At 42.1% G+C, this 72,089-nt stretch overlaps 2 protein-coding genes and 1 long non-coding RNA gene across 4 annotated transcripts; 1 reads left to right on the top strand and 2 right to left on the bottom strand.

Annotated features, from left to right (window-relative positions):
• Nucleotides 1-41,418: 41,418 nt before the first annotated feature.
• On the bottom strand, nt 41,419-44,652 carry LOC135564524 (uncharacterized). 2 transcript variants are annotated; one of them, XM_065009749.1, is made up of 9 exons: nt 44,398-44,652; nt 44,134-44,310; nt 43,982-44,043; nt 43,813-43,899; nt 43,684-43,725; nt 43,442-43,615; nt 42,491-43,362; nt 42,283-42,394; nt 41,419-42,188 (listed from the first exon to the last, which is right to left on the bottom strand). In XM_065009749.1, exons 1-7 carry the CDS (start codon nt 44,459-44,461, stop codon nt 43,303-43,305), a joined length of 666 nt encoding a protein of 221 aa, XP_064865821.1. In that variant the 5' UTR covers nt 44,462-44,652; the 3' UTR covers nt 41,419-42,188; nt 42,283-42,394; nt 42,491-43,302. The 2 variants fall into 2 exon arrangements, with proteins under 2 accessions (XP_064865821.1, XP_064865822.1); XM_065009750.1 differs by having other exon boundaries at nt 42,676-43,362.
• A 1,239-nt stretch (nt 44,653-45,891) lies between these two features.
• LOC135564598 (uncharacterized) lies at nt 45,892-47,471 on the top strand. Its single transcript, XR_010461158.1, has 3 exons — nt 45,892-46,214; nt 46,495-46,606; nt 46,701-47,471. It is a non-coding gene; the product is annotated as an uncharacterized LOC135564598 (long non-coding RNA).
• Nucleotides 47,472-49,710: 2,239 nt separating this feature from the next.
• On the bottom strand, nt 49,711-53,543 carry LOC115108913 (gonadotropin-releasing hormone II receptor-like). Its single transcript, XM_029633471.2, has 3 exons — nt 52,769-53,543; nt 51,826-52,030; nt 49,711-51,629 (listed from the first exon to the last, which is right to left on the bottom strand). Exons 1-3 carry the CDS (start codon nt 53,318-53,320, stop codon nt 51,112-51,114), a joined length of 1,275 nt encoding a protein of 424 aa, XP_029489331.1. The 5' UTR covers nt 53,321-53,543; the 3' UTR covers nt 49,711-51,111.
• Nucleotides 53,544-72,089: the final 18,546 nt, after the last annotated feature.

Below are 72,089 nucleotides of genomic sequence, written 5' to 3'. Positions count from 1 at the left end.
CAGCCCCCTGCTCCAACCTCTCCAACCTGTACATGTATGTGTGTCTTCCTGAGGTGTTAAGATAAAGTGGAAGTCAAATTTCAGTTCGACCTTGGGTACAATTGACAAATAAATTAATCTTAATCTTAATATGTTACTTGAAATGAATTGAGGTGAAAACATTCAATACATGTTACTCTCTAGCATGCCATGGACCTTTTAGGGATAAAGACCATCCTTGAAAAGACATGAAAGCATTCACCTAAATTGTTTCTCCGAGTTGGAGTGAAAGGAGTGTCATTCTTTTAATTGATGTTGCATTTTGTGTTTTTGTTTGTGCATGTACAGTACCTCCGTGTGCATAATTATGCATGGCTTAAAGGCTTTAAATGTTTAACAGCTGAATCAAACATCCTCTTTTCAGTAATAACTTTTCCGGCCGTTCAACCTTTATGCACTGCATTCATTGAAATTCCAGGTGCTTTGCATCTAAACTAATTAATTCTCTAAAAAGAATATGCAGCAAATACTGCCAATACTGTCAGTGAATGCAACTGAGTCTGAAGTGTGGAGATCGACAGTATGATATCTGGAGCAGGCTTACTGTAATATACTGTACATGTACAATGACTGGAGCAACTTGTGTTATCGGGAAATATGATACTATAAGAAATGTTTCCACTTGTGGACAAAGGCTGCAAAATATTTGTGCTTTGTTAACATTATATAGACAAATGCAAATATACTCTAAAAACAGCCATATTAGGGTGAATTAACTTTACTTTAAATGTGTATGATTAGGGAAGTCAAGAGTTGCTTTGTGCCTAGGTTAAGGGTTTATAGAGCCATAATCTAATTTATGTCAAATTACATTTTAGAAGGCTGAGCAGGAGAGAAATTATGCTGTTATTGAAACTTTGGCATCTTAAATGTCTATTCTTTAATTAATCAAACTTTACATTTTTGAGATATTATACTCCATATAATTTCATTACTTGATGTGGGACAAGGGGATCATCAGGCTTGTTGAGAAGTGCCAAAGCAAACACACTGTTAGCATGGGGATGATGTAAACCTACAGTATTTTGAACTAGTGAAATCAATATCCTCTCTGAAGTTCAAAATCTAAAGTTTCTCTCCATTAACCCAATATGTGAATTGATAACTTTTAAAAATCTTGGAGCCAATTAGATCAACTATTATTCGAAATGATTAACACAGGTTGTTTACAAAGGTTTATTTGGAAGGGATGCAAAAGCAGCAATAATTTTGCTTCTTTTACATATCTTACATCCTTCATCAGAAATGAAAGCTCCTTGGGCCGTCATATCTTTCAACGCAGAAAAAGCTTTTGATTGACTAGAAGGGTCATATCTTTGGTCGATTTTGGAACATATGGGACTTGGCTCCAATTTCAATAATATGATTAAAAGACTATATGCCAGTCCCTAAGTCATAGTAATAACAGGTAATACCTGCATTCCTCCATTCAGAATAAGTAGAAGTAGCAGGCAACCATCTTACATCTGCTATTTTTATTGTCTCTTGGCCCAGGCAATTTGTCAATCGAAAGAAATTACACCAATATCTCTCAATTTTACAGATCACGTCATCTCATTATACGCAGACAATATCTTACTTTATCTAGACAATGTATCTCAATCTCTCCTAAAAGCTTTGAAGATCAAATACAAATTGAGCTCTTTCTTCAATTATAAAATAAATCTAAATAACATGGTTTCCCGGGTGGAGAGGGGGAGCCATTTTTGTTTATTTCTCTTGCATACAAAATATAACAAAACTGTTGGGTTTTTTTCTTCTTCTTTCGAGTGGCATATATGATAACTGAAAAATGTCTAAAAACCTGTTCTCGCTTTGTTCTAGCTCTGAATACTGTCCAAAGGCACTGTATGAATATATCTGAATGAATATGACTTAGACTGTTATACCTGTACCTGAACGTTATACTCAATACCCCCTCCCTCCATGCACAAGGACCAGAGACCACCCCCACTTCTGAAAAAAATACAAACTAAACAAAAAGTTGGTAATAAATAAAATATCTGAAATAAGGCATTTTATATTTTCATGTTCAGGACCACTTCACCATATCAGTCATGTATGAGCAATACGCATTTTAAGCAGACAAAATAATACTTAAAATGCCATATACAGTGCATTTGGAGAGTATCCAGACCCCTTGAATTTTTCCACATTTGTTTATGTTACAGTCTTATTTTAAATGCATAAAATAAAACAAATCCCCATCAATCTACACACAATATACCATAATGATGAAAAAAAACTGGATTTTAGAATTTAAAAATATATGTATAAAAACAACAACATAAATACCTTATTTACAAAAGCATTCAGACCCTTCACTATGATAATCTAAATTGAGCTCAGTTGCATCCTGTTCCCATTGATCATCCCTGTGATGTTTCTACAACTTGATTGGAGTCCACCTGTGGTAAATTTTATTGATTGGACATGATTTGGAAAAGCACAAACCTGTCTATATAAGGTCCCACAGTTGACAATGCATGTCAGAGCAAAAACCAAGCCATGAGGTCCAAGGAATTGTCCTTAGAGCTCTGAGACAGGATTGTGTTGAGGAACAGATCTGGGGAAAGGTACCAAAAAAATTCTGCAGTATTGAAAATCCCCAAGAACACAGTGGCCTCCGTCATTCTTAAATGAAGGAAGTTTGGAACCACCAAGACTCTTCCTAGAGCTGGTTACCCAGCCAAACTGAGCAATTGGGGAGAAGGGCCTTGGTCAGGGAGGTGACCAAGGACCCTATGGTCACTCTGACAGATGTACAGAGTTCCTCTGTTGAGATTTGGAACCACCAAAACAAAGTACAGAGAGATCCTTGATAAAGGCCTGCTCCAGAGCTCTTGGGACCTCAGATTGGGGCGACGGTTCACATTCCAACAGAACAACAAACCTAAGCACACAGCAGGAATGGCTTCGGGACAAGTCTCTGAATGTCCTTGAGTGAACCAGCCTCTCTGGAGAGGCCTGAAAATAGCTGTGCAGCGACACTACCCATCCAACCTGACAGATCTTGAGAGGATTTGCAGAGAAGAATGGGAGAAACTCCCCAAATACAGGTGTGCCAAGCTTGTAGTGACATATCCAAGAAGACTTGAGTCTGTAATCGCTGCCAAAGGTGCTTCAACAAAGTACTGAGTAAAGCGTCTGAATACTTATGTAAATGTAATTTTTCCGTTTTTTTAGTTTTATACATCTGCAAAAATTGCTGAAATCCTGTAATTACTTTGTCATTACGGGGTATTGTGTGCAGATTGATGAGGAAAAATAAAAATGTAATCCATTTTAGAATAAGGCTGTAAAGTAAGTCAAGGGGTCTGAATACTTAAAACTATGAAATAACACATATGGACAGTCTCGGGGTCCTTAACTTGATGAGATTGGAGGGCACTACTGTGTTGAAAGCAGAAATAGCTAAACTGAGCCAGCTGCTCAAACAGAGTTCTTAGTCTGTTGTCATGGTTATCACCACTATCTGGATATACAGGAACACATCTATATGATGAAATTAGAATGTTGACTGACAAATACAGTACCAGTCAAAAGTTTGGACACTCATTCCATGATTTTTCTTTATTTTTACTATTTTCTACATTGTAAAATAATAGTGAAGAGTTCGAAACTATGAAATAACACATATGAAATCATGTAGTAACCAAGTGTTAAACAAATCAAAATATATTTTATATTTAAGATTCTTCAATGTAGCCACCCTTTGTATGGGGAATAAATGCATTTCAGACAGGAAACGCCCCATATTTGTTTAATAATTACAGACAGTGAGCAAGGTACACAGGCACCAATCCCCCTGCACAAAGTAAACACAGAATTTAACAGGTGGAGGCTGGGGTTTTGGGTGGGTACAAGAAATGCAACCGCATACTATCGAGCAACGAACAGCTGTAGAGGTGGCAAAAAATGAGTGAGCAAAACTGATCAGCTAAATAGACAGGCATATTAAGGTAGGAAGTCTTTTTAGAATATGATTAGTGCGATGATGACTGAAACGAATACTTGGATTCCCTGTATTAACTAGCGCTGTGCTTACTGAATTATTAGCAATTTGAAGTAGAACTAAAAAATAATTGGTCCTTGGGCATATTTGAAGTGCAATGAGCAGATGGTTGAGTGAATGTCAAGTTTCAAAGAAGCCAAGGAAAGGAACTATGCCCCAGACAGTTGTGGGATTTGCATTCCTCAACCCATTCAGTTATTGCCAATGCTTCTTGGCTTGTATGACCTTGATGGACTCTCATCCAAGCTGCCCTTTGCAGCATATAGACCTGGTTCACTGCACCATTGCGTGGCCGCGGATGACTCCAACACCATCAATAAGTGCTGACACCGATGATGATGAGACAGCCTATAGGGAGGATATCAGTGACCTAGCAATGTGGTGCCAGGACAACAACCTCTCCCTCAACGCCAGCAAGACAAAGGAGCTGATTGTGGACAACAGGAAACAGAAGACAGAGCAAGACCCCATCCACATCAACGGGGCTGTAGTGGAGTGGATCCAGAGCTTTAAGTTCTTATGTCTCCACATCACTAAGGAATTATAAATGTCCACACACACCAACACAGTCGCGAAGAAGGCACGACAACACCTCTTACCCCTCAGGAGGCTGAAAAGATTTGGCATGGGCCATCAGATCCTCAAAAAGTTCTACAGTTGCAACTGCTTGACATCCATCCGCAAGGTGCTACAGAGGGTAGTGTATATGGCTCAGTACATCCCTGGTCCGAGCTCCCTGCCATCCAGGACCTCTATACCAGGGATTGTCAGAGGAAGACCCTAAAAATGGTCAAAAACTCAGGCCACGCAAGTCATAGACTGTTCTCTCTGTTACTGCACGGTAAGTGGTACTGGAACCAACAGGACCCTGAACAGATTTTACCCCCAAGCCATAAGATAGCTAAATAGTTAGTTAAATAGTTAACTAAATAACTACCCGGACAATCCGCATTGACCCTTTTTGCTCTTTTGACTCATTATATACGCTGCTCCAACTGTTTATTATCTATCCTGTTTGCCTAGTCACTTTATCCCTACCTCTATGTACATATCTACTTCAATTACCTCGTACCACTGCACATCGACTCAGTAATGGTACCGTGTGTACATAGCCAAGTTATTGTTACTCATTGTGTATTTATTCCTTGAGTTATTATTTTTCTATTTCTCTATTTTCTCTCTGCATTGTTGGGAAGGGCCCATAAGTAAGTATTTCACTGTTAGCCTACACCTGTTGTTTACAAAGCATGTGACAAATCACATTTGATTTGATTTGAGTCTGACTGAAGATCTACAGCAGGAGGTTCTGCTCGCCTGTGGGACATGAGCTGATCTGACATGGTGCCACACTAAATCAACACTGATAATGCACCTTGAGCCACAAGTAATGTTGTCTGCTACTGCCAAGCTGAGACCTGAAGCTGCAATAACGATCCCGAGGGACGCAGCACACAGCGGTGATCCAGGAACCTGTCTGTCTGTGGGCTGCTACATTTATCACATGCCAGCAGATTGCCAAGACCTATGTAAGACGGGTTAGGTATGGCCATTCGTTTTGATAGGAAATCCTTCAGAAAATGAGAGTACCAATGTTCAGAGCTTGAAACAGGCTACAGCAGGACTCTCCAACCCTGTTCCTGGAGAGCTACTGTCCTGTAGGTTTTCGCTCCAACCCTAATCTAGTACAACTGATTCTAATAATTAGCTGGTTGATAAGCTGAATCAGGTCAGATAAAACTGGAGTTGGTGGGTAAACCTACAGGAGGGTAGTGCTCCAGGAACAATTTTGGAGAGGCCTGGGCTACAGTGACAGGTGAGAAGTATGAGAGTGAATGGAGGAGATTAGTTGTCTTTGTACAGTATATACTTCACATGAAGAAAATATGGACCTTGTGTTAGGTAACACCTGAAGTGTACCTTATACTTGTGTAGCAATGATGTTATCACTCCAGTAAGAACATTGTAAAAACTGTTTTGTAACCAAGAAACATAGTATTTGCTTTGTTTGTACAGTATATAGTTACAGTATAATTATTGAAGTAAAGTAACTTTAGGACTGCATTACTGGAGTTTGACTTATTTTACTGTGCTACATTTCCCTGCATATAAATTCTGGTCTAGGTTTTGGTATGGGTGCTGTGAACTGAGATGTCCCTGTGCTCAAAAGCAGTCATTGTTGACAACCACCTCATGCTGTACTGTACAGTATTTGTGCTACATTTGCTATGATGAGCCTGAGTAATCCCTCTGTCATGGAGGGACCTGCAGGTTTGTCACAACCTATAATGGCAATGTGACAAGGTCCCCCTCATGGGACTCTGATCATTAATGGCTTATCACTATGCATTTTGCTAGATTTATACATTGTATCATATTGCTTACCTTCCTACTCTTCATTTGCACACACTGTACATAGATATTTCTATTGTGTTATTGACTGTTTGTGTAACACTGCTTTTGTCTCACTGCTTTGCTTTATCTTGGCCAGGTCACAGTTGTAAATGAGAACTTGTTCTCAACTGGCCTACCTGGTTAAATAAATGATTGGCAATAAATGTCCAGGCTTAAACTAAGCCTGGGTTAAGACTTTTTGTAGGAAGAATTGTGTGGCAGTATTTAATTGTTTTAGCTCACTTTTCATTCTGGGTACAGTAAGCTAGCAGAAACTTGGAGAAATAAAATGTCAGTACATAACTTGCAACATGGGGAGTTTTCCATAAAAAAACCTCTACAATGTATGTAGCATAACAGTATATGACAAACAATTGTGAGCCTTGTATAAGAGGTCTGCTGTGATAGTTCCATTTGGTATGTATGAGTATTGAATTAACTCTTGTTCTTCCTCTCTCTCGGTACATGATAAAGATATTATTCATGACACCAGCTGGAAGGCAGTTTTTTTTCTCAGTGTGACATTGATGTGAATGCAGCCATATAATGAAGGTTAAATATGTTATGAGTTCCACTACCTCAGACACCCATCCCACATGTTGCATCAATTCTATAACCTGAGTGTATTACCCCCTGACAGTGGTGTAAAAGTACTGAAGTATTTTGTTCAGGGGGTATCTGTACTTTACTTTACTATTTATATTTTAGACAACTAACTTCACTACATTTAATAAAGAAATTATGCCTCTGGCTTGATAAGAAAGTTGAAATTATTTCTACTGTTAATACTTACAGTGGGGCAAAAAAGTATTTAGTCAGCCACCAACTGTGCAAGTTCTCCCACTTAAAAGATGAGAGAGGCCTGTAATTTCCATCATAGGTACACTTCAACTATGACAGACAAAATGTGAAAAACAAATCCAGAAAATCACATTGTAGGATTTTTAATGATTTTATTAGCAAATTTTGGTGGAAAATAAGTATTTGGTCAATAACAAAAGTTTCTCAATACTTTGTTATACAGTGCCTTGCGAAAGTATTCGGCCCCCTTGAACTTTGCGACCTTTTGCCATATTTCAGGCTTCAAACATAAAGATATAAAACTGTATTTTTTTGTGAAGAATCAACAACAAGTGGGACACAATCATGAAGTGGAACAACATTTATTGGATATTTCAAACAATTTTAACAAATCAAAAACTGAAAAATTGGGCGTGCAAAATTATTCAGCCCCCTTAAGTTAATACTTTGTAGCGCCACCTTTTTCTGCGATTACAGCTGTAAGTCGCTTGGGGTATGTCTCTATCAGTTTTGCACATCGAGAGACTGAATTTTTTTCCCAGTCAATCACCACCTTCCGGAGACACCTGAAACCCCACCTCTTTAAGGAATACCTAGGATAGGATAAAGTAATCCCTCTCACCCCCCTTAAAAGATTTAGATGCACTACTGTTCCACTGGATGTCATAAGGTGAATGCACCAATTTGTAAGTCGCTCTGGATAAGAGCGTCTGCTAAATGACTTAAATGTAAATGTAAATGTAATCAGTGGTCTTGTATGTCTTCCATTTCCTAATATTTGCTCCCACAGTTGATTTCTTCAAACCAAGCTGCTTACCTATTGAAGATTCAGTCTGGTGTCCTTTGACAGCTCTTTGGTCTTGGCCATAGTGGAGTTTGGAGTGTGACTGTTTGAGGTTGTGGACAGGTGTCTTTTATACTCATAACTAGTTCAAACAGGTGCCATTAATACAGGTAACGAGTGGAGGACAGAGGAGCCTCTTAAAGGAGAAGTTACAGGTCTGTGAAAGCCAGAAATCTTGCTTGTTTGTAGGTGACCAAATACTTATTTTCCACCATAATTTGCAAATAAAATCATAACAAATCCTACAATGTGATTTTCAGGATTTTTTCCCCCCTCATTTTGTCTGTCATAGTTGAAGTGTACCTATGATGAAAATTACAGGCCTCATCTTTTTAAGTGGGAGAACTTGCACTATTGGTGGTTGACTAAATACTTTTTTGCCCCACTGTAAGTGCATTTCAGCAATTACATTTATGTCATGACTTCTACCGACGGTAGCTCCTCTCCCTGCTTGGGCGGCGGTCGGCGTCGCCGGTCTACTAGCCATGACCGATTCCTTTTCTTTTTTTCTTTTTTTTCCGTCTGGTTCTTTTTCACACCTGGTTTCATTTGCGTTAATTTCTGTGTGTATAATTGTAACCTGTTGCCTGCCTAAGTTAGCGCGGGATTAGTTGTTGATTGTGAGGTGCCTGGTTAAGTATTACCGTTATTTGTTTTCATGGGTTTTGTAGTATGAGAGTCGGAACTTTGTTCCTCCATATGTTTGTATGGGTTTTCTGTTGTCGAGGGTGTTGTACCTTTTTGCTTGTGCCATTCCTGTGTTGGTGGACTTTCTTATTAAACACGCTTCCCCGACATCCCTGCTCTCCTGCGCCTGACTCGGACACCTACCACCTAGACGCATGTTGTCACAATTTACTTTTGATACTTAAGCATATTTCAAACCAAATACTTTTACTAAAGTTTTTTACTGGCTGACTTTTACTTTAGTCATTTTCTAATAAGTTCTTTACTTTTACTCGTGACAATTGAGTACTTTTTCCACCACTGGGAATATATGAAATGCAGACAGTATAGCATTCAATACAATTGTTCTTGTGTCTAGGACTACCAATCCATTACTGAAGTTATTTTCCTTACTGACTCAAACAGAACAACAAATCTAAATAACTTCAACAGTATGGTGAAAGGCATAGCTACACTAGACAAATCCTGACCAACACTCTCAATGGAACAAATACATTAAACAGCATTTGCTTTTCAGAGGGTTCAAAACTCTAAAAAAAATGCAATATTATATTGGAAAGAGTGAGGCTCCACGGCTGATTCAGGGCCTGGTATTAGGTTGGCTGTATCAACCAGAACCCCTTAGGTCTGTTTCTTATTATAAATTAATCTCTGTACCGGTTTTGATGTTTCACAGCCATGGGGGAGGTAGCTAGACAATGTTCGAGTTAAAGCAATGCGATCGAGTTTAAACCAGTTCACACAGGGAATAAGTTTTACTAAGGGTGGGAGTAATTGGCTTAAGTTAATCTTGTACTATGACACCATGAAGACTCTTCGGGGGCCATACTTCTGATTTATTAAAACGTTTCACTTAACTGTCAATCTCTGCATCAGCCAATAATTAAAATCATTAATTTACTTGCATGTGATAAAACGCTATAATATTGCATCAGATAAGCTGGTGCACATTAACCCTATGCTGACAGTGATTATTTTGTGTAACAAATTCCACATACTATCAAAGACCTTAGACTTTTTACCCGCAAACCAATGGCATTTCTTAAAAAAGGTTGATTTGGCTAGCAGAGGGATTATTCAAGGTTTACTTTTGTTCCAGTAGGTTTGTAAGGGTTTTGTCCCAATATTGCATGATGCGCCTTGACTAGGATACTATTAGCTACTAACAGACGGCTGCAACATTACATCATAGGAAAAAATCATCCTCTGTTTTTGCAAAAACACAAGCTTCACAACTTGGGAAAAGATGAGTGTCAACCAATTTACGTTTTTGTCAATACATAGTCAATGGGAAAAGACGAGCATTGCAATCGATGGGAGAAGATTAGCATATACAATATGTAAGCCTAGAGAATTGCGTTGTGGACATCTCTCCCTCTCTATTTCTCTCTCCCACAATCCTCTCTTTCCTCCTCCCTCCTTCACCCTCTCCTCCCTCTTTTACATCTCTCCCTCCTCTCCCACCTCTCTCTCCTCAGCCTGTCTTTCATCAATTTACCCATTGCAGCTGTATCACCAACTTTTTTTGCTTTGAAAGCAATGGATTGACTTGTGTCAATGCCCTTAAGGCATATTTATGCATCAATCTCTTTTTTATTAGGAAAAAGGAAAGTAGGAAAGTCAGTTAAGAACACATTCTTATTTGATGACAGCCTACCAAAAGGACTCCTGCGGGGATGAGGGCTGGAATTACAAATAAATGAAAATACAAAACACATCAAAAGAGAGACAACACTACATAAAGAGAGACGAGAACATAGCATGGTAGCAACATGATGACAACATGGCAGCACAAAACAGGGTACCAACATTGTTGGGTACAGACAACAGCACAAAGGGCAAGAAGGTAGAGCCAACAAATAACGCAAGTCAGCCACAACTGTCAGTAAGAGTGTCCATGATTGAGTCTTTGAATGAAGAGATTGAGATAAATCTGTCCAGTTTGAGTGTTTTGTTGCAGCTCGTTCCAGTCGCTAGCTACAGCGAACTGAAAAGACGAGCTGTCTGTGGGGGTTAGAGAGAGGAGGAGAGGGCGAGGGGGAGTGAGTGAGAATGGAGAAGGGGGAAAGTGACTACTAGAATCTGAAGTCAAATGTATGTTTGCTGATGATCTGGTGCTTCTGTCCCCAATCAAGGAGGGCCTACAGCAGCACCTAGACCCTCTGCATAGATTCCGTCAGACCTGGGCCCTGAGAGTAAATCTGAGTAAGACAAAAATAATTGTGTTCCAAAAAAGGTTCAGTTGCCAGAGCCACAAATACAAATTCCATCTAGACACCGTTGCCCTAGATCACACAAAAAACTATACATACCTTGGACTAAACATCCGCACCACGGGTAACTTCCACAAAGCTGTGAACGACCTGAGAGACAAGGCAAGAAGGGCCGTCTATGCAATCAAAAGGAACATAAAATTTGACTTACCAATTAGGATCTGGCAAAAAATACTTGAATAATTTATAGAATCCATTGCCCTTTATGGTTGTGAGGTCTGGGGTCTGCTCACCAACCAAGATTTCACAAAATATAACAAACACCAAATTCTGCAAAAATATCCCCCATGTACAACATAAAACACCAAATAATGCATGCAGAGTAGAATTAGGCCAATACCCCCTTTTTAACATTTTTGCCTAAAATGACATACCTAAATCTGTAGCACAGGCCCTGAAGCAAGGATATGCATGTTCTTGGTACCATTTGAAAACACTTTGTGGAAATGTGAAAGGAATGTAGGAGAATATAACAGAATAGATCTGGTAAAAGATAATACAAAAAACGAGAATTAGTCACACAAAAAAAACTAGAATGCTATTTGGCCCTAAACAGAGAGTACACAGTGGCAGAATACATGACCACAGTGACTGACCCAAACTTAAGGAAGGCTTAGACTATGTACAGACTCAGTGAGCATAGCTTTGCTATTGAGAAAGGCTGCCATAGGCAGACCTGGTACTCAAGAGTATACAGGCTATGTGCACACTGCTCACAAAATGAGGTGGAAACCGAGCTGCACTTTCTCATCTCCTGCCAAATGTATGACCATATTAGACACATATTTACCTCTGATTACACAGATCCACAAAGATTGGAAAACAAACCCAATTTTGATAAACTGCAATATCTACTGGGTGAAATATCACAGTGTGCCATCACAACAGCATTGTAAATACAACATTTATTTTTCCTTCTGTAGTTTAGCTATTTGCATATAATATGACATTTGAAAGGTCTTTATTCTTTTGGAACTTTTGTGAGTGTAATGTTAATTTTGATTGTTTATTTCACTTTAGTTTATCTACTTCACTTCCTTTGGCAATGTTAACATATGTTTCCCATGCCAATAAAGCCCTTAAATTAAAATTGAATTCAGTGAGGGGGAGAGAGGTGAAAAAGAGAGGGTGAAGGAGGGAGGGGTAAAGAGTCAACAGTCAGACAGGTGGGAGAGCAGAGGGAGAGAGAATGCAATGTATTGACTGCAGTATCAACCCTGTGACACTCATCTTTTTCCATTGACTGCAATGTATTGGAATAAGCGTCATATGTTGTGGTGATAATATTTTTGCACAAACGTCACAGGATGACATTTTGAGGCTGATAATGGGTTCCTAATTAAAAGTCAAGTTTTCTCAGACATGACAAAATTCTACATTTTGCCTATCTGTTTGGCACACAGCAATTAAGATGTAGAAGGACAACGTGTACGTTTTCTATTTGCGTAGGCCTACATCATAAAAAAAACATTGAAGACGCTCGTGGCCTTGTCAAATAGTTGTGATTTACCCATGACTGCTTTCACTAATTGGTTGTGTGATTCACTAAGGCGGTAAGCCCAAAGATGGCCAGATATGATGGCAGCAAGTTCGAATCCCCCTTGGGGCAAGGTTTTTATTTGAGGAGAAAACGCTCAACTATTGGTCCTCGAGTAAAATAACGCATATGACAAAGTAGATGATTATAAGAATGCATATAAAACACTAAGTGTAATAGCCTATTCAATAAACTAATTGACCATAACAGTGTTTTTTCTGCTAGACTGAAGAAAGACGTAGCTCCTTAATAAACTATTTCTTAATCTTCTTTTTCAAGCTGTTGGCTGTAATTCTCTTCTCAACACACTAACACAAATGTTATTCTACATTTCAAATGATTTTAAAAAACTTGCCACAATCTGCATCAATTATGAGAAGCTAGGCACTCTACACTGAGACCAATGCTGAACAAAAATATAAACATGGGTTCCATGTGAGGCATATCAAGAAGCTTATTAAATAGCATGATCAGTAGACAGGTGCACCTTGTAATGGGGACAAACGTCATTTTGGAGAACTTGGTAGTACGTCCAACCGGCCTCACAACTGCAGACCACATGTAACCACGCCAGCCCAGGACCTCCACATCTGCCTTCTTCACTTGCAGGATTGTCTGAGACCAGCCACTTGGACTGTCGATGAAACTAGGGGTTTAAACAACCGAAGAATGTCTTCACAAATTGTCAGAAACTATCTCAGGGAAGCTCAACTCGTCTTCCTCAACTCGTGCTCGTCTTCCTCACCAGGGTCTTGACCTGACTGCAGTTTGGCATCGTAACCGACTTCAGTGGACAATTGCTCTCCTTCGATGGGCACTGGCATGCTGGAGAAGTGCACTCTTCACAGATGAATGCCAGTTTCAACTGTACCAGGCAGATGGCAGGCAGCATGTTTGGCGTTGTGTGGGCGAGCGGTTAGCTGTCAGCATTGTGAACAGAGTGCCCCGTGGTGGAGTTTATGGTATGGGCAGGCATAAGCTACAGACATTGAACACAATTTGCATTTTATCAATGGAAATTCGAAGGTACAGAGATTCTGTGATCCTGAGGCCAGCTCATTGTTTGAAGATGGCGCCGACGGAGATGGCCGCATCGCGACTAGCTCTTTGAAAACTTTGCAGTATTTTTTTTTTATGTACTATTTTTTTTTTCATTATTAGCTCAGGAAATGTTGTGTGTCATTACATACAGCCGGGAAGAACTATTGGATATTAGAGCGGCGGTAACTCACCAGAACTACCTGCACACTTCCCAGAGCAATTGAACTTATTCCAGAGGCCGACCCAAAACATTGGCGGCGGCGGAGGAGAGGCACTCGAGGCGGCATACTGGTTCGACTTAGGAGGCGTGTACACCACCCACCGGTTCCAAATATATTACTCGCTAATGTTCAGTCTTTGGATAATAAAGTTGATGAGCTTAGAGCAAAGATTTCTTTCCAGAGAGAAATCGGGGACTGTATAATACTCTTGGATACTCTGTCGGAGTCAGTAAAGCCAGCAGGATTCTCAGTATATCGTGCAGACAGGAATTAACCGATCTCCGGGAAGCAAAAGGGCTTGGGGTGTCTTTCATGATTAACGACTCATTGTGTAATTCTAGGAACATACAGGAACTCAAGTAATTTTGTTCACCCGACCTAGAATACCTCACAATTAAATGCCGACCATACTATCTCCCAAGAGAATTCTTCTCCGTCATCGACACAGCCGTTTACATCCCACCTCAAGCCGAAACCTAGACGGCCCTCAAAGAACTTCACTGGACTTTATGCAAACTGGAAACCACATCCTGAGGCTGCATTTGTGGCCCGATTCAGGAAACTAGGCATAAGTCACAACTTTACAGGAGAGCTGTTTGAACGTATGCGTTTTTTTGGCAGAAATTACTTCTCGAATATGCAAACTTTTATGTCCCTTAATATCAAACTTGTATCCCATTTGTAAATACGAATACAATTGTTAAATTGCGAGCCTAGTTGGTTCAGCCACAGAAAAAGTGAGCAACCTTCCCACTATCCATGATTGGTTGACAAAATGAGTGGGCTGGACATGCCGAGAGATGAGTTCGGATTGGTCTACCATATACCATGTCTGTCTATTGGCGCTGGTCAGTATGTTTAGGTAATCGTGTCAAATGCGGCTTTACATTTTTTTTATTGGGTAGTAAAACTTAATAAACCTAATGTCAAGTTAAAGTGTACTGTTAGCTAGCTAACGTTAGCTGGCTGGCTCACTAGCTAACGTAATGTGTATGCTCTCCACTTTCTGGAGGACCAAGTTTTGAAATCAGTGGAATTCGAGTATGATAGCTAAGGAGATGGAGAAAACACTAGTCTGGATTACATCATCAAACTAAGGCAACCATGTATGGCATCGGACAGGAGACGCGTCCAACCATGATCTGTACTGGTACGATTTTCAGATATTACACATTCTAATTTTGACAAAGTGCTTTCATTTCAAATGTACTGTTAGCTAGCTAACATTAGCTGGCTGGGTTGCTAGCTACCATTATGTGTATGATCTTATTCTTTGTATCTCAGACACATTTGCTTGACTAGTTATAGCCATAGAACCTGGTTGGTTAGCTACCTGCAGATTAATGCATGGCAATAATGTTATGAGTTGTGATTATGGTCCATTGTTTAGCTAGCTAGCTGCATGTCTCAAAAGACTCCAGTCTAATTTTGACAAGGTATTTTCATTTCAAGTCAAAGTGTACTATTAGCTAGCTACCTACCATTAGCTGGCTTGCTTGCTAACTAACGTTACGTCATGCGTTGGGACTCATTGTTTACCTAGCTATCTAGCTACATTTCTTAACAAAAGTCTCTCGTCTTAATGTGCCAGAGTGCAGAATAAATTATGCATTTTTGAATACTCAACACCTGTTGAATATGTCCGGTATCAGTAAACATCGGAAACAAAGCATAATTAAATTGTTGCCAGCAGCACAGTTAGTCACCAACGCTCTGGATAACATGGAAAAAAAGCCTAACTAGCTCTGCTAAGGCGAGTAAAATGGTCAGAGTGGGGTGTTCTCTCATTATATGTCTGGAAGTAGCTAGCCAATGTTAGCTTGGGTGCTTGACTGTAGTTGTGAGAGTTGTCAGAGCTTTCGAGACCCTAGTTATTGGCCAGAGCATCCAGTGTGCGCTCTGAATGCAAAACCACAGAGCGATAGGGCGAGTAATGTTCAGTGAGCTGTTCTCGCTCTCTCTCTCTTAGATGTCTGGAAGTAGGTGGCAAGGTAGTACAGAAAGGTTGGACCAACCCTTAATGAGATGGGTGGGGCCTAAGAGGGTGTGAACAATGCTGAATGGGTGTAGACAAAGAAGGGCTCTCCAAAAGTAGCACCAAAACAGTTTTCTCAAAAGTGAGTTTACAAGTTGATCAACTTGTTTACTCAAATACTGTGTATGATATAGCATTTTGTAGCTCTGTCTCTTCTTTTATTCAATGTAAAAAATCTAATAAAAAAATCAAATGTTGCTACATAAGACCGAATCCAGGTTGAGAGTCACATTTATTACAGTCGGATTTTAACAAAGCACATCTGAGGACTAGGCTGCCAAAATTCTACCAACATATTGACTGTCCTACTCGCGCTACTAAGACTTCCGGGATGCTTACTAGGCCCTCCCCCGCACTCCTTTCGGCAAATCTGACCACGACGCCATCTTGCTCCTCCCGTCCTATAGGCAGAAACTCAAACAGGAAGTGCCCGTATTTAGTACTATTCAACGCTGGTCTGACCAATCAGAATCCACGCTTCAGGATTGTTTTGATCACGTGGACTGGGATATGTTCCAGGTAGCGTGCAAAAATAATCTAGATGCGTACACAGATACGGTGACTGAGTTCATAAGGAAGTTCATAGGAGTTGTAGTACCCACTGTCACCATTAAAACCTACCCTAAGCAGAAACCGTGGATAGATGGTAGCATTTCGCCCGAAACTGAAAGCGCGAACCACCACATTTAACAATGGCAAGGCGACTGGTAATATGGCAGAATATAAACCGTGTAGTTATTCACTCCGCAAGGCAATCGAACACGCATCAACGTTAGTATAGAGATAAAGTGGAGTCACAATTCAACAGCTCAGACATGAGACGTATGTGGCAGGGACTACAGACGACAAAAGGAAAACCAGCCATGTCGCCGAGACCGACTTCTTGCTTCCGGACAGGCTAAACACATTCTTCGCACACTCTGAAAACACCGTGCCACTGACGCGGCCCACCACCAAGGACTGGGGGCTCTACTTCTCAGTGGCCGATTTGAGTAAAACATTTAAATGTTTAACCCTCGCAAGGCTGCCGGTCCAGACACGTCCTCAGAGCATGCGCAGACCAGCTGGCTGGTGTGTTTACGGGCATATTCAATCTCTCCCTATCTCAGTCTGCTGTCCCCAAATGCTTCAAGATGGCCACCATTGTTCCTGTACCCACCTCTGCCATCATGTAGTGCTTTGAAAGATATCACCTCTACCTTATCTGCCACCCTAGACCCACTTCAATTTGAGTACCGCCCCAATAGAGCCACAGATGATGTAATTGCCATCACTCTGCACACTGCCCTATCCAATCTGGACTAGAGGAATACCTATTTAAGAAAGCTGTTGACTATAGCTCAGCCTTCAACACCATAGTCCCCTCCAAGTACATCATTAAGATCGAGGCCTTGGGTCTGAACCCCACCCTGTGCAACTGGGTCCTGGACTTCCTGACGGGCCGCTCCCAGGTGGTGAAGGTAGGAAACATCACCTCCACTCCGCTGATCCTCAACACTGGGCCCCCCAAGGGTGTGTGCTCAACCCCCTCCTGTACTCCCTGTTCACCCATGACTGTGTGGCCAAGCACGCCTCCAACTCAATCATCAAGTTTGCAGATGACACAACAGTAGTAGGCTTGAGTACCAACGATGACGAGACAGCCTACAGGGAGGAGGTGAGGGCTCTGGGAGTGTGTTGCCAAGACAACTTCTCCCTCAATGTGATCAAGACAAAGGAGATAATTGTGGACTACAGGAAAAGGAGGACTGAGCACACCCCCATTCTCATTTACAGGGCTGTAGTGGAGCAGGTTGAGAGCTTCAAGTTCCTTGGTGTCCACATCACCAACAAACTAACATGTCTTGTTGTGCCTGGACCAGTCTTGAAGAGGGCACGAAAAAACCTATTCCCCCTCAGGAGACTGAAAAGATTTGGCATGCGTCCTGAGATCCTCAAAAGATTCTACAGTTGCACCATTGAGAGCATCCTGACTGGTTGCATCACTGCCTGGTATGGCAACTACCCAGCCTCCGACCGCAAGACACTACAAAGGGTAGTGTGTACGGCCCACTACATCACTAGGGCCAAGCTTCCTGCCATCCAGGACCTCTATACCAGGTGGTGTCAGAGGAAGGCCCTAAAAATTGTCAAAGACTCCAGCCACCCTAGTCATAGACTATTCCTTTTGCTACCGCACGAAAAGCGGTACCGTAGCGCCAAGTCTAGGTACAAGAGGCTTCTTAACAGCTTCTACCCCCAAACCATAAGAGTCCTGAACATCTAATCAAATGGCTACCCAGACTATTTGCTTTGCCGCCCCCCATCTCTTTTACGCCACTGCTATTCTCTGTGCATAGTCACTTTAATAACTCTACCTCCAGTACATGTACATGTACATGTTACCTCAATTACCTCGACTAACCGGTTCCCCCGCACATTGACTTTGTATCGGTACCCCCTGTATATAGTCTCGCTATTATTTTACTGCTGCTCTTTAACTACTTGTTACTTTTATTTCTTATTCTTCCATGGCCTGCATACTCACCTGGAATGTCCCTCATTGAGCATATTTGGGATGCTCTGGATTTACGTATATGACGGTGTGTTCCATTTCCCGCTAATATCCAGCAACTTCGCACAGTCATTGAAGAGGAGTGGGACAACTTTCACAGGCCACAATCAACAGCCTGATCAACTCTATTCAAAGGAGATCTGTCGCGCTGCATGTGGCAAATGGTGATAACGCAGATACTGACTGGTTTTCTGATCCACGCCCCTGCATTATTTGTAAGGCACAGTATCTGTGACCAACATAGATTGAGGCCTAATGAATTTATTTCAATTGACTAAGGTCCTTATATGAAATGTAACTCAGTAAAATCTTCCATACTGCATTTATTTTTGTTTAGTGTATATGAGCAGTCAGTGAAATTAATGTGATCTTGTTGCTTTGATTATCAGAACGTGACATTGGACTTCTGTTAAGTGCACTTTCACAGAGCGGAAGAAGCCAATCTTTGTCTTTAATGAAAAAGTGTTGGATCACGTCCAACTAACTATGTTAACGATTTTAATTGGCTAACACTTTTATCACGTGCGAGTGAATCTACAATTTAATTGGCTGGTGCGCATTTTGAGGCAACTTAAACTTTTCTTATGTTCGCAAGTATGGCCCAATCATGTTTTAAATATGCATTCCTTAGATTTCTTCATTTATTTTGGTCTAGTATCACAAGCATGCACTTTTTAGATATTCACATTAGTGACTTTTGGGTTTGTTTTATCAAATCAAATCAAATCCAATTTTATTTGTCACATACACATGGTTAGCAGATGTTAATGCGAGTGTAGCGAAATGCTTGTGCTTCTAGTTCTGACAATGCAGTAATAACCAACAAGTAATCTAGCTAACAATTCCAAAACTACTGTCTTATACACAGTGTAAGGGGATAAAGAATATGTACATAAGGATATATGAATGAGTGATGGTACAGAGAAGCATAGGCAAGATACAGTAGATGGTATCGAGTACAGTATATACATATGAGATGAGTATGTAAACAAAGTGGCATAGTTAAAGTGGCTAGTGATACATGTATTACATAAGGATGCAGTCGATGATATAGGGTACAGTATATACGTATGCATATGAGATGAATAATGTAGGGTAAGTAACATTATATAAGGTAGCATTGTTTAAAGTGGCTAGTGATATATTTACATCATTTCCCATCAATTCCCATTATTAAAGTGGCTGGAGTTGAGTCAGTGTGTTGGCAGCAGCCACTCAATGAGAGTGGTGGCTGTTTAACAGTCTCATGGCCTTGAGATAGAAGCTGTTTTTCAGTCTCTCGGTCCCAGCTTTGATGCACCTGTACTGACCTCGCCTTCTGGATGATAGCGGGGTGAACAGGCAGTGGCTCGGGTGGTTGATGTCCTTGATGATCTTTATGGCCTTCCTGTAACATCGGGTGGTGTAGGTGTCCTGGAGGGCAGGTAGTTTGCCCCCGGTGATGCGTTGTGCAGACCTCACTACCCTCTGGAGAGCCTTACGGTTGAGGGCGGAGCAGTTGCCGTACCAGGCGGTGATACAGCCCGCCAGGATGCTCTCGATTGTGCATCTGTAGAAGTTTGTGAGTGCTTTTGGTGACAAGCCGAATTTCTTCAGCCTCCTGAGGTTGAAGAGGCGCTGCTGCGCCTTCTTCACGATGCTGTCTGTGTGAGTGGACCAGTTCAGTTTGTCTGTGATGTGTATGCCGAGGAACTTAAAACTTGCTGCCTCCTCCACTACTGTTCCATCGATGTGGATAGGGGGGTGTTCCCTCTGCTGTTTCCTGAAGTCCACAATCATCTCCTTAGTTTTGTTGACGTTGAGTGTGAGGTTATTTTCCTGACACCACACTCCGAGGGCCCTCACCTCCTCCCTGTAGGCCGTCTCGTCGTTGTTGGTAATCAAGCCTACCACTGTTGTGTCGTCCGCAAACTTGATTGAGTTGGAGGCGTGCGTGGCCACGCAGTCGTGGGTGAACAGGGAGTACAGGAGAGGGCTCAGAACGCACCCTTGTGGGGCCCCAGTGTTGAGGATCAGCGGGGAGGAGATGTTGTTGCCTACCCTCACCACCTGGGGGCGGCCCGTCAGGAAGTCCAGTACCCAGTTGCACAGGGCGGGGTCGAGACCCAGGGTCTCGAGCTTGATGACGAGCTTGGAGGGTAGGTACTATGGTGTTGAATGCCGAGCTGTAGTCGATGAACAGCATTCTCACATAGGTATTCCTCTTGTCCAGATGGGTTAGGGCAGTGTGCAGTGTGGTTGAGATTGCATCGTCTGTGGACCTATTTGGGCGGTAAGCAAATTGGAGTGGGTCTAGGGTGTCAGGTAGGGTGGAGGTGATATGGTCCTTGACTAGTCTCTCAGAGCACTTCATGATGACGGAAGTGAGTGCTACGGGGCGGTAGTCGTTTAGCTCAGTTACCTTAGCTTTCTTGGGAACAGGAACAATGGTGGCCCTCTTGAAGCATGTGGGAACAGCAGACTGGTATAGGGATTGATTGAATATGTCCGTAAACACACCGGCCAGCTGATCTGCGCATGCCCTGAGGGCGCGGCTGGGGATGCCGTCTGGGCCTGCAGCCTTGCGAGGGTTAACACGTTTAAATGTCTTACTCAACTCGGCTGCAGTGAAGGAGAGACCGCATGTTTTCGTTGCAGGCCATGTCAGTGGCACTGTATTGTCCTCAAAGCGGGCAAAAAAGTTATTTAGTCTGCCTGGGAGCAAGACATCCTGGTCCGTGACTGGGCTGGATTTCTTTTTGTAGTCCGTGATTGACTGTAGACCCTGCCACATGCCTCTTGTGTCTGAGCCGTTGAATTGAGATTCTACTTTGTCTCTGTACTGACGCTTAGCTTGTTTGATAGCCTTGCGGAGGGAATAGCTGCACTGTTTGTATTCGGTCATGTTACCAGACACCTTGCCCTGATTAAAAGCAGCTTTCAGTTTCACGCGAATGCTGCCATCAATCCACGGTTTCTGGTTAGGGAATGTTTTACTCGTTGCTATGGGAACGACATCTTCAACGCACGTTCTAATGAACTCGCACACCGAATCAGCGTATTCGTCAATATTGTTATCTGACGCAATACGAAACATATCCCAGTCCACGTGATGGAAGCAGTCTTGGAGTGTGGAGTCAGCTTGGTCGGACCAGCGTTGGACAGACCTCAGCGTGGGAGCTTCTTGTTTTAGTTTCTGTCTGTAGGCAGGGATCAACAAAATGGAGTCGTGGTCAGCTTTTCCGAAAGGGGGGCGGGGCAGGGCCTTATATGCGTCGCGGAAGTTAGAGTAACAATGATCCAAGGTTTTTCCACCCCTGGTTGCGCAATCGATATGCTGATAAAATTTAGGGAGTCTTGTTTTCAGATTAGCCTTGTTAAAATCCCCAGCTACAATGAATGCAGCCTCTGGATAAATGGTTTCCAGTTTGCAAAGAGTTAAATAAAGTTCGTTCAGAGCCATCGATGTGTCTGCATGGGGGGGATATATATGGCTGTGATTATAATCGAAGAGAATTCTCTTGGTAGATAATGCGGTCTACATTTGATTGTGAGGAATTCTAAATCAGGTGAACAGAAGGATTTGAGTTCCTGTATGTTTCTTTCATCACACCATGTCTCGTTCGCCATAAGGCATACGCCCCCGCCCCTCTTCTTAGCAGAGAGATGTTTGTTTCTGTCGGCGCGATGCGTGGAGAAACCCGTTGGCTGCACCGCCTCGGATAGCGTCTCTCCAGTGAGCCATGTTTCCGTGAAGCAAAGAACGTTACAGTTTCTGATGTCCCTCTGGAATGCTACCCTTGCTCGGATTTCATCAACCTTGTTGTCAAGAGACTGGACATTGGCAAGAAGAATGCTAGGGAGTGGTGCACGGTGTGCCCGTCTCCGGAGTCTGACCAGAAGACCGCCTCGTTTCCCTCTTTTTCTGAGTCGTTTTATTGGGTCGCTGCATGGGATCCATTCCGTTGTCCTGTTTGAAATGCAGAACACAGGATCCGCGTCGTGAAAAACATATTCTTGGTCGTACTGATGGTGAGTTGACGCTGATCTTATATTCAGTAGTTCTTCTCGACTGTATGTAATGAAACCTAAGATGACCTGAGGTACTAATGTAAGAAATAACACGTAACAAAACAAAAAACTGCATAGTTTCCTAGGAACGCGAAGCGAGGCGGCCATCCTTGTTGGTGCCGGAAGTGAAGGCTCTGCTTTAGAGATTGTACAATAATTGAATCAATAACTGAAAACTGATTTTCCTATTTTGTTTCAGGTATGTTAATTTTCATTCGTATACAATACTTGCACAGTTGTTTACTGTGCTGTATTGTTTCATTTGAAAACATTGTCTGTCCTTTTCCTTTGATGCTCTTATCACTGTCAAAGCAGTCGATTGCATAGAACAGGTAAACAGGCCCTAAGTAGAAAGACACATCTTATGAGTCAGCATCCACTTAAATCAACAGGCTGAGGGCAACATCATTCGACCTATGACGTAGACATAGACTGAAGCACCAACATCTTAATATAGCTGCTGCAGGTGCCTTCTAGCAGAACGATGACCTCCAATATGCTGACAAACACAGGTGTGAACTGTGTGCTCCTGTAGTCCTCTGAATGCATTGGGGAGAATAACCTGTTAAATCTCATTCCATTTGAAATGACCAAACCTTGGACTGCAAATGAAGTTCACACACTGCATTTTCCTCAGACGGAACAAGATAAAACAACTTAATCACTCTATTAGGAAGTCACTTTTTATAATTAGAACTTTCGAAATTAAAGCGTAGACGTATCTTGCGTAACAGAAAGATTCGCCAGCCCTCCTCTGTCGTTGCATAAATGACGCTCGCAGCACTTCTGACTCATAATGTCCTGCTGACAAAAGATACTGCAGTCCCATGTCATGTCAAGATGTGTCTGGGAGATGACAGCTGTCCACCATTGACATCCAATTAGCTCATCACTGCTGTAATCTTATACACTGCTGTCATGTCTTCTTACACATGACAGGTGCATAAAAGCACATCAGTTTCTCCCAGTGTTCAATTCTCCCAGGCAGCATACTGTCAAATAACTACTTCATCAAGGCTACTGCAGCAGGTGTTTAAACCATTTAGAAAGGAAAGCAAAATTAATAAATGATACACAGCAATTGAAGACCTTGCCAAACCACTAGATGTCAAGCTTAAATTTGACATTGTACTTTCCTTCCCTATTCAATTGAAGGCTCTGGTTCTGTCTGTTCCGCTATAGCTAGATGTATCTGGTTTATTTCACTCTGTATGGGCCCATCCCACTTGTATTCCACAGAGAAAAGATAGATTAAGTTTACCTCAGTTAAGTATTTACACATTGTGGATTCAAGGCGACAGATTTCATTAAAGAGGAACTGCACCGGCTGATTTGGCCTAGTTTGTCTTGCTCCTCAAGACATGCTGGTGGCCATGACAGAAGCCAAACGTGAGTTGGCATGGGGGTGTGGTTTAATGTGGGGGGTTGTTGGGTGGGTCCTTGCCACCACCAAGTCACACCCATCTGTCAGAACCTTGCCCACAGCTGTTTCCCTACTCAATGAAAACAAACTAACATCCTGCAGGTTGAGTTCAATAACTACAGGCAGATGTATGGTGAGATGCTGGTGGAAGCTTTGGATAGGTCAGTAACCTACAGAGTAATATCAGAAGAGTGCAATTACTGAATTTATGTAGATATTCTAAACTAAGTGTTTTGATAGCTTTCAAATGTACCAACAGGCCGATGTAGAATAAACAACCCTTTACATAACACCATAGAAGCAGTTTTCTGCTAATATAACAATGTGCACTTTCACTTTTCATTCCCAGCCAATTCAGATACTGTCCCTATCGGCATTTTGTCTGGTGGTAATGAGGCTACCTTGGCAAACATGTCAGAGTGATCATACCTTCCTGTGTGGTGTCTCATATACAAAAGGAGTTTCCTGATCCTGGTGCAGAATACACAGGGTTTCTCCCTCCCCATATTGGAAATTAAAAAAGACAATACAAGTAAAAGTTGTGTCTAGTAAAAGTCTAATGGCAAGTGCCAGGTTTCTCTCCATTTATACACATCAGTATCAACCCTGTCTGTCAGTCTGGGCTTTATCACATCATCTTGCAAGTCTTCATGTTCTGGCTCCATACATGTTTGGGCACTGTTTTATTACCAATGGCAGTTAGAATAGGCAATATCTGACACACAAACAGGTATTATGTTAACGTTTAAACAGGTCAGATAAAACCTACCCAATTATGCTCTCCCCTTCAAACAACCGAGGCTGGCGTCTGGCAAAAGCAACTAAAGTTCTCTCCATCTGTAGAAATAGCTAGTTAAGGCAGAGTTCATCAGTGACACATGGAATGAAAAGGGTGTTACAAATACTGAACATTTTTGATGTACTGTATTAGTAATCACCTTCTGTCCCACATTGTGGATGTGTTGAGTGGCAGGTCTCTCTCCATTCAGAGAAGTCAGTATCAAGCCTGTCTGTCGGTCAGGATTCCATCACATCTTGCAAGTCTCCAAGTGCTGGCTCCATAGATGCATCTGTGAACACATACGCAGTCGTTGTTCTATTACCAGTGGCAGTTAGGATAGGTGATATCTGACAAACAAACATATACTATGTTGAAGTTTGAACAGGCCAGACTAAACCTACCTAATTCTGGTCTCCCTATCGACAACTGTGAGCAGGCAAGAGGTGAGGCTTGAGGAAAGGTCTTTGTCAGCGCCCTATTGATGGACATGGCAGAGTAGATCAGCTCCTGGCCCCTCATCAAAGATACTGGTCGGTCACACACACAAACACACACACTGAGCACTGATTACATTATCAATGGTAGTTATGATTAGCATGGTGGAAGTAAGCACAGCTGCATCCATTATTTAGTTTTGCCCTAGACAATACAGAATACACTTGTATGAGCTACAAACTAACTTGCAAATCCAACTTGTAGGTGATTGTTAGCTAGCCTGTAGCTTTGAACACATTGGGGGTGATGAAACAACGGAGCCCCCTTCAATGAAGGAAAGCGAGGTGGGCAGAGGGATGACTGGCACGTGGAGCTTTGCCAAAGGGGGCGTGAATTGTTGACATAATTGTAATTCAAACCCAACCTCAGAGCTGCCAACTCTCACGCATCTCTGATCACATGCTCGCTCACTACACCTCTTATATCTCATGTTGGAATCCCAAAACAGTGTTGTGTGCTTTATTTTCATGAATTGTGTGCAGGTATGAAAATGAAGGCAGCATCTCTCCAAACGCAATCATCATTACTACTGCACTATCTACTGCAAGCCCAAACAACACCCCTCCTACTTATTGCTATGGTGAAGGCTAATACAGGCTGAACTCACGCATTGTTGTCACACTTCATTGACAGAATTTAGTGGTCAGCTCTCATAAAAACACACGGCAAGTCCCCAGAGAGAAATCACATCAAAGAAAGCAATGTAGCAATATAGTCGGCGTTATCACTGACAGAAAATGAAATGTGGGGAATAATGTTGGGTTTATGTTGGCTACCTAGAAAGCTAGCTAACATTTAGGTAGGTTAGCTTAGCTACATGCTAGCTAGATAGCCTACTAGTGCTGGCTTGCCAAAGAGTCAAGTTTCCCCTAAAAAGTATAAAAGCATCCCCTCTTTGTTTACTTTGGGTATTGCGGATCGCAGTCGAGGCATCCTTCTCTCCTTTGAGAAATTACGGTGGTGATGAATTACATCAGCTAGCTACACTACATTACAAAAAGTATGTGGACACCTGCTTGTCAAAAAAAATTATCCAAAATCATGTGTATTAATATGGAGTTGGTCCCCCTTTTGCTGCTATAATGGCCTCCACTTTTCTGGGAAGGCTTTCCACCTGATGTTGAAACATTTCTGCAGGGAATTTCTTTCATTCAGCCACAAGAGCACTAGTGAGTTTGGGCACTGATGTTGGGAGATTAGGCCTGGCTTGCAGTCGGTGTTCAATGGGGTTGAGGTCAGGGCTCTGTGCAGGCTAGTCAAGTTCTTCCACACCGATCTCGACAAACCATTTCTGTATGGACCTCGCTTTGTGCACAAGGGCATTGTCATGCTGAAAAAGCAAAGGGCCTTCCCCAAACTGTTGCCACAAAGTTGGAAGCACAGAGTCCTCTAGAATGCCATTGTGTACTATAGCATTACGTTTTCCCTTCACTGGAACTAAGGTGCCTAGCCAGAACCATGAAAAACAGCCCTAGACTATTATTCCTCCTCCACCAAACATTATAGTTGGCACTATGCATTCGGGAAGGTAGCATTCTCCTGGCATCCGCCAAAACACAGATTTGTCCGTCAGACTGCCAGATGATGAAGTGTGATTCATCACTCCAGAGAATGCATTTTCACTGCTCAAGAGTCCAATGGCGGCGAGCTTTACACCACTCCAGCAGATGCTTGGCATTGCGCATGGCTGCTCGGCCATGGAAACCCATTTCATGAAGCTCCAGACAAATGGTTGTTGCTGACGTTGCTTCCAGAGGCAGTTTGGAACTCAGTAGTGAATGTTGCAACAGAGGACAGACGATTATTATGAGCTACATGCTTCAGCACTCGGTGGTCTCGTTCTGTGAGCTTCTGTGGCCTTCTACTTCCCAGCTGAGCCATTGTTGCTCCTAGACATTTCCACTTCACAATAACACCACTTACAGTTGACTGGAGCAGCTCTAGCAGGGCAGAAATTTGACGAACACAATGTTTGGAAGGAGGCATCATATGACGGTGCCACGTTGAATGTCACTGAGCTCTTCAGTAAGGCCATTGTACTGACAATGCTTCTCTATAGAGATTGCATGGTTGTATGCTAGATTTTATACACCTGTCAGCAACAGGTGTGGCTGAAATAGCTGAATCACTAATTTGTAGGGGTTTCCACAGTTGACCGGAGCAGTGTGTATATATAGTGTAGCTATTGATTTTTTAGACATTGTTCGATGTAACTTCAGCTAATGCAATCAATGTCTATTTTAAGGATGCTATCTAATGTGGCAGGGGAGAGAACATTATTTTCAATGTGGGCAGCAAATGATTAGCCCCCAACAAAAAAAGACATCAGCAATCATTCAGAGAGCCAGAATTGCTTCTGTTAGTGGGATGTCTACACAAGAAGCCAAAGTACACTATCAGTATAAATCGGGAAAATAAGTGTAGGGCTGAATGTAACATGAACACTTGTAACACTGTTAAATCTATCACAAATAACTACAGTATTTTCTGTTGCAGACAAGGAGGGCAGAGGTTAAGGTGACCGTGTTATTGGTTGAGCACAATGTGCTGCTGGCGGTGGCGGATCACCTAGGGCCTTTCAAGGAGTGCTTCACTGATTCACAGATTACTAAAGACTACAAGTCTGCCCACACAACCACCTCTATTGTCGTAGCTGTTGAAAGACCCAACACAGTACATTTGAATGAATTGAAATGAGCATGTCATCTTGTGTGAGCTTCATGAAAATGAACACATGGAGATGCTCCCCCATGTCTCTGTGAGATGGCTGCACCTGGAGAATTGTCAGTAGGATTCTACAGAAGTATGAACCACTGGCCAGTTATGTCAAATTAAGTAATGTTGAGTGATTTAAAAAAAATATAAATGAGAAACAACCGAGGTTTAAAAACCTCTTGAAGCTAGGGGGCTCTATTTTCGTGCCCAAAGTAAATGGCCTATTTCTCAGGACCAGATGCTAGAATATGCATATAATTGACAGCTTAGGATAGAAAACACGCTAAAGTTTCCAAAACTGTAAAAATAGTCTGTGAGTATAACAGAACTGATATTGCAGGTGAAATCCTGAGAAAAATCGAATCAGGAAGTGAGTCTTATTTTGAAACCCCTGTCTTTCTATGCATCCCTATTGCCCATTGAAAGGGATATCAACCAGATTCCTTTTTCTGTGGCTTCCCTAAGGTTTCTACAACCTTTAGACATAGTTTCAGGCCTTGATTTTGAAGAATGAGTGTAAACGACCACATTGCGTAAGTGGTCTGTTGTTGGCTCTCATTGTGATTTTTGCGCAACACAGAGAGGTAGCCATTTTTCCTCCCAGTCCTAGTGAAAAGCCAACTGTCCTGGTTGATTATCGAATAGATATTTGAAAAACACCTTGAGGATTGATTATAAAAAACGTTTGCCATGTTTCTGTCGATATTATGGATATAATTTGGAATTTTTGTCTGCGTTGTCGTGACCGCTATTTCCGGTGGATTCCTAGGCATAACGCATCAAACTAACGGAGGGATTTGGATATAAAAATATCTTTATGGAACAAAAGGAACATTTGCTGTCTAACGGGGAGTCTCGTGAGTGAAAACATCCGAAGCTCATCAAAGGTAAACGATTAATTTGATTGCTTTTCTGATTTTCGTGACCAAACTTCCTGATGCTAAGTGTACATAATGCTATGCTAGGCTATCGATAAACTTAAACAAACGCTTGTATTGCTTTCGCTGTAAAGCATAATTTCTCAATCTGAGACGACAGGGTGATTAACAAAAGGCTAAGCTGTGTTTCGCTATATTTCACTTGTGATTTCATGAATATGAATATTTTCTAGTAATATTTTTTGACTGTTGCGCTATGCTATTCAGCGTTGCTGATGACAAATATACAAGATCCGGGATGGGTAGTTCTAAGATAAGAGGCTCTTGCAGGCATTCTCTGACCCAATGACTGAGATCAACCTGCTCTTTTACCAAGCTACACTCCCAGCCTTCTCCTGCTTCAACCTCCGACTCCAGAGAGAGCAGTCCTCCACCTTTCTACTACATGAGGTAAAATGAGATGGTGGTATACTTCTGGCAAGTTCCATTAATGTTTAATATTGTTTCTGTATTCTTCTACATTCAACACTACATCTTAGGCCATGTTATATTTAACTTAGAAAATCTGAATTAAATGTACATTTTGTGTATCCCTTCTAAAATACCATGTAGATGACAAACTTGCTCAAAGTTTGTGAAGCTTGCTGATTTTCAGAACCGAGAGCCACAGGAAATCCTTTGCAAGGAAAAGTCAAACCAACTGTCAGGTAATGGTTAATAGGTGGAATTACACAAGCTGATTTTGAATCATTAGATTTAATACTGTCTGCAGATTCAGTGAAATAAAAACATTCGCTTCTCGAGGCTGGAGACATCATACGACGGAAAGTGGATACATTTCACCAGGCTGCGGTTTCATTTCTGGAGGAGGCTGTCGACTATACAAATAAAATAAATGACCACTGCCAGAGCCAGTGGACAGAGCCAGTGCTGAAACCAGATTTGTGGACGTCCGGCAGAGGTCAGAGTGTGCTGTTGAAGACACCTTGTACTTTGTGGACAGGTAAGAGTTAATGTCTTCTTAAGCTAATATTTTCTTTTGATTGTACAATTCAATACTACTTTAAACTACTCTATTTCAAATCAGTGCCTACTGTGTATCTTTTATGTTCACTCACCTCTTCCCATATCATGGATCTGTCAAAGTAGTTCCTGGATTATCAGCTCATGGATGATCCTTAAAATCCAGCCACAGAGGACATTAAGAGCTTTTGGGGACATCTGGTCTCATTGAAGCATGAGGTAAGAATTATTATGGGGCCTCTTCAATATGCACAATGACTTAACCAACTTAGATGCTAAAGCACTTTAGATAAGTTAACAATTAGGCCTTATTTGCACATTCTTTGTAGGTGACAGAGATTAACAGATTTGGGTGACTCTCAAACATTGCCAAGATGGTCTTGATTCTTCCTCACTCAGATGCGGATGCTGATCATGTTTTCTGGGTGGTGGGGCTCAACAAAACCAAAACGAGAAACAGTTTGGCCTTTGATGGAACCCGGTCTTCCATTATGACAGTGAAAATGGCTGGCTTTGAACCAGCCTGCTACATGTGGGAGCCCCCCCACCGCTGTCATCAAGATATCAAAAACGGCAACAAGCACTTACAACAAATAACACAATCATTAAAAGGGGGGAGGGGGCTGGAGAGGTGGAGGGATGAAGGTGGAGAAAGGGAGAGGCAGGTGGAGGTGAGAGAGGGGGTGAGAGGGAGGGATAGAGAGGATTGATAAATACAGATAATATTTATCAGTAGGAAAAACTATTTTAGACAAGACTGACTTTGTAGTAAATGTTTACACTAGTGTATCTTACTTATATTATTGATGCCACGTAGGCCATTTTCAAAGAGATTGGTTGTTTTTTAGTGGCAATTGTTCTTTAAGACGTCTTTCTCACGTGTTACTGTTGTGCTCGACGTCACCAGTTTACTTATTACACACACCTGCCACCATCGTTATGAGCACCTGCGCCTCATGAGACCCACTGTCACTCTTTTTGGCTCTGTCCCCAGGCAGTATTAGTTATGTTTTTCATGTCCAGACGCTACTCTTGTTTTGTATTGTTCCATGTACTGTTGTATTATTAAATTCGCCCCCTGTACTTGCTTCTCGACTCCCAGCGTCTGCGTTAGTTACCTTGTGTTTGATTACTTTGATAATAATATGGACCAGTTGAGGCTCCTCATAGGAGGAAGGGGAGGACCATCCTTCTCAGTGAATTTCAGAAAAATTTAAATAGTGAAACATTAAAAGTTATCCTTTAGATAAAACTATACTAAATAAATTCACATGTCACCAAATAACAGATTAAAACACATTGTTTTGCACTGAAGGTCTCAGTAGCCTCAACGGTAGCACAAGGGTGTAGCCTGAGGACAGCTATTTTCTGTCCTCCTCTGGGTACATTGACTTCAATACAAAACATTGGAGGCTCATGGTTCTCACCCCATTCCATAGACATACATAGCAATTATTATGACTTCCAGAGGATGTCCTCCAACCTATCAGAGCTCTTGCAGTATGAACTGACATGTTGCCCATCCAATCAAAGGATCAGAGAATGCATGTAGGACTGAAAGCATAAGCTACAGCTGGCTAGCATTGCAGTGCATAAAATGTGGTAGTTGACTCAAACAGAGAGAAAGACAATAATTGAATAGCTTTGAACAAATTAATTTCTTTAAAAATGATGGAAAGCAGGAGGGAGCTAGCTATAAGAATGCTATTTATGTTAGCTAGCTGGCTAAGGCTATCCAACACTGCAACTCTTCCAACTAAGTCAAGGTAAGCCTTCGGATTTATTGGCACTGGGGTCTGCCGGTATAACTGCTAAACAGATTGCTGTACACTGTACTGCATGTAAGTACACATGGATTGGATTGTGAGTTTCACAGGAGGTTGGTGGCACCTTAATTGGGGAGAACGGGCTCATGGTAATGACTGGAGTGGAATTGTATCAAGCACATTATTTTCAGGTGTTAGATGCCATCAAAGTTGCTCTGTTCCGGCCATTATTATGAGCCGTTCTTCCCTCTGCATCCTGTGGTAGGTTTAGTAACGTTAGTTATAGTTTGTTAACTACAACGTTAATGTGGTGACAACAATGTAGGCTGTGTAGCGGTTATGGTATATTTAGCTTGGATGGTTTTGCACCTGGTCACATACAGCTGTTGTGTTGTGCACAGAAGTCCATAAGCGAAGGGAAAAGGTGAGAGGATAGGAGCGCATAGATGCGAGAAGGAATTATACAACGAGCAAAGTGATTATGCTGTATGTGGCTGCTATGAAAGTGAACTGTGTGTGCGGGTGATTTGTTGCAAAACGTTTCCTAAACGGAAGCAAACAGAACAAAACCGGGAGAGACCTAACTGAATTTGACCAATAGAAACTCTTGTTTTAGTTGCAAACCGGTTTGTTCTAATGATTACACCCCAGATCTACTACAGTAGATGCAGGCATAAGTGTGCAAGGCGGAATTTAATATGTCACAGTCTGTCACCTTGATTACTCCAATTTGTTTCTCGACCTGTACACCTACAGTGCCTTCAGAATGTATTCACACCGCTTGAGTTCTTCCACATTTTCTTGTGTTACAACCGGAATTTAAAATGTTTTTATTTTATTTTCTATAATTATAAAGGAAAAGCTGAAATAGTCAATAAGTATTCAACCCCTTTGTTATGGAAAGCCTAAATACATTCAGGAGTAAAAGGTTGCTTAACAAGTCACATAATAAGTTGCATGGACTTACTCTGTGTGCAATAATAGTGTTTAACATGACTAACTCATCTCTGTACCCCCCCACATGCAATTATATGTAAGGTCCCTCAGCCAAACAGTGAATTTCACTATTAAGGATTTCAGATTTAAGTTGTTATGTTTAGTCTAATGTATTTTAATCATCAGAAGCTTTAAAGACAAACACTCACTAAAAGTGTTCAAATGAAGCTCTGGGGGAGAATTCTTAAAGGCTTTATAGTAGTCCATGAGTCAAGGGGGTTAGTCGGGCTCACTTGGTGTGACAATGTCTCATAGTGATTTATTTTTAGGTCTATGTCCCCAGAGTTGGAAAATGTGTGATAGCATTGCAGCAATGGTGACATTCTGTTTGTTCGTCACCCTTTCTTTTATTCCTCCATCCCATAGTGATTTCCCATAACAATGTCCGTATACAACAAGTAATTGCTCATGTATAGCCTTCATATATCATTGGAACGCTTAGATTCACAGCTATCCATCAGAAACATTTTCATAATGTTTGACAAGTGGTTCTGTTGACAAGTGGTTCTGAAAGGTCATGAATATACCTTTCAAATAATATAACCAAATGTGAAAGCACCAGCTACAACGATTGCTTAAAAATCCCCCATATTGTGCCATTGAATAAGAATGTTGGAAGCTTAGCCATGAAATTCCAGTGAAGTAGCTATGTTTTGTGATTGTAACTTTGGTGACAGAGAAACCAAATTTCACACACACAACTAGAACAGGGTTTTTAAAAGAATTGTCGATATAGGGCCATCATAGGATTCAAGCATTAACCCCACAGAGAACTCTTTCAAATATTGCCGCCAAACTACTCAATCGGGTCTTATTGGATTGTCATTTTTTGTCAACAATCTACTCAAAATACTCTAATGTCAAAGTGGGAAAAAAATTGATTATTTTTTAAAGAGTAAACAAATTTTGATAAATAAAATATAGTCGTTACATAAGTATTCAGCCTTTTTGTTCAGACAAGCCTACATTAGTTCAGGAGTCAAATTTGTCTTAACAAATCACATAATAAATTACATTGATTCACTATTTGTGAAACAATAGGGCTTGACAGTATTTTTGAATGACTAACCCTTCCTCTGTCCCCCATATATACACTGCTCAAAAAAATAAAGGGAACACCACAATAACACATCCTAGATCTGAATGATTGAAACATTCTTATTAAATACTTTTTTCTTTACATAGTTGAATGTGCTGACAACAAAATCACACAAATATTATCAATGGAAATCAAATTTATAAACCCATGGAGGTCTGGATTTGGAGTCACACTCAAAATTAAAGTGGAAAACCACATTACAGGCTGATCCAACTTTGATGTAATGTCCTTAAAACAAGTCAAAATGAGGCTCAGTAGTGTGTGTGGCCTCCACGTGCCTGTATGACCTCCCTACAATGCCTGGGCATGCTCCTGATGAGGTGGCGGATGGTCTCCTGTGGGATCTCCTCCCAGACCTGGACTAAATCATCTGCCAACTCCTGGACAGTCTGTGGTGCAACGTGGCGTTGGTGGATGGAGCGAGACATAATGTCCCAGATGTGCTCAATTGGATTCAGGTCTGGGGAACGGGCAGGCCAGTCCATAGCATCAATGCCTTCCTCTTGCAGGAACTGCTGACACACTCCAGCCACATGAGGTCTAGCATTGTCTTGCATTAGGAGGAACCCAGGGCCAACCGCACCAGCATATGGTCTCACAAGGGGTCTGAGGATCTCATCTCGGTACCTATTGGCAGTCAGGCTATCTCTGGCGAGCACATGGAGGGCTGTGCGGCCCCCCAAAGAAATGCCACCCCACACCATTACTGACCCACCGCCAATGCCCACACCATGACTGACCCACCGATGTGCCATTCTGGATGAGCTGCACTACCTGAGCCACTTGTGTGGGTTGTAGACTCCGTCTCATGCTACCACTAGAGTGAAAGCACCGCCAGCTTTCAACAGTGACCAAAACTTCAGCCAGGAAGCATAGGAACTGAGAAGTGGTCTGTGGTCACCATCTGCAGAACCACTCCTTTATTGGGGGTGTCTTGCTAATTGCCTATAATTTCCACCTGTTGTCTATTCCATTTGCACAACAGCATGTGAAATTTATTGTCAATCAGTGTTGCTTCCTAAGTGGACAGTTTGATTTCACAGAAGTGTGATTGACTTGGAGTTACATTGTGTTGTTTAAGTGTTCCCTTTATTGTTTGAGCAGTGTACAACATCTGTGAGGTCCTTCAGTCAAGTATTGAATTTCAAGCACAGATTCAACTAAAAAGACCAAGGAGCTTTTCCAAAAGCTTCATAAAGAAGGGCAGTGCCCTTGGGTAACAATAACAAATCAGACATTGAATATCTCTATAAGCATGGTCAAGTTAATAATAATCTTCCTTTTGAACTGAGCTGCAAGAAAACTCAGGATGGATCAACAATATTCTAGTGACTCCAAAAGAATGACTTAAATGACAGAGTGAAAAGAAAAATACAAATACACAGAATGCAAATATTTCACAAATATGCAACGAGGCACTAAACTAATACTGCAAAAAACACAGCAAAATAATACACTTTTTTATCCAAATGCAAAGCCTTTTGTTTGGGGCCCATCCAAATGCCTCTTTATTTTAAAGCATGGTGGTGGCTCCATCATGGTATAGATGCTTAACATTGGCAAATACTGGGGAGTTATTCGGGATGGAGCTAAGCACAGGCAAAATCCTAAAGGAAAATCAGCTTCAGTCAGCTTACACCAGACACTAGGAGAAATTCACCATCCTGCGGGACAATAACCTACAACACAAGGCCAAATCTACACTGGAGTTCCTTACCAAGAAGACAGTGAATGTTCCTGAATCCCCAAGTTACAGTTTTGACTTAATTCTGCTTGAAAATCTATGGCAATACTTGAATATTTCTGTCTAGCCATAATCACCAACATCTTGACGAATTATGAAAATAATAAATGGGCTAATATTACACAGTGCAGGTTTTTAAAGCTCTTAGTCTTACCCAAGAAGACTCACAGCAGTGATTGCTGCCAAATGTATTGACCCGGGGGTGAATAATTATGCAACGACTATATTTTATTTTATTTCTATTCATCTTAAAAATATATATATCTTCCACTTTGACATTAAAGAGTATTTTGTGTTGACATAAAATACAACTAAATGAATTTTAATCCCACTTTGTTAAACAATTTTAAAAAATAAAAAAGGAATACTTTTGCAAGGCACTGTATATAAGATGTTAAGTTATTAACAGAAAAATGGTAAGAATGTGCCCAAAAAGCTGTCAGAATTGCTGATTTCTGAATGGGATGAAAGAAAGAGAAATAACTCACAGAAAGCCATCATTGCTATCACACATTTTCTAACTGTAGGGACATCACCCCTAGTGCAATGCCCAAATTTGGGGGTCTGCATCAGGGACTATAGGGGAAAATTGTTATTCAGAGATGCGCCATTGAACCATAAATGGTCAGGCCTAATTTGCATACAGTTTCCATACTCATAGTGTCTTTCAGCAGAGTTAGATTAAAATGCCACACAGTTAACAGCACCCAAGAGATGTGAAAGCACCAAAGAGAGAAAAACATCCCAAGCTTCAGTGTAGCACTACTCATGCATGTAGATATCCAAAGAGAGCATCAATGTTTTCTCTCTAAAAACTGGGATCCTGTTGTGTCCTTCTACTAGAATAAGAGCACTCTCTGTTTGAACTACTGCCCACTGCCTTGAGTCACCCTCTCAGGCTTACTTGACCCTGATTGGACAGCACAAGATAAGAAGCAGGTACTCAGCCATCAAGTACTGTGATTACCTGCTTCTAGCCTATTTTAGTTCAACAGATCTTATTAGTTGGGGCATGCTTAGTTCACTCCAGTTTGTGGATAACACAGTAAAAAACAAATTACCTTAGTCAATGAAAACATCTGGATCAAAGAATGGTCATCAGTGTTTACCAGACTAATTAGATATTTCTTCATCGAGAGCTGAAAATGTTTGTAGGTGGATAAAATGCCATTTAGAGCAATTACCCATTTGCTAATTTATCTCACGAGGCACTCTGTTACCCAATTATTCCTGATTATTTTATATTTGAAAATCTGTTCCATATTTTATTGTGAAGGATAGCAATACCCCAAGATGCATCACCTAAAACACCTTATCCTTGTGCTACAATAATTCAGGCTTGAGATTCTTTCACTCAAGAATATAACTGTGTGAAAAGGAAAAATAAACCAAACTGCAAATAACATTCTTTCAGGCTTTCTCACTGCACAAGAGGAGTGTTTGAATGAGGGAGTATTACCTTAAGGGAAAATATTAATGTATGTATGTGTGTGCACCCTAGAGTTTAGGCTCCACAAGAGTGTTTTAATTTGATAGTAATTGCGTTTCTTATGTATAATTTAGGTTTACAAATACAATAAATAAGTTGATTGAGCTCCTAAGACTCCCCTGATCAAAATGACAGGGGATAACACACCAGTCAAGAACAATACAGGGAGAAAATGTGTATTTTCCATGTCATTTATGGAGAGCATCTCAAACAGCATCCCATATAGCCCCTTCAGCTATCGGTTGAACATTTTGATTTCCATAGCAGGTCTCAAGTGATTGATTTTCCCACAAAGCGGATGCTTGGGGAATAGTTCAGTTCAACATATACATAGAAAATGGATTGTTCCTCATCTCCTTGGATGCACTCTCTTTCATAAAATATTATTGTCTACAGATTGCAGATTAAGTAAACAGGTGGTAGAGACAGTGAATGTGTGGAAAGACATAAAAGTGTTGATTATGTGAGTCACCGTTCTCTTGCTAAAAAAAAAAATCAGTACTGTAAAGGTACGTTTTTGTCCAAGGTACAAATGTCATAAAGGTACTAATATGTACCTTCTGAAAGGGTATTGAAAAATCACAGACTAAAGAAAGGTTAATATTTGTACCCACCTTAAGGTACAATGATTACTACTATACAAATAAGCGTATGTTAAACAATAAAACAATAATAAATAACTGCACTGCAAACAACTTGAATCCTGACATTACCATAGCTAACAACTAGATAACAATGAACAAAAGACTACAAAAATCCATCATGTAGGTAGCTAACGTAACTAACATTGATCGTAAGGACGATGCTTAGCTAATGCTACCTAATGTTACTTGTTACAAGTTAGGAATATTCAAGCCTAGCTAGCAAGCTAACGTTAGCTGGCTACTCCAACGTCATTCTGGTGGATGAATTCAAAAGTGTGCAACTGCAGCCTGCAATTCGGGGCGTTCCTGCATGTGGGCAAACCCCGCTTCATTGCTAGCTAGCGGGAGCGGCACCAGTAGACAGTGTCCTTTGCTCCCGCCTGCCGAATACCTGCCTTCACCGTCGTTAACAGAACTGCAGGACATGGTCTACCTGTCAACCCTGCCTCCCTCCTGCTGTGTACCGGAGACACCCGTAGCACACCAGATGGGAAGCTAGAGCGACACCGTGTAGCTAGCTTGATAGTTCGAATTTCCATCTGATCATTTCCCGCATTTACTGAACTTCATGTCTTAAAGTAATGATGGACTGTGGTTTCTCTTTGCTTATTGGGGCGGCAGGGTAGCCTAGTGGTTAGAGCGTTGGACTAGTAGCCGGAAGGTTGCGAGTTCAAATCCCCGAGCTGACAAGGTACAAATCTGTCGTTCTGCCCCTGAACAGGCAGTTAAACCCACTGTTCCCAGGCCGTCATTGAAAATAAGAATGTGTTCTTAACTGACTTGCCTGGTTAAATAAAGGTAAAATAAAAAAATAAAAAAAGTGTCTCTCAGAGAGTACCCAGCATTCTCACAGACAGATATACATATTTATTAGATGGGAATGAATGAAATGCCCTTCTCATTAGTCATTCCATACAGGTGTAAAAAGCTTTGCTGACCTTTGTCAGTTGTGTCACTCAACAGTGCTGCAGACTGGGAAGCCGATGCACCAATATTAATGAGGTTGTCAAACATATACATTCCTCCAACAACTACATGTCCTGTATTATATATACGAATGTTTAGGTTTGCTGAACCATGTCTTGTTTATTGCTGTGGTTCAGAAATGCATTGACAGCATGAGAAAACGAAAATAGTTTCCTTAGTATAAAGCATCATTAATGAATGTGTTTGGTTCTCTATCACCATAAAGATTTAGTTGCGGTAAACATTCAAAACAACCGCTAACTCCCTGGAATAGCCTTTATAAATGAAGGAAGGCGTTTGGGGGATATATTGGTACGGTTTGCCGGCCCGAGACAAATATATACTCCAAACACCGGCTTCGAGGTCATTATCACTTTTATATAATGGGTTACCAACATATTCAAATAATGATTGACATTTTCATTAAAAACATACATTTGATGAATTTATTCATACTATTTTATCCTTCCACAACATATCATCCCGACACAAGTCTAGGGTTGCTGCCCAAACAGCCTGGTCGTTCGTTCTATCGGTTCGGTTGCCGGAGTCGTTCAGTCTTTTTGTTCTGTATCTATGGACGCGACCCAGTCGTTCGTTCGTTCTAAATGTTCCATTGCCATACTGGCTGGCAACGTTCTTATCCCTTGCGTGCTAGCTAGCCAACTACGGCTAACTTACAGTCACGTCGAACAGTGCAGCAATAATAACAGTCAACAGTAGCTGCAGTTGCATTTATTTTGGCTGTTTTCTAGTGACATTTATTTGGATAGATCTATAACAATGAGCTAATGAGGCGCAATTCGCCAGGCTTAGAAAATGTGTTTTCTCGTCAGGACACTGTTGTTCAGAGGAGCTAGCTAAAAACACACCTAACACAATCACTTCAAACTGAAGCTGGAAAGACTGCAAACTAGCAGCTCTTAGTTTTGTTTGACCTTTTTTTCAATTGACATTTCTTTGTATATTTCCATAAAAATGATGCCGGGTGATTCATGATTTCTACTACCTGAGAAACTCTGCATGCCTGTCGGCCTCGTCCCGACTCCTGACACGTTCATTGCTATGGGACAGCTGAGATCGAATAGTAACTTGTGGAATAGACACCGGCTGGAATACAGTTTTAACCAATCAGCATTGAGGATTAGAACCACCCGTTGTATAAATATACATTGTTGTTTTTCCATACAGTTGGCAATCAGTAGGGTACAAGGACATTTATTTTGATGCATTTGCCATTCAGTCAGTGTGTGATCAATGCACTGAAAATGAAAAATAGATTTATCAGATAATACTACACTATTTATGCAAAGGACATTACCACTATCCAGAATAAGATCACATATTTGATCAGTCCGGAGATTGTCTTCTAATAGAACACTATCTGCACAGCCTGATGATGAACCGAATTGAACTGTATTGTAATAGCAGGCTCACATTAGAGCTGGGAACTGCCAAGGACCTCACAATATGATATTAGGTGCTGAAACATGCTCATAGCATATGCATAGTAAATCATGGAAATAACTGTTGGTAAACAAGCTATAGGATGAAAAATACCAGCGTTTTGGCGCAGGTAAAGCAGACTAACACTAGCTAATGCTACCTAGCTAAAAATATATACACTAAGTGTAAAAAAACATTCGGAACACCTTCCTAATATTGATTTGCACCTGCTTTTGCCCTCAGAACAGCCTCAATTTGTCCACTGCAACAGTGGACGAAAATTGACTTCAATGCTTCCCACAGGTGTGGATGTCCACAGGTCTAGATGTCCTTTAGGTAGTGGACCATTCTTGACACACACAGGAAACTGTTGAACATAAAAAACCCTTAGTGTTGCTGTTCTTGACACACTCAAACCAGTGCGCCTGGCACCGACTTCCATACCCAGTTCAAATGCACAAATCTTTTGCCTTGCCAATTTACCCTCTGAACGGCACACATACACAATCCATGTCTAAATGTCACAAGCATTTCGCTACACTCGCATTAACATCTGCTAACCATGTGTATGTGACCAATCAAATTTGATTTGAATAGTCAAGGCTTTTAATTTTTTAAATTATTTTTTAAACTTGTCTCCTCCCCTTCATCTACACTCATTGAAGTGGATTTACCAGGTGACATCAAAAAGGGATAATAGCTTTCAACTGGATTCACCTGGTCAGTCTTGGTCATGGAATGAGCAGGGGCCTGTTGCACAAAACTAGGATAAGGGATTAAGCCAGGATATCTTGGTGATCCTGGCTCAATTGATCCGTAATCCGGTTGCACTAAAGATGGATAGGGGGCAGGAGGATATGTTATGGTATAAATTACCATGGAGATTTATTCTGTGGAGCTAGCCTGCTCCAGACCAGGCTAAATTCCAGGATCTATTTAATCTCATCCCTAATGTCAGTCAGCAGTCACCACAAATGGAAACCAATAGTTATTTCACTGCTCACTATACATTGTTATCACATAACTAGACCCACTGTTATTATTTAAACGTTTGTGATCATTAATTTCAATGATTTTGGATAAAAAATGATTTTTAGATGTTGCTATCATTAGATAATTTAGTTTCCCATAGACTATAAGGCTATATATAAAATGATAGAATATTAGGGCCACAGAGGGGAAAAAAACACAAGTCATAATATTGTAACCAGTTGTTTTAAAGGAGGACAGTTGTTAAAATGACAGATGTGGGGCATTTCGTGAAATTGTACTTCAGTATGGTTTCATAAACAAAGACATGCTGATGTGCCAGAATATTAAGTATCACATTGTCATAAGTATCAAAACTGTAAAAACAATATGTAGCTTTTCTGCAGAAAGAACCAGCCTCATAAATTTATGACTTTATCCTTTTTCTTCAGTGTGGCCCTAGTACTCTGTCATATAAACAAATACACATTCCATATGAATATAAAAACACAATGTGTAACATTATGTTCCTTTATTGAATAAGGACAAAACAAAGCAGGTAAACCATCAGCTCCTTTCGAAACTGAAGTCACAGTGACTCTACAAGATGGAAAGCACAGAATCCAAGCATATTATACAAAATGATACATACACATTCAAAGGTCTGTATATAACACACCCTGCATGTCTGCACACTAAAATAAATGCAGGACAAATCCATACACATCAACTGAACAGACAAATGAATGGATGCAGTAGCCTCCCTGCAGCCTTGTATTACACACAGTATACCGCACAAACATCATAAGAGGCCAAATTCGTCAAAAAACGAACCCAAAAAACCCAAATTCCTCTGCCACCGCAGGACATATTTAACCAAAATTGAAAGCACACATACTAACTAAAATAATTCAACACATATTGGTCCCTCAGCAGCCGACCACTGTCGTCATCAGGGAAGATTGCCGGATTGTCCCAGTCCATGGCTGGTGGCACTCTGGGGCCCTCTCCTTCCTCAGGCAGGCCACATTGTGGAGGACAGCACAAGCCACAGTAATATCACATGCCCTAACAGGGCTGACCCTTAATTTGTGAAGGCAGTGAAAGCGTGCCTTCAGGAGGCCAAAGGTCATTTCAACTCTGGCCCTGGTCCTGGCATGGGCATGGTTGTAGGCCTGCTGTGCTTCCTGGGGGTCTGTGAAAGGTGTCAGGAGAAAAGGCTGGCAGCCATACCCCTGTCTCCCAGCAACACACCAGAGAATTCACCTGTCAACACAAAATCTCATCATTACTACCTCATAAACACAGTGATATTCTTGACACAGCCATGATGGTTATAAATAGGGGTTGTGTGGCTTACCTTGTGATAGGCACTGATAGATTTCAGAGGCCCGAAAGATTCTGGAGTCATGGACTGAGCCAGGCCATTTTGCCACAACATTGCTGATCACACAGTCAGCATTGCAGACCATCTGAAATCATAAGATGAGGAATATTACACCAATCAATGCACATCACTGGCAATGCAGAGTGTTCGTCAATGGACAATATCAAAAAGTTATGTTCACCTGAACATTAATGCTGTGAAAGGATTTCCTATTCACAAAATCGGCCTCATGGGCACCTGAGGGGGCTTTTATCCTTATGTGTGTGCAGTCCACTGCACCAATGACATTGGGGAAACCTGTCACACAAAGTAATGAGTATCCTACTATGTGTTAACAGTTGTCCTGTAATTTGTAGATCCTCTTACCTGCAATCCTATAGAACTCCTCTTTGATGTCACAGAGTCTTCTGTGGCCAGGGAAGGAGATGAAGACATCTGCTAATGCTTTGATAGCCAGACACACACTCCTTATTGTGCGGCAAATTGTGGCCTTGTTCAGCTGTTCTGCATCCCCACTGAGTACAGGAAGGCTCCACTAGCAAAAAGCGCAAGGCCACACAAACCATTTGCTCCACACTCAGTGCATGGCTCCGTGCAGTGCGGTGCTTAATCCTGGGACCCAGTAGTCTGCATAGATACCTGATGCCATCTGCAGAAAACCTGTATCTTTCATATAGATGGTCATCAGGGAAGGCCAGTGGGTCCAACCGGTCCCTGAAGACCCTTTCTCGCCTGAAGGCTCTCCTCAGCACAAGTGCTTCTTCATCCACCACATCTCGCACGAATGGGCATGCCATTGTCAGAGCAGAAAGGAACACACAATTTTGGGCCTTCATATAGGCTAGTGGCCACACCTGGTGCTGGGGGGGTGGGCAAAAGAGGGCGATGCCTTATAACGATGACTTGGTTGTACTGATTGCTGGGAAAATAAAAAAAACCTTAGAAAGATGCCACCGTCCTGTGTGCTCACAATAAGAGCTCATATGTCATGGCTCACTTGACTTTACGAGAATATACCAAATTTTTATTTTGAGCTGTGTCATCTTCTTGGAGCTGGGGGAGGAAATAAAAATAATGATTAATACATTTGTGTTACAGTTAGCATACAGTGTACATTGAAGGCATATCTCACCTCCCTCGCAAGTTTTTTTATTTCAAGGTCCAGTTTCCTAATTGTCCTCTTTTTTATTTTGGACTCCAGTGCAAGATTTTCCATCTTTTTCTTCTTGTACTGAATGTCTATGTCTGCCAGTTCTATTTGGCGCCGGAGGTGGTTGCCATACAACTTTCTGATAGCTTGTGAGCTCTGTGAACACAATACAATTAGCGCAGCTGGAATTTGGCAGGATGTGGTGTCCTTTTATTAATACGCACTATGTTGCCAGGCTGGTTTTCCCACTGTATAGCATCTGGGTCCTGTAAAAGAAATTAGATTTTTTGATTTTGATGAGGACTCCTCACCATTGTAGAGTAAATAGTACTTTCACAGTCTTAACATGATACCTCATGCCTTCTGGAATCCAGAGAGATGGTCTCCTCCTCATCATCGTCTCCATCATGTGCTGTTGCTGCTGCACTGGGGCCTTCACCCTATCACATTTAATCGGATTCATATTGAAGCTAGTAGACAAGACATGCCAGGCCTACAGTATGCCTTTGATGGAGTACTCACTGGATCAGCATCGTCTGGTGCTTGTGCTGGTGGCTCTAACAGGAACACAGTGCTGCCAGGCACTGCAAGGCAATAGGTAAACCAAAGTCAGACAGTCCAAATTGATTCAATATGAATGTGGTTGTATCCCATGTAGAGATGGAAGGACATACCTTGAATGAAGCGGGTGGCATCTTGGGAGGAACCTATGCTCGTCTCTTTCCCCCCAGGGATCCCCTCTAAGACGGGCCTGCCTTTATTTAGCTCCAAGGCCATGTCCTCTGCTGGGGTAAGGTCAGCCTTTGGTGACCCACCACCCGTGCCTTGTCTGTGGGTATTCTTTTTCACTGCTAAAACAGTACAGACAATGTGTGAGCAGGCACCTTCTGGGTACAATATATGCTTGTGCTGTGTTAAATATTAGTCAGGGACCATACCATTCTGCAGAATGTTCTTGTATTTGATTTTGACCTGCTGCCATGTCCGTTTTGGCCCGTTCATGTTTAATCTACACACACACACACACACACACACACACACACATTTAATGGAGTCACACTGCAAAAAATTACTTGGTATTTTTGTCTTGTTTTCAGTAAAAATATCAAAGAATGTATCATAGCTTTAAACAGTGTGATGGAGTTACTTTACACAATTTCACTCATATCTGCAGTGCATTTCAATTAAAAATTTAACCGTTTAAATAAGGTGCTTGCTCACACATTGTCTGTACTGTTTTAGCAGTAAAAAAACTTGCGAGGGAGGTGAGATATGCCTTCAATGTACACTGTATGCTAACTGTAACACAAATGTATTAATCATTATTTTTATTTCCTCCCCCAGCTCCAAGAAGATGACACAGCTCAAAATAAAAATTTGGTATATTCTCGTAAAGTCAAGTGAGCCATGACATATGAGCTCTTATTGTGAGCACACAGGACGGTGGCATCTTTCTAAGGTTTTTTTTTATTTTCCCAGCAATCAGTACAACCAAGTCATCGTTATAAGGCATCGCCCTCTTTTGCCCACCCCCCCAGCACCAGGTGTGGCCACTAGCCTATATGAAGGCCCAAAATTGTGTGTTCCTTTCTGCTCTGACAATGGCATGCCCATTCGTGCGAGATGTGGTGGATGAAGAAGCACTTGTGCTGAGGAGAGCCTTCAGGCGAGAAAGGGTCTTCAGGGACCGGTTGGACCCACTGGCCTTCCCTGATGACCATCTATATGAAAGATACAGGTTTTCTGCAGATGGCATCAGGTATCTATGCAGACTACTGGGTCCCAGGATTAAGCACCGCACTGCACGGAGCCATGCACTGAGTGTGGAGCAAATGGTTTGTGTGGCCTTGCGCTTTTTTGCTAGTGGAGCCTTCCTGTACTCAGTGGGGGATGCATTTACATTTACATTTACATTTAAGTCATTTAGCAGACGCTCTTATCCAGAGCGACTTACAAATTGGTGCTTTCACCTTATGACATCCAGTGGAACAGCCACTTTACAATAGTGCATCTAGGTCTTTTAAGGGGGGGGTGAGAAGGATTACTTTATCCTATCCTAGGTATTCCTTAAAGAGGTGGGGTTTCAGGTGTCTCCGGAAGGTGGTGATTGACTCCGCTGTCCTGGCGTCGTGAGGGAGTTTGTTCCACCATTGGGGGGCCAGAGCAGCGAACAGTTTTGACTGGGCTGAGCGGGAACTGTACTTCCTCAGTGGTAGGGAGGCGAGCAGGCCAGAGGTGGATGAACGCAGTGCCCTTGTTTGGGTGTAGGGCCTGATCAGAGCCTGGAGGTACTGAGGTGCCGTTCCCCTCACAGCTCCGTAGGCAAGCACCATGGTCTTGTAGCGGATGCGAGCTTCAACTGGAAGCCAGTGGAGAGAGCGGAGGAGCGGGGTGACGTGAGAGAACTTGGGAAGGTTGAACACCAGACGGGCTGCGGCGTTCTGGATGAGTTGTAGGGGTTTAATGGCACAGGCAGGGAGCCCAGCCAACAGCGAGTTGCAGTAATCCAGACGGGAGATGACAAGTGCCTGGATTAGGACCTGCGCCGCTTCCTGTGTGAGGCAGGGTCGTACTCTGCGGATGTTGTAGAGCATGAACCTACAGGAACGGGGATGCAGAACAGCTGAACAAGGCCACAATTTGCCGCACAATAAGGAGTGTGTGTCTGGCTATCAAAGCATTAGCAGATGTCTTCATCTCCTTCCTGGCCACAGAAGACTCTGTGACATCAAAGAGGAGTTCTATAGGATTGCAGGTAAGAGGATCTACAAATTACAGGACAACTGTTAACACATAGTAGGATACTCATTACTTTGTGTGACAGGTTTCCCCAATGTCATTGGTGCAGTGGACTGCACACACATAAGGATAAAAGCCCCTCAGGTGCCCATGAGGCCGATTTTGTGAATAGGAAATCCTTTCACAGCATTAATGTTCAGGTGAACATAACTTTTTGATATTGTCCATTGACGAACACTCTGCATTGCCAGTGATGTGCATTGATTGGTGTAATATTCCTCATCTTATGATTTCAGATGGTCTGCAATGCTGACTGTGTGATCAGCAATGTTGTGGCAAAATGGCCTGGCTCAGTCCATGACTCCAGAATCTTTCGGGCCTCTGAAATCTATCAGTGCCTATCACAAGGTAAGCCACACAACCCCTATTTATAACCATCATGGCTGTGTCAAGAATATCACTGTGTTTATGAGGTAGTAATGATGAGATTTTGTGTTGACAGGTGAATTCTCTGGTGTGTTGCTGGGAGACAGGGGGTATGGCTGCCAGCCTTTTCTCCTGACACCTTTCACAGACCCCAGGAAGCACAGCAGGCCTACAACCATGCCCATGCCAGGACCAGGGCCAGAGTTGAAATGACCTTTGGCCTCCTGAAGGCACGCTTTCACTGCCTTCACAAATTAAGGGTCAGCCCTGTTAGGGCATGTGATATTACTGTGGCTTGTGCTGTCCTCCACAATGTGGCCTGCCTGAGGAAGGAGAGGGCCCCCAGAGTGCCACCAGCCATGGACTGGGACAATCCGGCAATCTTCCCTGATGACGACAGTGGTCGGCTGCTGAGGGACCAATATGTGTTGAATTATTTTAGTTAGTATGTGTGCTTTCAATTTTGGTTAAATATGTCCTGCGGTGGCAGAGGAATTTGGGTTTTTTGGGTTCGTTTTTTGACGAATTTGGCCTCTTATGATGTTTGTGCGGTATACTGTGTGTAATACAAGGCTGCAGGGAGGCTACTGCATCCATTCATTTGTCTGTTCAGTTGATGTGTATGGATTTGTCCTGCATTTATTTTAGTGTGCAGACATGCAGGGTGTGTTATATACAGACCTTTGAATGTGTATGTATCATTTTGTATAATATGCTTGGATTCTGTGCTTTCCATCTTGTAGAGTCACTGTGACTTCAGTTTCGAAAGGAGCTGATGGTTTACCTGCTTTGTTTTGTCCTTATTCAATAAAGGAACATAATGTTACACATTGTGTTTTTATATTCATATGGAATGTGTATTTGTTTATATGACAGAGTACTAGGGCCACACTGAAGAAAAAGGATAAAGTCATAAATTTATGAGGCTGGTTCTTTCTGCAGAAAAGCTACATATTGTTTTTACAGTTTTGATACTTATGACAATGTGATACTTAATATTCTGGCACATCAGCATGTCTTTGTTTATGAAACCATACTGAAGTACAATTTCACGAAATGCCCCACATCTGTCATTTTAACAACTGTCCTCCTTTAAAACAACTGGTTACAATATTATGACTTGTGTTTTTTTCCCCTCTGTGGCCCTAATATTCTATCATTTTATATATAGCCTTATAGTCTATGGGAAACTGTAAATTATCTAATGATAGCAACATCATCTAAAAATCATTTTTTATCCAAAATCATTGAAATTAATGATCACAAACGTTTAAATAATAACAGTGGGTCTAGTTATGTGATAACAATGTATAGTGAGCAGTGAAATAACTATTGGTTTCCATTTGTGGTGACTGCTGACTGACATTAGGGATGAGATTAAATAGATCCTGGAATTTAGCCTGGTCTGGAGCAGGCTAGCTCCACAGAATAAATCTCCATGGTAATTTATACCATAACATATCCTCCTGCCCCTTATCCATCTTTAGTGCAACCGGATTACGGATCAATTGAGCCAGGATCACCAAGATATCCTGGCTTAATCCCTTATCCTAGTTTTGTGCAACAGGCCCCAGGTATTCCTAATGTTTTGTACACTCAGTGTGTGTGTGTGTGTAAAGTACCAGTCAAAGGTTTGGACACACCTACTCATTCAAGGGTGGTGCAAAGCTGTCATCAAGGCAAAGGGTGGCTTCTTTGATGAATCTCAAACATATTTTGATTTTCTTGAACACTTTTTGGGTTACGACATGATTCCATTCGAGTTATTTCATAGTTTTGTCTTCACTATTATTCTATAAAGAAAATCCCTTGAATGAGAACGTGTCCAAACGTTTGACTGATACTGTACATACACTACCATTCAAGTTTAGGGTCATTTAGAAATATCCTTGTTTTTGAAAGAAAAGCTATTTTTTTGTCCATTTGTCCAAATCGATCAGAAATACAGTGTAGACATTGTTAATGTTGAAAATGACTATTGTAGCTGGAAACAGCTGATTTTTCATGGAATATCCACATAGGCGTACAGAGGCCCATTATCATCAACCATCACTCCTGTGTTCCAATAGGGCGGTGTTAGCTAATCCAAGTTTATAATTTTAAAAGGCTAATTGATCATCAAAACCCTTTTGCAATTTTGTTATCACAGCTGAAAACTGTTGTACTGATTAGAAGCAATCAAACTAGCCTTTTTTAGACTAGTTGAGTATCTGGAGCATCAGCATTTGTGGGTTTCGATTACAGGCCCAAAATGGCCAGAAACAAATACCTTTTTTCTGAAACTCATCAGTCTATTCCATGCGAGAAATTGCTAAGAAACTGAAGATCTCGTACAATGCTGTGTACTACTCCCTTCACAGAACAGCGCAAACTGGCTCTAACCAGAATAGAGTGGGATACAACTGTGCAAGATGACAAGTACGTTAGTGTCTTTGAGAAACCGACGACTCAAGTCCTCAACTGGCAGCTTCATTAAATAGCACCTGAAAAACACCAGTCTCAACGTCAACAGTGAAGAGGCAACTCCGGGATGCTCGCCTTCTAGGCAGAGTTCCTCTATCTAGTGTCTGTTCTTTTGCCCATCTTAAATCATTTATTTTTAAATTGGTCAGTCGGATATGGCTTTTTCTTTGCAACTCTGCCTAGAAGAGCAGCATCCCGGAGTCACTTCAACGTGCCATTGGAAGACAGGAGAGATGGTTGCTGATAATTGGCCTCTGTAGATATCCATAAAAATAAATCTGCCGTTTCCAGCTACAGTAGTCATTTACAACATTAACAATGTCTACACTGTATTTCTGATCAATTTGATGTCATTTAAAAAAAAGTGTTTCTTTCGAAACAAGGAAATGTCTAAGTTACCCCAAACTTTTGAACGGTAGTGCATGTTTCTTGGGGGGGAAATCAATACTTTGATCCCAAATAAAATTGTGATATGTAACTAATCGACACCCCCCCCCCAAGCTCACATATGATTGTGTTAATTACTTTCAATAAATTTAGGAATTGCTTAGTATGCATTAATACAATGAACAACTTTATTTAAATAATGTACACAAATACAAATATTGCAATCATGCACACAAATATAGCTATCCCCTTAACTTATTTCTTTGAACACAAGCTAACATTTAAGAGAAAAGCATACAACCGAATATTAGTTAACGAAGTGCGTCTTCGGGGGTTTTCTGCAACATGTTTGGGTCCCAGTAAATTCAACATTAAAGTACCTGTATCTGTTTGTCTTCTACTGTAACATGTACAGCATGTGGCCATAAGTATAACACACACACACACACGCACACAATATATTTTTAGAGACAAGCCAACCAACCAATCACATTTTACAGTTTGGTTGTCTCCAGTTTGATGTCAATGCAATACACTATACAGCGATTTCCCTGAGGCACTGGACATAACTTTCATAAGTAACACATTACTAAAGAACAAGACTATACATATTTCTGTAAGGTAGATTCACACTTTGCTATACGGTTGTTAAAAGTAATAAATAACAAATATAAACTAATATTTCATGTAGCCTATCATATTTTAAATTTGGAATTACATATCCACATTTCTTCAAACTGGGTTACAAGCAATTAAATACATTTCCTGTAAATAAATAAAAAAGCTTGTTCAAAACCTTTGCAACCATTGTTTACATAAAGACTCACATTTCGTAGCTACAATATTGCAAACAAGCATGGTCTACCTTAACATATACAAATCTTACCAGGGTTTTCAGTATCACATGCTCTTAAGCAAGTATCATTACATATGCTGGCAGTGTACAAGTGACTAAAGTAGACCACATTAACTGGAATGACATTCACTCTCACAGGAGGGAAAAAAACAGCAACCTGAAAGTCACTTCCCAATAAGTCACGCCTCCACCTCTTCTGATAGGCTGTGGCTGCTACATTGCCCCCACCACTATTCAATGAGCATGCAGTGTTGAAAGCAATTTAGAAGCTTTCATTCAATTTAAAAAACGTAATTGATCTGTTAAAAAAAAAATAATTCTCAGGCAGATTTTATAGAATAGGTTGAACAAACCAAAGCATAATTTTCAATCATTCCAATCAGTAAAAGCACTTCAGATAAACAACGGCGTCATCCCACTTTTTACAGTGCATATATCATTTCTGCCTGCAAGATGAAAGAGCAATTCATTTATAGGCTTCCTCCTTCGCACATCTTGAGGAAATTGGATATATTGTTTTTCCTGGTATACTTGGTCTGTACAGCTCTATTGAATGAAAAATGTTTTTCCAGGACAAGTCCAAAGACCACTCTACGGGAGTACTACTGTTTGAAGTAATATGCAGATAAGTGTCTTATGGCTTAAAGTGAAAATCATGTCTGGCTGAATGCAAATGTAAGCTAAATGTGCTTTCTTACAGCACAAAAGTATTCAAGTTACTCATTGTCAGCCAACAGATGAGGGTAAAACAATGTTCTTAAGTAGGATTTATACTAATCCCTCATATCATGCTTTCAGGATTGGCCGGACATGGGTCACCTCCACTGCTGTGAACTGTGAGGTAGTTGCTATAGCGGCAGGGTTTCTTGCCCTGTTCCTCCTCTGCCATCTGGCCAGTGTTGGTGGTCTGGCCTTGCTGGGTAAGCCGTGTCATGCGAAAGGAAGAGCACCTGAAGGAGCTGGTCAGGGTAGTGTTGTTCTCTGACTCACGGCTGAGCACGACTGCACTCTGACAGTAGCGCTTCAGGCCATGGCGGAAATGGATAGTGAACAGGCCGTAAGTTATTGGGTCCAAACAGGCATTGAAGAGGCCAAAAATAAAGAGCATATGAGTCAAAGAATGAGAGACCGTCTCATCCATATCGTCTGGGAAGAACCAGTACCACAGTCCCAACAGGTAGTAAGGGGTCCAGCAGACGATGAAGGAAGTCACGATAACAATGCTCATTTTCAAAGTCCTCATCCGTGCTTTTGGAATGTTGTTGTGGGAGCGTCTGAGATGTATCTCCTTAGAAGACACTGAAACAAGGAAATAAACACTTTCTCCTAATCTCAACACCATATTTGTCAATATGTTTATATGACCTTTATCATCAATATGCAGTGCTCTTAGTAACCCCCTCATGAACAACTGTATACTACTACACCTAGAAATAACTACCATTACTGCCACAGGAATAGTACAATTGAGGGTAATATATGTAATTTGACCTACTGTTTCCATGGGTCATACGACTGGATATCTCCACCAGGATCCGTGTGTAACAGACGATCATGATGATCAGCGGCAGCAGGAATAGACAGGCAAAGGTGAACATGTTATACATGGTTTCCTGCCAGTGTTGGACAAAGCTCCCACGGGTAGTGCACTGGGTAAACTTTTCTGGGACTGTGATGGTCACGCTGTGGAATATCAGCATCTATGACAACAAAGGAAACGTTTGTTTTTAACAATAAAAAAAGTATGGTCTTTAACCATAAATCTATTGCTTGGCTTAAGTGATATACTGCATACAATACTAGTGTTTCATGCAGCAGAAAATTGCTCCTGCCTAGTCTGCAATGTGACTAATACCATGTTTAATTGCTAATTTCACTGAATTTGCACAAAGGTGAAGAGGCAAGCATTGAATGCTTTAAATTAATTGCAGGTAAGGGCTTCTTTCGGTGATTCCATTTCTCAAAGCCTATGTAGTTTAATGGATTTCATTGCAGAGCCTCCAAATGTAAAATGACTGTCATAATCAGGAATCAGTAAATGATGGCCCTATTCACCAGTTATCAATCACATTTAAAGGTTAAACCATGGACAATATTGATTAACTGCAACACCTGTACTGAAATTCCCTTCAGGAAAGCATTTAGTTTTCTTAGTGCTTCCCATTACTACATTTCTAATTGCTGTCAAAATCAAAATGTTCTATTCTTGGTAAGTGAACCTGACAATGTGCATTAAGTCTTGGTAAGTCTTGGTAAGTGAACCTGACAATGTGCATTAAGTCATTAATGTGCTGTAATGCTGCTGTAATGCTGTCATTTTACATAAAACATTTAACATCACTGGGGTATACCAGAAGTATAGTTGTATCCTTGTGGTGGTGTCTTTAAGATTAGGCTGAGGAGATAAAACATGAAACCTCTCTTAACCAGAGGCTCACCTGAGGAACAGACAGAATCACACTCATCGCCCACGCCACAGACAACATGATCTTGCTTCTCTTCTTGGCCTCATTGATGGCCAGTGGGTTGAGGATAGCAGACTGGCGGTCCAAGCTAATGACCACTGTGACAAAAGCACAGGAGTACATGGCAACAAGTTTCATGAACATCAGTAGCCTACAGGCGACGTCTCCTGCCTGCCACTGAACTGTGATATTCCAGACAGCATCAACAGGCATGACTATGAAAGTCACCAGCAGGTCTGCCACAGTCAGGTTAATTATTAATATCCTAACGTGGGACTTGCGCTTGCCGTTAGTATTGGCAGCCCACAGCACAGCTAGGTTACAGACAGCTGACATGGTACACAGAGTAAAAGTAATGATCACTCGGACTTTGGCTGCTGTGGAGAAGGTGGGCAGCTGTAGTGAGTCTCTACTTGCACTCTTATTGCAGATGTGGGCGAGTTCTTCACAGCTGGCGTTCTGGGCTTGTTCCATCATTTGGTGAAACATCATGATCTCAGGTGACATTCCCAAGCTGTCATTCATATCCCACAGGAAAGGCAGTGACAATATCTTCTCTGGTTGTTCTCCAGCAACGTGTTCATGTGAACACTGTGGTCACTCTGTAAGGATAAACGGTTGGAAAAGAGGGATGTTAAGAATGCAGTTTTTGCACTTGTTCACCCGCCCGCAATTGCTAATAACCCATCCACAACCGCCCGACTATGTGATGAAGTGAAAATCTGAGGCCAGCACCCAACCGTAACCCGTAAATATAGAAAATGCACAACATTGGAGTGATGTTTTTACAGGTCTTTTTAAATATTTTTTACATAGGCCTGTTTCCAAGTCAAAATGATTTTACTGTAAGAAAGGCTTAATTTTGCAGGTGTTAATATTATATATTAGGCCAGTAGTCACAGAAAAGGTTAGTGTCAAGATCAATTCTGAATCAAAATCAAAGCCGAGATTTATTTAAAAACATGACTTAAAACGTAAGGCTATGCAACATGAACCTATTAAAAACAGTTCTATAGCAATGCGGTTTGTGCAGTAGGCTATAGGCCCAATACATTATCACTGCATAATGACTATGCTTGAATTGCCCTGTCAATGTTGTTCTCAGACCATTTTGAAATTATAAAACTAAAGAAAGTCATATTCCTTGATATTAAAAAAGACAAAAGCCGCTAACAATAACAACGCAAGCTTATCGAAACACTTTGCTACTCATTAATTTCAGCTACAGTGCTGGTTGTAGCATGAGTGGAAGTACAGAGAATGTGCATTTTATGGCTTATAAATTAAAATAAAGTGTTGACAGTGCTGAATAACTTATCTTAACTGCAGCTCATGGTTTTAAAAGCTTTGAAATCTCACAGTATCAACTTTGCTGTGCGCTCGAGGCTTCTTTTCACAGTCTATGGCACAAGGAAACTGCAGATAAGGTCATCTGAGCTATATAGCCATACAACTCTCCTTCCGTGGCCTCTAACTGCTCTTAAATGCAAGTTAAACTAAATGCATGCTCTTCAACCGATCGCTGCCCACACCTGCCCGCCCGTCCAGCATCACTACTCTGTACGGTTCTGACTTAGAATATGTGAACAACTACCTAGGTGTCTGGTTAGACTGTAAACTCTCCTTCCAGACTCACAGTAAGCATCTCAAATCCAAAATTAAATCTAGAATCAGCTTCTTATTTCGCAACAAAGCAGCCTTCACTCATGCTCCCAAACATACCCTCGTAAAACTGACCATCCTACCGATCCTAGACTTTGGTGATGTCATTTACAAAATAGCCTCCAACACTCTACTCAACAAATTGGATGCAGTCTATCACAGTGCCATCCGTTTTGTCATCAAAGCCCCATATACTACCCACCACTGCGACCTGTACGCACTCGTTGGCTGGCCCTCGCTTCATACTCAGTCGCCAAACCCACTGGCTCCAAGTCATCTACAAGTCTTTGATAGGTAAAGCCCCGCCTTATCTCAGCTCACTGGTCACCAAAGCAGCACGCGCTCCAGCAGGTATATCTCACTGGTCACCTCCAAAGCCAATTCCTTCTTTGGCCGCCTTCCCTTCCAGTTCTCTGCTGCCAATGACTGGAACGAACTGCAAAAATCACTGAAGCTGGAGACACATGTCTCCCTCACTAGCTTTAAGCACCAGCTGTCAGAGCAGCACACAGATCATTGCACCTGTACATAGCCCATCTGTAAATAGCCTATCCATATACTGCATTTATTTATTTCTTACTGCGGAGCAAAGGAGCATCTCTACTTGCATTCATCTTCTGCACATCTACCATTCCAGTGTTTAATTGCTATATTGTAATTACTTCGCCACCATGGCCTATTTATTACCTTACCTTCCTTATCTTACCTCATTTGCACACACTGTATATGAACTTGTTCTACTGTATTATTGACTGTGTTTGTTTATTCCATGTGTAACTCTGTGTTGTTGTATGTGTCGAACTGCTTTGCTTTATCTTGGCCAGATCGCAGCTGTAAATGAAACAGATCGCAGTTCAATGAAACATGGTGAAGCCCCAAAATTGCCCTCGCTAGAAGCATGTGTTTCAGACATAAGGAAGTGGATGGCTGCAAACTTTCTACTATTAAACTCGGACAAAACAGAGATGCTTGTTCTAGGTCCCAAGAAACAAAGAGATCTTCTGTTGAATCTGACAATTAATCTTAATGGTTGTACAGTCGTCTCAAATAAAACTGTGAAGGACCTCGGCGTTACTCTGGACCCTGATCTCTCTTTTGAAGAACATATCAAGACCATTTCGAGGACAGCTTTTTTCCATCTACGTAACATTGCAAAAATCAGAAACTTTCTGTCCAAAAATGATGCAGAAAAATTAATCCATGCTTTTGTCACTTCTAGGTTAGACTACTGCAATGCTCTATTTTCCGGCTACCCGGATAAAGCACTAAATAAACTTCAGTTAGTGCTGAATACGGCTGCTAGAATCCTGACTAGAACCAAAAAATTTGATCATATTACTCCAGTGCTAGCCTCTCTACACTGGCTTCCTGTCAAAGCAAGGGCTGATTTCAAGGTTTTACTGCTAACCTACAAAGCATTACATGGGCTTGCTCCTACCTATCTCTCTGATTTGGTCCTGCCGTACATACCTACACGTACGCTACGGTCACAAGACGCAGGCCTCCTAATTGTCCCTAGAATTTCTAAGCAAACAGCTGGAGGCAGGGCTTTCTCCTATAGAGCTCCATTTTTATGGAACGGTCTGCCTACCCATGTCAGAGACGCAAACTCGGTCTCAACCTTTAAGTCTTTACTGAAGACTCATCTCTTCAGTGGGTCATATGATTGAGTGTAGTCTGGCCCAGGAGTGGGAAGGTGAACGGAAAGGCTCTGGAGCAACGAACCGCCCTTGCTGTCTCTGCCTGGCCGATTCCCCTCTTTCCACTGGGATTCTCTGCCTCTACCCTGTTACGGGGCTGAGTCACTGGCTTACTGGGGCTCTCTCATGCCGTCCCTGGGGGGGTTGCGTCACCTGGGTGGGTTGATTCACTGTTGTGGTCGGCCTGTCTGGGTTGGCGCCCCCCCCTTGGGTTATGCCGTGGCGGAGTTCTTTGTGGGCTATACTCGGCCTTGTCTCAGGATGGTAAGTTGGTGGTTGAAGATATCCCTCTAGTGGTGTGGGGGCTGTGCTTTGGCAAAGTGGGTGGGGTTATATCCTTCCTGTTTGGCCCTGTCCGGGGTGTCCTCGGATGGGGCCACAGTGTCTCCTGACCCCTCCTGTCTCAGCCTCCAGTATTTATGCTGCATTAGTTTATGTGTCGGGGGCTAGGGTCAGTTTGTTATATCTGGAGTACTTCTCCTGTCCTATTCGGTGTCCTGTGTGAATCTAAGTGTGCGTTCTCTAATTCTCTCCTTCTCTCTTTCTTTCTCTCTCTCGGAGGACCTGAGCCCTAGGACCATGCCCCAGGACTACCTGACATGATGACTCCTTGCTGTCCCCAGTCCACCTGGCCATGCTGCTGCTCCAGTTTCAACTGGCCTGGGCCCTAGGACCATGTCCCAGGACTACCTGACATGATGACTCCTTGCTGTCCCCAGTCCACCTGGCCATGCTGCTGCTCCAGTTTCAACTGTTCTGCCTTACTATTATTCAACCATGCTGGTCATTTATGAACATTTGAACATCTTGGCCACGTTCTGTTATAATCTCCACCCGGCACAGCCAGAAGAGGACTGGCCACCCCACATATGCTCTCTCTAATTCTCTCTTTCTTTCTCTCTCTCTCGGAGGACCTGAGCCCTAGGACCGTGCCCCAGGACTACCTGACATGATGACTCCTTGCTGTCCCCAGTCCACCTGACTGTGCTGCTGCTCCAGTTTCAACTGTTCTGCCTTATTATTATTCGACCATGCTGGTCATTTATGAACATTTGAACATCTTGGTCATGTTCTGTTATAATCTCTACCCGGCACAGCCAGAAGAGGACTGGCCACCCCACATAGCCTGGTTCCTCTCTAGGTTTCTTCCTAGGTTTTGGCCTTTCTAGGGAGTTTTTCCTAGCCACCGTGCTTTTACACCTGCATTGTTTGCTGTTTGGGGTTTTAGGCTGGGTTTCTGTACAGCACTTTGAGATATCAGCTGATGTACGAAGGGCTATATAAATAAATTTGATTTGATTTGATTTGAAATGAGAACTTGTTCTCAACCACTAGCCTACCTGGTTAAATAAAGGTGAAATAAAAATAAAAATATGATTTCGCCAGCGGTAGGACTATATGTGCACTTGACTTGCTATTTGGGTTCTACATTCAGATATTATTTTTTTTAAATGGGGAACACTTTACATTCCCGGTAATAGGGCTGATGAATCAAGTGCACCTTCCGCTAAAAGCGCAAAATGGATTAAAAAAATGTAATAATGAACGCAAGGCTTTATCGTTGTTTTTTTTACAGGAATGTTTGGTGATCGTCTGGGAATGCCTTGGAGATTGACCGGTTGATGCCCCCTATTTTAGGCTGTGAGAGAGGTTATAGACCTCCAGTCAATGTAATTCAATTGACCTAATCTGAACAGTAGGCCTAAACTAAAGTTCCCTTGATGTGCCATTTTGAAGTCCTTGTCTTGGGGCTATCAAATTTCTATAGTGCCTCACAATCATCACACAACATAGCCGGCACTGCTATCATCCCCTTATCATTTCACCAAATATGTCCCAAACATTTGGCTAGGATTTTCATTAAAATAAATATACAGAGTACAAAACATTAAGGAAACCTGATCTTTCCATGACAGACTGCCCAGGTGAAAGATATGGTCCCTTATTGATGGTAATTTGTTAGAATTTACAAAGTCAGTTTACATGAAGTTTAAGAGACAGGTTAAAGAAGGATCTTTAAGCCTCAAGAGTTGACATGTCAGGCTAGTGTCAAGAATTGCAACGTTGTTGGGTTTTTCATGTGCAACACTTTCCCATGTGCATCAAGAAAGGTCCACCACCCAAAGGACAACCCGCCAACTTGACACAACTGTGGGAAGCACTGGAATCAACACGGGCCAGCATTCCTGAGGAATGCTTGAGACACCTTGTAGAGTCCATACCTCAACTAATTGAGGCTGTTCCAAGGGCAAGGGGGGGGGGGGTGCATCTCAATACTCAGAAGGTGTCCTTAATGTTTTGTACACTCAGTGTATATACACAGTGCATTCGGAAAGTATTCAAACCCCTTGACATTTAACATTGTTGCGTTACAGCCTTATTCTAAAATTGATACAATTATTTGTTTTCCCCAATCTACACCCAACACCCCGTAATGACAAAGCGATAACTGAAATACCTTATTTACAAAAGTATTCAGAACCTTTTCTATGAGACTCAAAATTGAGCTCAGGTGCATCCAAAATCCATTGATCATCCTTGAGATGTTTCTACAACTTGGAGTCCACCAGTTGTAAATTCAATTGACTGAACACAATTTGGAAAGGGACATACCTGTCTATATAAGGTCCCACAGTTGACAGCGCATGTCCGAGCAAGAACCAAGCCATGAGGTCGAAGGAATTGTCCGTAGAGCTCCGAGACAGGATTGTTTCGAGGCAGAGATCTGAGGAAGGGTACCAAAACATTTCTGCAGCATTGAAGGTCCCCAAGAACAGTGGCCTCCATCATTCTGAAATGGAAGACATTTGGAACCACCAAGACTCTCCCTAAAGCTGGCCGTCCTGCCAAACTGTAAAATCGGGAGAGAAGGACCATGAGGTGATCAGGAACCTGATGGTCACTCCGACAGAGCTCCAGTTCCTGTGGAGATGGGAGAACCTTCCAGAAGGACAACCATCTCTGCAGCACTCCACCAAATCAGGCCTTTATGGTAGAGTGGCCAGATGGAAGCCACTCCTCAGTAAAAAGCACATAACAGCCCACTTGGAGTTTGCCAAAAGGCACGTAACAAGATTCTCTAGTCTGATGAAACCAAAATTGAACTATTTTGCCTGAATGACAAGCGTCATGCCTGGAGGACCCTGGTACCATCCCTACGGTGAACCATGGTGGTGGCATCATCATGCTGTGGTGATGTTTTTTGGCGGCAGGGACTGGGAAACTAGTCAGGATCGAGGGAAAGATGAACGGAGCAAAGTACAGAGAGATCCTTGATGAAAACCTGCTCCAGAGTGAGCAGGACCTCCAACTGGGGGACGGCAGGTAGCCTAGCGGTTAGAGCATTGGGCCAGTAACCTAAAAGTTGCTGGATCGAATCCCCGAGCAGCCAAGGTCAAATCTGTCATTCTGCCCCTGAGCAAGGTGCCGAAATGTGGATGTCAATTAAGGTAGCCCCCACACCGCTCTGATTCAGAGGGGTTGGGTTAAATGCTGAAGACACACTTCAGTTGTACAACTGACTAGGTATCCCCCTTTCCCCAATGCTGGAGTGGCTTCGGGACAAGTCTTCAAATGTCCTCGAGTTGCCCAGCCAAAGCCCTGAAATGAACCCGATCGAACATCTCTGGAGTGACCTGAACATAGCTGTGCAGCAATGCTCCCCATCTATCCTGAAAGAGGTGGAGCGGAGCTGCAGAGAATGGGAGAAACTCCCCATATAAAGGTGTGCCAAGCTTGTAGCGTCATACCCAACACTGACAAAAGGTGCTTCAACAAAAGTAGAGTAAAGGGTGTGAATACTTGTGATATTTTATCAAATTAGAACATTTTTTCAAATATGTGGAATATCTGAATAAATTTTGAATGCACTGTACAGTGGAACAAAAATACAGTATGTAAAGTAGCGTCATACCCATGTTTAATCATATATCCCAGAAATTTTCCACATGCACAAAGCTTATTTCTCTAAAATTTTGTGCACTAATTTGTTTACATCCCTGTTAGGTGACCATTTCTAATTTGCCAATATAATCCATCCACCTGAGAGATGTGGCATATCAAGAAGCTGATTGAATAACATGATCATTACACATGTGCACCTTGTACTGAGCACAATAAAAGCCCCCTAAAATGGACAGTTTTGTCACACGGCATCAAGTTGAGGGAGCATGCAATTGGCAGATATTGGCAACCAGAGCTGTTGGCAGATAATTTTATGTTAATGTCACTACCATAAACTGCCTCAAACATTGTTTTAGAGAATTTGGCAGTTCGTCCAACCAGCCTCACAACCGCCACATCCGGCTTATTCAACTGTGTGATGTCTGAGACCAGCCACGCAGACAACTGATAAAACTGGATTTGTACAACCTAAGAATTTCTGCAGTCAGAAAGTCTCAGTGAAGCGCATCTGCGTGCTCGTCGTCCTCACCAGGGTCTTGACCTGACTGCAGTTCGGTGTCGTAACCGACTTCAGTGGGCAAATGCTCGCCTTCGATGGTCACTGGCACACTGGACAAGTGTCCTCTTCCCGGCTGAATCCCGGGTTTCTACTGTACCGGGCTGATGTCAATATTGTGAAAAGAGTGCCAGATGGTGGCGGTAGGGTTACAGTATGGGCAGGCATAAGCTACGGACAACAAACAGAATTGCATTTTATTGATGTCAATTTGAACGTACAGAAATATAACGAGATTCTGAGGTCCATTGTAATGTCATTGATCCACCGCCTCATGTTTCAGCATGATAATGCACAGCCCAATGTCACAAGGATCTGTACACAATTCCTGTAAGCTGAAAAAGTCCCAGTTCTTCCATGGCCTGCATACTCACTAGACATGTCACCCATTGAGCATGTTTGAGATGCTTCCGTACACATTGATCAAGAGCGTGTTCCGGTTTCCGCAAATAGCCAGCAACTTTGCACAGCCATTGAAGAGTGGGACAACATTCCAAAACCAACAGCCTGATCATCCCTATGTGAAGGAAATGTGACACGTTGCATGAGGCAAATGGTGGTCACACCAGATACAGACTGGTTCTCTGATCCACGGCCCTACCTTTTAAGATATCTGCAATCAACTCGTGAAATCCATAGATTAGGCCCAAATTAATTTATTTCAATTAACTGATTCCCCTATATGAACTGTAACTCAGTAAAATCTCTGAAATTGTTGAAAGTTGTGTTTATATTTTTTCAGTGTATACACAGTGTCTTCAAAGTTCACACCCCTTGACATTCTCCAGATGTTGTTTTACAGGCCAAATTTAAAAATGGATTAAATTGAGGGTTTTTTCACTGGTTTACACACAACACACCATAATGTCAAAATATAATTATGTTTTTGGAAATTCTGACAAATTAATAATAAAATCAAAGCTGAAATGTATTGCGTCAATAAGTATTCAGACGACACCATTCTGTATACTTCTGGCCCTTCTTTGGACACTGTTAACAACCCTCCAGGCAAGCTTCAATGCCATACAACTCTCCTTCCGTGGCCTCCAATTGCTCTTAAATACAAGTAAAACTAAATACATGCTCTTCAACCGATCGCTACCTGCACCTACCCGCCTGTCCAACATCACTACTCTGGACGGCTCTGACTTAGAATACGTGGACAACTACAAATACTTAGGTGTCTGGTTAGACTGTAAACTCTCCTTCCAGACCCATATCAAACATCTCCAATCCAAAGTTAAATCTAGAATTGGCTTCCTATTTCGCAACAAAGCATCCTTCACTCATGCTGCCAAACATACCCTTGTAAAACTGACCATCCTACCAATCCTCGACTTTGGCGATGTCATTTACAAAATAGCCTCCAATAACCTACTCAACAAATTGGATGCAGTCTATCACAGTGCAATCCGTTTTGTCATCAAAGCCCCATATACTACCCACCATTGCGACCTGTACGCTCTCGTTGGCTGGCCCTCGCTTCATACTCGTCGCCAAACCCACTGGCTCCATGTCATCTACAAGACCCTGCTAGGTAAAGTCCCCCCTTATCTCAGCTCGCTGGTCACCATAGCATCTCCCACCTGTAGCACACGCTCCAGCAGGTATATCTCTCTAGTCACCCCCAAAACCAATTCTTTCTTTCGCCACCTCTCCTTCCAGTTCTCTGCTGCCAATGACTGAAACGAACTACAAAAATCTCTGAAACTGGAAACACTTATCTGCCTCACTAGCTTTAAGCACCAACTGTCAGAGTAGCTCACAGATTACTGCACCTGTACATAGCCCACCTATAATTTAGCCCAAACAACTACCTCTTTCCCAACTGTATTTAATTTATTTATTTATTTTGCTCCTTTGCACCCCATTATTTTTATTTCTACTTTGCACATTCTTCCATTGCAAAACTACCATTCCAGTGTTTTACTTGCTATATTGCATTTACTTTGCCACCATGGCCTTTTTTGCCTTTACCCCCCTTCTCACCTCATTTGCTCACATTGTATATGGACTTGTTTATACTGTATTATTGACTGTATGTTTGTTTTACTCCATGTGTAACTCTGTGTCGTATCTGTCGAACTGCTTTGCTTTATCTTGGCCAGGTCGCAATTGTAAATGAGAACTTGTTCTCAACTTGCCTACCTGGTTAAATAAAGGTGAAATAAAATAAATAAAATAAAACTCAATCCCTTTATAAGCATAAATAAGTTCAGTAGTAAAAATGTCACAACATTATACGTTTCATGGAATTTTGAATGATTACCTAATTTCTTTACCCCACACATATAAGGTCCCGCAGTTGAGCAATGAATATCTAACACAGATTCAACCAAAGAGGTTCTCTGGTTTCCATTCCGTCGCATAGAAGGGCCCTATTGGTACATGGGTAAAAATAAAAAAGCAAACACTGACTATACAAACACATGACCAATTCTATGTGCTTGTCGAACATTTCATTCCAAAATCATGGGCACTAATATGGAGTTGGTACCTCCTTCGCTACTATAACAACTTCCACTCTTCTGGGAAGGCTTTCCATTAGATTGTGGTACATTGCTGCGGGAACTTGCTTCCATTCAGCCACAAGAGCATTAGTGATTTTGGGCACTGATCTTGGACGAGTAGGCCAGGCTCGCAGTCGGCGTTCCAATTCATCCCAAAGGTGTTCAATGTGGTTGAATTCAGGGCTCTCTGCAGGCCAGTCACATTTCTTCCACACCGATCTCGACAAACGATTTTTGACTCATTTCAGGAAACTAGGCGTATGTCGAGAGAGCCATTTGAACATCCGTTTTTTTGTGTGCCAGAAATACAATCTGGAACGGGTGAACTTTCATGTGCCTTAATAACAAACTTGTATGCCATCTGTAAATACAAATACAATTGTTAAAATTACAAGCCTTGTTGGTTTAGTCACAGAAAAAGACAGTCAATCATAGTGGGAAGTGGGAAGTCTCCTAAGATAATGGCTGGGCTGGACATGCCGAGAGATATGTTCGGATTGGACTGCCATATAGCATGCTTCTGTCTATAACATGAGCTGGTCAGTATATGTAGGCAATCCTTTCTAATAGTAGAACTGCAAAGGTGTTGCTCTCCACTTTCTGTAGGACTGAGTTCTGAAATCAGTGGAAAGCACGGTGGAATTAGAGTATGACAGCTGAGGAGATTCTGGCATTTGATTGCAAATTTGCAGACAGAGTTCAAAAGAGTACACACAGAAGGCTGTTGTATAAAACACCTGTCTCTGAACTACATCTTCAAAGTAAGGCAACCATGGCATCGGTGACAGAGGGAGATGCATCCATCCATGTATATGGGGAAAATAGTCTAGCTAGCTACATTTAGAAGATATTACACATTTCTACTTTTGTCAAAAAGTTGTTTTCATTTCAATTTACAGTGTAATGTTAGCTGGCTAGCTCGCTAGCTAACGTGACATGTATGATATGTGCAGTGATATTATTCGAAACTCTGAGCCATTTGCGTTGCTAGCTGTAGCCTAATTTTAGCTAGCTAACATTGAACCTGTTTGGTTATTTACCTGCAGATTCATGCTGGGTGTCACGAACCGGCTCGAAGTTTGTAACAAAAAGGGAGACAATGTGGAGATAATAAATATATTTTGTTATTTCTTAACTGAAGTAAACTAAATACAATTAACAATGGTGTGTGTAGTCATTAATCAGAAGTGTAAGTGAGTGTTTTCGTGCATAAATGTGATAATGAGGGGGGTTGAAAGGTGCCAAAGCAAACAAACGGCCACAACCTAAATCTATCAGTGTCTGCATGGAGAGAGTCTCCCAATGAATGGGGAAGAGGTGTATTTATCCCGGGACACACCCGAGCCCAGGTGTGTCCCTTTCGCTGACGACCCTCCCGGCTCCGCCCACCGACATCCTATTAAGGAAAACAAGAGCAAAGGAGACAGAATACGGCAGACAGAGTGGGAGGGTCGTCACACTGGGTAGTAAAGTTATGAGTTGGGATTATGGTTCATTGTTTAACTAGCTAGCTAAACAAAAAATGACACCACTATGCAAGTAATCATTTCAATAGATTGTTCATGATGTCACTGCGACAACTTCTGGCTCTCTACTCTAATTTCAGAGCACTCGTCTGAGTGTGTCAGAGCGCAGAATAACTGACAAATTTACGAACACTCAACACCCGTTGAATATGCCCAGTGTGAGGAAACGTTGGCAATTTTTTTTAAATTAAATTGTTGCCAGCAGCACAATTGCAGTCCCCAATGCTCTGTAGAATATAACAGCCTAACCAGCTCTACATGGCCGAGTAAAATTGTCAGAGTGAGCTGTTCATTTGTGTCTCCAACTAGCAAGCTAGCCAACATTAGCCAGTTAGCTTGGGTCCTTGACTACCGCTGTTAGGGTCAGAATGCTCAGATGCCCTAGTCCTCAGCCCGAGCATCTTGTGTGTGCTCGGAATGCTCCGAGAGCGAAACGCCCTGAATTTACGAATGGACAATCTGACAACACAGTTTACGGATGCCCAGAGCATACTCTGGCACTCCACATTGAATTTACGAACACACCTGCAGTATAAACCAGCCTTTAGTCTTGAATTCTTTGGTTGTTTAGTACATGGCCTCACATGTGAATCCTTCAAGACCTGGGTGGGGCTAAAACTTAAGAGGGTGTGAACAACACTGAATGGGTGTAGACAAAGAGCTCTCCATTAGGTATACCAAAACATTCAAGGGCCATTTTCTCAAAAGTGAGGTTACAAGTTTATCAACATTCAAAGCAGAATGACTTAACTATTGTTCCTCAACAGTAGCGTATGATACACTTTTCTAGCTCTGACTCTCTAATTTTTGCTACATAAGACCGAATTGAGCCGGTTGATCGCATTTCTGTATGGACCTCGCTCTTTGCACGGGGGCATTGTCATGCTGAAACAAGAAAGGGCTTTCCCCAAACTGTTGCCACAAAGTTGAAGCACAGCAACGTCTGAATGTCATTGTATGCTGTAGCGTTAAGATTTCCCTTCACTGGAACTAAGGGGCCTAGCCAGAACCATGAAAAATAGCCCCAGATCATTATTCCTCCTCCACCAAATGTTATAGTTAGCACTATGCAGTCGGGCAGGTAGCGTTCTCCTTCCATCCACCATACCCAGATTCGTCCTTTGAGTTTTTCAGGATAAAAAAAAGGGGGAAAAAGGAATGGAGCTAAGCAAAGGCTAAATCCTAGAGGAAAACCTGGTTTAGTCTGCTGTCAGCAGGACAATAACCTAAAACACATGGCCAAATCTACACTGGAGTTAAAAGTTTTGACTTTAATCTACGGCAAGACCTGAAAATGGTTGTCCAGCAATGATCAACAACCAATTCAACGGAGCTTGAAGAATTTGAAAAGAACAAAAGAAAAATGGGCAAATGTTGCACAATCCAGGTGTGGAAAGCTCTTAAGGGAATTACCCAGAAATATTCACAGCTGTAATTGCTGCCATAGTGATTCTATTGACTCAGGGGTGTGAATACTTAAAGGAGATATTTCTGTACTCCATTTTCAATACATTTGCAAAAATGTGTCTTCACTTTGTCATTTTGGGGTATTTAAAACCTTAAATTTGTCACATAAAACAAGTGCAGACTTTGCCATGGAATGCTTACTTACAAGCCCGTAACCAACAATGCAGTTCAAGGAGAAAATATTTACCAAGTAGACAAAAATAAAAAGTAATAATAAAAAGTAACACAATAAGAATAACGAGGCTATATACAGGGGGCACCGGTACCGAGTCAGTGTGCGGGGGTACAGGCTAGTTGAGGTAATCTGTACATGTAGGTGGGGGCGAAGTGACTATGCACAGGTAACAAACAACAGCAGTGTACAAAAGGGACAAGGGGGGCGGTGTCAATATAAATTGCCCAGTGGCAATTTTTATGAATTGTTCAGCAGGCTTGGGGGTAGAAGCTGTTGAGGAGTCTTTTGGTCCTAGGCTTGGCGCACTGGTACCTCTTGCCGTGTGATAGCAGAGAAAACAGTCTATATCTTGGGTGGCTGGAGTCTGATAATTTTATGGGCTTTCCGCTAACACCGCCTATTATATAGGTCCTGGATGGCAGGAAGCTTGGCCCCAGTGATGTACTGGGCTATTCGCAATAGCCTCTGTAGTGCCTTACGGTCAGATGCCGAGCAGTTGCCATACCAGGTGGTGATGCAACCGGTCAGGATGCTCTCGATGGTGTAGCTGTAGAACCTTTTGAGGTTCTGAAGGACCCAGTACAAATTTTTTCCGTCTCCTGAGGTGGAAAAGGTTTTGTCGTGCCCTCTTCACGACAGTCTTGTTAGGGATCAGCGTGGCAGATGTGTTGTTGCCTACTCTTACCACTTGGGGGTAGCCCATCAGGAAGTCCAGGATCCAGTTGCAGAGGGAAGTGTTAAGTCCCAGAGTCCTTAGGTTAGTGTTGAGCTTTGTGGGCACTATGGTGTTGAATGCTGAGCTGTAGTCAATGAACAGCATTCTCACATAGGTGTTCCTTTTGTCTAGGTGAGAAAGGGCAGTGTGGAGTGGGATTGAGATTATGCCATCTGTGGATCTGTTGGGGCGGTATGCGAATTGGAGTGGGTCTACGGTGTCCGGGAGGATGCTGTTGATGTGAGCCATGACCAGTCTTTCAAAGGCTCTTCATGGCTATCGACGTGAGTGTCACGGGGCAGTAATCATGTAGGCAGGTTACCTTCACTTCTTTGGGCACAGGGACTATGGTGGTCTGCTTGAAACATGTAGGTATTACAGAGTCAGTCATGGGGTTGAAAATGTCAGTGAAGACACTTGACATTTGGTCCGCACATGCTTTGAGTACACATCCTGATAATCCGTCTGGCCCAGCGGCGTTGTGAATGTTGACCTGTTTAAAGGTTTTGTTCACGTCGGCTACTGAAAACATTATCACAGTCATCCAGAATAGCGGGTACTCTCGTGCATGCTTCAGTGTTGCTTGCCTCGACGTGAGTATAAAAAGGCTTTTAGCTAGTCTGGTAGGCTCGCGTCACTAGGCAGCTCCTATCTGGGTTTCCCTTTGTAGTCAGTAATAGTTTTCAAGTCCTGCCACATCCGACAAGCGTCAGAGTAGAAGGATTCAATCTTAATCCTGTATTTAAGCTTTGCTTGTTTGATGTTTCGTCTGAGGGCATAGCGGGATTTCTTATAAGCGTCCTGATTAGTCTCCTGCTCCTTGACAGCGGCAGCTCTAGCCTTTAGTTCAATGCAGATGTTGCCTGTAATCCACGGCTTCTGGTTGGGGTATGTACGTACAATCACTGCTGGTACGACGTCGTCGATGCGCTTATTGATGACGCCGATGGCTGAGGTGGTGTATTCCTCAATGTAATTGGATGAATCCCAGAACATATTCCAGTCTGTGCTAGTTAAACAGTCCTGTAGTGTAGCATCCGTGTAATTTGACCACTTCCGTATTATGGGAGTCATTGATACTTCCTGCTTTAGTTTTTGCTTGTAAGCAGGAATCAGGAGCATATAATTATGGTCAGAATTGCCAAATGGGGGCGGGAGAGAGTTTTGTATGCATTTCTGTGTGTGGAGTAAAGGTGGTCTAGGATTTATGTTTCCCTGGTTGGACGTCACATGCTGGTAAAGGTTTGGTAAAACTGATTTCAGTTTGCAATAAATTCCCCGGCCACTAGGAGCGCCACTTCTGGGTGTGCATTATGGCCTTATAGAGTTGGTTGAGAGCGGTCTTAGTGCCAGCTTCGCTTTGTGATGATAAAGACGGCTACGAAAAATACAGAACTCTTGGTAGATAGTGTGGTCTACAGCTTATCATAAGGTACTCTACCTCAGGCGAGAAATACCTCAAGACTTATTTATTATTAGACATAGTAGCGTCTGTTCTGTCTGTGCATGGAAAATCCTGCTAGCTCTATATTGTCTGTATCTTCGTTTAGCCATGTCTCGGTGAAACACAAGATATTACCATTTTTAATGTCCCGTTGGTAGAATAATCTTAATCGTAGGTCATACATTTTATTTTTCAGTGACTGCACATTATCAAGAAGAATGTAAGGCAATGGGAGTTTACTCGCACGCCTCTGGATTCTCAGAAGGTTGCCTGATCTGCAGCGTCTTTTACAGCGTTTCTTTTATTCACGCAAAAGGCGTGGGCCTGTTCCAGTGAAAGCAGGATATCCTTCTTGTTAAAGGAAAAGGTTTCTTCCTGTCCGTGGTGAGTAATCACTTTTCTGATGTCCAGAATTTATTTTTGGTCATAGAGACTGTAGCAGCAACATTATGGACACAATAAGTTATAATAAGTTACACAAAACACAAAAAAAGAAAAAGCACAATTGGTTGGGAGAATGTAAAATGTCAGCCGTGTTCTTAGGCACCATCTTCAAGATTGTGTGTAGATGGGTGAGAAAATATATTTAATACATTTTGAATACAGAACAACCTCAATTTGTCGGGGCATGGACTCTACAAGGTGTCGAACGCGTTCCACAAGGATGCTGGCCCGTGTTGACACCAATGCATACCACCGTATGAAGTTGGCTGGATGTCCTTTGGGTGGTGGACCATTCTTGATACAGACGGGAAACTTGTGTGAAAAACAGCAGTGTTGCATTTCTTGACAAACGTGCGCCTGGCACCTATTACCACACCTTGTTCAAATATTGTCTTGCCCATTCACTCTCTGAACGGCACACACACAATCCATGTCTCAATTGTCTCAAGATTAAAAAATCCTTCTTAAATCTGTCTCCTCCCCTTCCTCTACACTGATTGAGGTGGATTTAACAATTCACATCAATAATGGATCAGAGCTTTCTGGAATAACCTAGTCAGTCTATGTAATGAAAAGTGCACATGTCCTTAATGTTTTGTACTGGAAGCTATTGAAAATTAGATCTGTACGTAATTAAATAACCAAAGTCGTAATAGGACAAATATTTGTAGGAAATCAAAAGGGAAGAATTCTAAAAAAAATACAATGGTGTACCTTTGATAAGACTACCGCCCCGTAGCACTCACTTCCGTCATCATGAAGTGCTTTGAGAGACTAGTCAAGGACCATATCACCTCCACCCTACCTGACACCCTAGACCCACTCCAATTTGCTTACCGCCCAAATAGGTCCACAGACGATGCAATCTCAACCACACTGCACACTGCCCTAACCCACCTGGACAAGAGGAATACCTATGTGAGAATGCTGTTCATCGACTACAGCTCGGCATTCAACACCATAGTACCCTCCAAGCTCGTCATCAAGCTCGAGACCCTGGGTCTCGACCCCGCCCTGTGCAACTGGGTACTGGACTTCCTGACGGGCCGCCTCCAGGTGGTGAGGGTAGGCAACAACATCTCATCCCTGCTGATCCTCAACACGGGAGCCCCACAAGGGTGCGTTCTGAGCCCTCTCCTGTACTCCCTGTTCACCCACGACTGCGTGGCCACGCACGCCTCCAACTCAATCATCAAGTTTGCGGACGACACAACAGTGGTAGGCTTGATTACCAACAACGACGAGACGGCCTACAGGGAGGAGGTGAGGGCCCTCGGAGTGTGGTGTCAGGAAAATAACCTCACACTCAACGTCAACAAAACTAAGGAGATGATTGTGGACTTCAGGAAACAGCAGAGGGAACACCCCCCTATCCACATCGATGGAACAGTAGTGGAGAGGGTAGTAAGTTTTAAGTTCCTCGGCATACACATCACAGACAAACTGAATTGGTCCATTCACACTGACAGCGTCGTGAAGAAGGCGCAGCAGCGCCTCTTCAACCTCAGGAGGCTGAAGAAATTCGGCTTGTCACCAAAAGCACACAAACTTCTACAGATGCACAATCGAGAGCATCCTGGACGCTGTATCACCGCCTGGTACGGCAACTGCTCCGCCCTCAACCGTAAGGCTCTCCAGAGGGTAGTGAGGTCTGCACAACGCATCACCGGGGGCAAACTACCTGCCCTCCAGGACACCTACACCACACGATGTTACAGGAAGGCCATAAAGATCATCAAGGACATCAACCACCCGAACCACTGCCTGTTCACCCCGCTATCATCCAGAAGGCGAGGTCAGTACAGGTGCATCAAAGCTGGGACCGAGAGACTGAAAAACAGCTTCTATCTCAAGGCCATCAGACTGTTAAACAGCCACCACTAACATTGAGTGGCTGCTGCCAACACACTGTCATTGACACTGACCCAACTCCAGCCACTTTAATAATGGGAATTTATGGGAAATGTAAATATATCACTAGCCACTTTAAACAATGCTACCTTATATAATGTTACTTACCCTACATTATTCATCTCATATGCATACGTATATACTGTACTCTACATCATCGATTGCATCCTTATGTAATACATGTATCACTAGCCACTTTAACTATGCCACTTTGTTTACTTTGTCTACATACTCATCTCATATGTATATACTGTACTCGATACCATCTACTGTATGCTGCTCTGTACCATCACTCATTCATATATCCTTATGTACATATTCCTTATCCCCTTACACTGTGTATAAGACAGTAGTTTTGGAATTGTTAGTTAGATTACTTGTTGGTTATCACTGCATTGTCGGAACTAGAAGCACAAGCATTTCGCTACACTCGCATTAACATGTGTATGTGACAAATAAAATTGGATTTGATTGATTTGATTTGATAAGAGAGGTGAAGAAACGCACCGCCCTTGTCTATAGATCTGTGGCTCATGGATAGGAAGGTATTGAAAATTAGACATATCACAAGAAATATGGCTATTTAAAAATGTAAAATAATATTATTTTTTTTTAAATCTGGGAGGTGGTGAACTGGAATTCTAATTAATGTAGCATGGATGGGGTGGGTCAATGACTTCACATCTCTATTTTACTTGGATAGGAAGCTTTTGAAAACTCCAATTGTAAATTGGTAAAAAAAAATTGCACCTAGAGATGTGCATCTTTCCCTTTCAAAATGATTCGGGCTCCAACACGATACGTTTTAGTTTGAAATGATTCGGTTTGATTAGATGTATTTGGGGGGTGGAATGTTTGCTTTTTGCAGATTAAAAGTGTTAGAGCTAGTAGCTAATGTATCAATATTTATTTTTAAAAATGTGCTATGACATAACCAATGAATATATACTGTAGCACAACTTTGGATTTCACCCCAGTCTCATAATCGAAACAGTTTAGACCAGGGGTGTCAAACATACGGCCCGCGGGCCGGAACCGGCCCCCAAGGAGGTTCGATCAGGCCCGCAGGATAATTTGAAAGTGGAAAAAATGCATAAAAGACATGGAATTAATATTTTTAATTCGCTGCAATTCATGGATTATCCGCTAAGGGGCGCACTCTTTCCATCAGAGTAGAAGACAAGCCGCATCACTGAGACAGACTGAAAACAGCAGACGGTATCAATACGCCATCTGCTGCTTGTTACGACGTTGTTAATACCTTGGTCTCTACCTCTCCGC

Source organism: Oncorhynchus nerka, linkage group LG25 (assembly GCF_034236695.1).
Source record: "Oncorhynchus nerka isolate Pitt River linkage group LG25, Oner_Uvic_2.0, whole genome shotgun sequence".
NCBI lineage: Eukaryota > Metazoa > Chordata > Actinopteri > Salmoniformes > Salmonidae > Oncorhynchus > Oncorhynchus nerka.
Note: the sequence above shows the minus strand (reverse complement) of the source record. Positions and strands in the feature narration are given on the sequence as shown.

Coding starts and splice junctions, on each gene's coding strand:
- LOC115108913 (XM_029633471.2), bottom strand. CDS start 53,320: ATGAATGACAGCTTGGGAATGTCACCTGAGATCATGATGTTTCACCAA. Junction 52,031..52,768: donor TGATTCTGTCTGTTCCTCAG/GTGAGCCTCTGG, acceptor TTGTTGTCATAG/ATGCTGATATTCCACAGCGT. Junction 51,630..51,825: donor TCGTATGACCCATGGAAACA/GTAGGTCAAATT, acceptor TCCTTGTTTCAG/TGTCTTCTAAGGAGATACAT.
- LOC135564524 (XM_065009749.1), bottom strand. CDS start 44,461: ATGAACGGGCCAAAACGGACATGGCAGCAGGTCAAAATCAAATACAAG. Junction 43,900..43,981: donor CACCAGACGATGCTGATCCA/GTGAGTACTCCA, acceptor TAAATGTGATAG/GGTGAAGGCCCCAGTGCAGC. Junction 43,726..43,812: donor TGGATTCCAGAAGGCATGAG/GTATCATGTTAA, acceptor TTTCTTTTACAG/GACCCAGATGCTATACAGTG.